This window comes from Schistocerca nitens, chromosome 3 (genome assembly GCF_023898315.1).
Source record: "Schistocerca nitens isolate TAMUIC-IGC-003100 chromosome 3, iqSchNite1.1, whole genome shotgun sequence".
Lineage (NCBI taxonomy): Eukaryota > Metazoa > Arthropoda > Insecta > Orthoptera > Acrididae > Schistocerca > Schistocerca nitens.
The window spans coordinates 995,284,530-995,356,618 of NC_064616.1; positions in this window are offsets into that span (position 1 = coordinate 995,284,530).

Genomic DNA, 72,089 nt, shown 5'->3' on the forward strand with positions numbered 1-72,089 from the left:
GCACTTGCTGTATTGCTGCCTCAGTTGAGCATGCAAGCCAACGTAGAACTGTCTTTTTGGCTAGAGTGTACCGGGTAGATGATTCCGGGGCGTCGACCAGGTCAGCAAACAAGTCCTCCTGGTCGTGCAGTTTGGTGATGAGGCACAGAAACCTGGTTGACTCGTCGAGTTTGTAATGGTCGAACACTTAGTACGCAATTTTGAACCAGGTTGTCGTTCTGTCGGGATTGAACGGCGGCAGCATCGGTAAGTGTTGTAGAATGTTCGGAAGAACAGGTTGAGTTGAGTTCTTCGGAGCACTGCCTGAAACGAGCTGTTGTTGTTGTAATATTCCAGGAGAGTGTGCCTCCAGGGGATGTGGTAACGATGGCTGTTCGGGAGGCAGTGTGAAGGTGACACGTTGTGGTTGAGCATGATCCGTCGCAACACAGAAGGCCGATGCGGGTGAGACACCGTAATGAGTCGATTGCGGTTGCGGAAGCTCAACATGTTGAGAGTGTGTTTGGATTGACACGTCACGGAAGAACGACATGGATGAGGCACCAAGATGTGCTGAAAACAGTAGCGGAAGCTCGACTGGAGCCGGCGTGGGGGCGACAGGTGAGAAAAATTCAAAGTTTGAAAATGTGTGCCAGTCCATGGAAAGCTCGATGTACGATCAGAGCCGGAGTCACCTATGTTGCATGGAGGCTGCGGAGGTGCGGGCTGTCCAGAAGTTCAGTGAGGAAAATGAAGTCGAACATCGGACGGAATGTGTGAATGTTCACTGTTCATAGTCACTCCACTCAAAACGGTGTGCGGATAAGGTGAATGTCGTGGCACAACACACTGAGGCGTAGCAGTAGGACAGAGATGGAGGTCAGGCACAGATAACAAGCTATTGTTCCTGTTGCAGGCCGAGGTATTGAAGCAGGAAGGCATGTGCTGATGCTTATCCGAGGCAGGCACGGGCGTGGTCAGATGCTGAGGAGGTTGGCTTGTGAACAAAGCAGTTCCGGCCATGTGGCAGGTATCTGCGTGGTACTGCATGGCTTGCGGCATTACAAATCATTGTCCTGGTGGTGGTAGGTTGTCCAACAAACCATTTGCGGAAATCGGCATTGGTCCCACGCTCCTCGGAGATCCGTAAGAGTTAACTGCACAGGCGATGAAGGAGGGCACATGTGGTGGGAACAAAGGCGTTTGATAGCCAGAGTCATGCACACTCCTAACCTCACTTATTGTTGCAGGCTCGAAAACGTCCGGCGAAATCGCCGTAATCTTCGAGTGAGAGGCATCATGTTGCAGTCCTAAGGGTGTACATTTCCTGCAACACTATGCATGTCGATCACAAAATCCGGCATTAGGCGCTGGGCCGAATGCTGTGTCGATGTAATACATGCGAAAATAATCGATGCAGGGGTTGTGAACACAGTAAAACGGCGAGAATGGAAGACTTTACAACTCAGGGTCACTAGTGAGGTGGATGTTTGGGTTAGTTACACCAAACAACCCCCATTTCGCAATAGTTCATTCATTCACCCAAACACGAGCAAGGCTCACAAAGAACTGGACATGGCGGAAGAGACCAAAGATAATCTTACCTTAGTTCAAAGATGGATGTATCATCGGTGTTGGTGTCGATTTCATCGGTGCCACAACTTATTTATTATTTTTTTTATTTCCTCCACACTCACTTCCTTAAATTCAGAAGCAGTTTCCAGCCTAGGGTAAGGCTTTACCATCTGGGTCAGATCTGTGTTATTAACTGGATTCACAGCGGAAGATATGAAGTATTCATTAAATATATTGCAGATTTTATCTGGATCATTAATAAGGTTTCCTTCATGTTGGATTCTGTCAATTTGTGCATCTGACTTAGGGGTGGCTTTGCGATATCTATTTATTATGTTCCATGATGTCTTCCCTATATTTGTTGACTGAGCTATTTCCTTATCTAGGATCTGTTTTCTTAAATTTGAGAGCTGTTCCTGAAATTGTTTTTTAGCTTGATTGTACTTTTCCTTAAATATGTGTAATTTAGTTGACTTATGTAGCACACTTAGCTCCTCGATATTTTGCCTGAGTTTAATCATGTAAACTAGAAGAGTCAGTATGGTATTTTTTACATTTTGGTTGTGGGTTACTACTTTCTTAATTTCTTTCACTGGGCAGCAAAAATTAAGATATTGTAAAATAATATCTTAAAATTTGGCCCATTTGTATTCAGATCCTTTTTGCTGAAGAACTAGTTGCCATTCCTCAGATGCTAGTTTACTTTTAAAAGCATTTATATTTTTCTCTTTAAGCAGTCTCTTATGTTCTATGACATGAGTCCTTTCTTGGGTGCTTGTGTGTTCATAGTCTACAAATTGACACTTGTGGTCTGAGTAGTGGAAGTCCACATTCCAGCATCTAATACTATCTTTTACCTCATTACTTAGTATTATGTAGTCTATTCTACTAGAAGTAGACTGAGTTACTCTAGTATCTGCGTTCATAAGATTATAGGAGTTAAGGGTATCTACAAGCCTGATGTTATGGTCATTGCAAGATGTTGCCTCTATATTCAAGTTACCAACTATTGTTACCTCAATTGGGTCACAGTGTCCCACTATTCTACTAAAAATATCTATGAAATGCCCTAACTCTAATTTTGGTGGATGATCAGTCCCAATAATTTTCTGTTTCACCGTGCCCTTTCCGCAACCTTCGATATGGAGTTCAACGCCTGTCACTTCAGTCAAGCCTTCATTATTATACAGATCTAGATGGTTTAATTTATTTATTTAAGTTGCTCTCTTAATAAATACCGCTACACCTCCACCTTTGTGATGCTGTTTACAGTATCTATTTCCTAGGAAATAGCCATCTAGTTTAAAGTAAATAATTTCCTCAGATTTCAGTCCAAGCTTGGTTAACACAACTACATGAGGTGAATGCTCATTTACAAAAGTCTGCAAAACATTGAGCTTATTTCTAAGATATTGTATGTTTAAGTGCATGAGTCTTAATGGTACTTTTAATTTGTCACTTTGAATTTCCTCCTGTTGTGGATTGTTTATATTGGGCCAAATCCAGTTGGAGTTGATCCTTTCCACTAGTTTCCCTGCGTGTTGGGATTCCATTTACAGAACATCATTTGACAGAAAGAATTGAAATGGTGCAACTATATAAGTACAACCTAGCAGCTTATTATACTTGAAATACAATGGATAAAGGTGGAAGAATAATGTATGTTAAAAATAATATAGTGTATAGGTCTGTAGACGTAAAACAATTATTGTGTTGATCAACATTTTTAGGCTTGCTGCATTGAACTCCACGTTAATACTTTGCCTGTTTATGTGATTACTGTTTACAGAGCACCCTCAGGAAAGCTTCGTATACTCCTCAAACAAATAGAATCACTTTTAATTCGTCTGTTCTTAAAAAAACAAAGAAATAATCATGCTTGGCAATTTTAATGTAAATTTCCTTACCTGTGATAATGATAGAACATATTTTGAGAATGTAATGAGCTCTTTTAATCTAAGGGCAGTTGTTGGCTTTCCCAAGAGGGTGACTAAGAACTACTTAACTCTGATTGACAATACTGCTGTGACAATAACAGAATAAATAACATATGTATAACAAAAATCTTAAAAAGCCTTTCTGACAATGATGGGCAATTGTTAAAAATGGCCGGCCGGTGTGGCCGAGTGGTTCTAGGTGCTTCAGTCTGGAACCTCACGACCGCTACGGTTGCAGGTTCGAATCCTGCCTCAGACATGGTTGTGTGTGATGTCCTTAGGATAGTTAGGTTTAAGTAGTTCTAGGTTCTAGGGGACTGATGACCTCAGCAGTTAAGTCCCATAATGCTCAGAGCCATTTGAACCATTTGTTAAAAATGCATGATGTAAGCATGGCTAAAAAGAGTAGTTGTAACAATAGAGCTTTTAGACTAATCAATAGTGAGGATCTGGAAACTCAGCAGACATTTTCAGCAGTTCATATTGGGCTAAAGATGTCAATCATAAAGGAAACAAATTCCTGAATGAATTCATTACCATTTTTGAATCTGTATTTTCCAAAAGATTTTAAGAAAAACACAGATCTGAGTGATTACAGGAGAACATGGCTCACTATGGGAATCAAAACATCCAGTAAAACAAAGACGACTTTATGTTTCACTCAAAAATTCTAACAAACCTCAGCATGGAACACTACAAATTATACTCTAGCATCCTAAAGATTGTCATTAAAAAAGCCCAAGAGCATATTTATTAAAACTGAAATTAACAATTTAAATAATAAAATAAAAACTGTTTGGAATGTTGTCAACAGGAAGAAAGGAAAAATTACAGAAGATACAGACAGTATCAAAGTGTGTCATAATGAAAGCATGGTAGATGAGAGTGATATAGTTGCCAATATCTTGAACAACCATTTTTTGACAGTAGCAGATCAAATTGGTTGTAAAGAGTCTAGAGTTGAAGCCATGTGTCTTCTACAAAAAGCAGTGCTGAACAAAATTAGTCAGATGCATGTACCTAATATTACAACTGAAGAGATTGAGAAGGTAATAAGACAGATGAAAAATAAAAATTTCACTGGTGTGGATGACATATCTATCAAAGTACTGAAGCACTGCTGCAAATTTATTCTTGAAATCTTCTGTCACATGTTTAGTGAGTCCATAAATGAAGGTACTGTCCCTAACAGACACAAATATGCAACTGTGAAACAACTGTTCAAAAAAGGTGATAAGGCTTATGTTTCCAAATAGCAGTAAATTTCATCATTAACAAGTCTCTCTAAAATCCTAGAGAAATTAATATTCAAGAGAATTATGGATCATTTTAATAAAAATAAAATCCTTAATAAAAATCAGTTTGGATTCCAAAAGGGTACTTCAACTGAACACACCATTTTCTCATTTGTCAACCAACTCCTTGAATTCATAAACAATAAAATGTCACCTGTTGGAATCTTCTGTAATCTGTCTAAAGCATTCGACTGTGTAGATCACAAAATTTGACTGACAAAGGCTGAGTACTATGGATTAAATGGTAAAGTAAGGATGTGGCCTGAGTCACATCTAGAGACAGAAGGCAGAAGGTACTATTGAATAATGCTCCAATGGCACCTGCCTGCTCTGACTGAGGTACAGTAAAATGTAAAGTGCACCAGGCCTCAGTGCTTGGTCCCTTACTTTTCCTCCTATTTATCAATGATCAGCCATCCTGTATGACACAAAAAGTGCACTTCACCCTGTTTGCTGATGACACAACCATTATGATCGACAAAACACGCAATTGCAATCTAGAAAACTCTGCGACCACTGTATTCAAAGAAGCTCTAGACTGGTTCACTTCAAATGATCTGTGACTCAATGTGAACAAGACTCAGTTCATTCAGTTTCAAACAGCAAATCAAAAGCAGGAAAATATTGAAATACAATGTGGTGACAAAGAAATAATGAAAGTTGAGCTTTCCAAATTCCTGGAATTAAACATTAACAACAATCTAAGCTGGTCAGTTCACATCAGCAACAAAATATCATATTTTGTGGTAACTAGTCACGAGCAAATAAAGTCTTTATTGCAGAGAAAAGAGTCATCAGAATTATGGCTAGAGTGCACCTCAGATGCTCTTGCAGCAACTTATTCAAATAGCTCGGGGTCCTCACCGTGTCATCTCAGTGCATTTTTTCACTAATGTGCTTTGCGAACAATAATCATACAATTTACAAAACAAACAGTGAATATCATGACTACACCACAAGAAGTAAACATGATCTTCACAAAGGTGTAAAACGTCTCACCATGGTACAGAAAGGAGTACATTATTCAAGCATAAAGGTATACAATAAACTTCCATTTCATGTTAAATCAGTCTCTGCGGATATGACTACATTCAATAAACAGCTGAAACTTTATCTTTTGAATAGTTCTTTCTAGTCTTTACAGGAATTTTTGGACAGTGTGTAATAATTAGTACAAAGTGTTCAATTTTAAGCATTCCTATAAGGACTGACTCTGTAGCACTGGCATATCAATTGATGACAGAATGCTGTTCATATGTATTAGTATGTAAGACTTATAATTTGTTTGTGTAATCATTATTACTACTATAATTTGTGTTGTTATTTAAACACTTGAACCTCATAATATGTTTATATATGATTTAGTTTGTAAGCCTCATGACCATTTAGATAGTGTTATTACTGTAATAATCTGACATGTTCTTCAACGTAGCAATACACTTGCATCAAGGATCTATAGAACACAAAAATAAGTAAAATAAAATGAAGTATAGTGGTTGAGCACAAAGTCAACAAAAATGGAATCCCTCAGTCATGAATCCTTGTAGCCTACTGATAGAATGAGAACATTGCCAAAAAGTTTTACTCTAGTTGCTAACTGAAGTGGCTTGTGTGGTATGCATACTACTGATGAATGGACATGCCCAGGTAGCCATAGAACAATGGAACTTAGTAGTAATAGTAGTAGTAGTAGGATCTTAATTGTTAATCTTCTGAACAAGTACAGTAACAGTTTTTTAGGTGAGAGCTGTATTATTTATGCTAGCCATAGTCACAAAAGTTGTCACGGTCAGGCCTAATAAAGTATCACTTATGTAGCTGGGAAATGTTCATATGTGGACGTAGTGTGTGATTGAGGGACTAGTGATGATTTGGCAATTTGGATACAACATACAAAGCACCAATCTCAGACTGGTGGGCCATGGGTGTGTCCAGTGTAAAGCCTGAAGTGTACTGTGCACTCAGCAAATTGAATTCTGATTGAGGGACTGCTCGGTGTGGTTGACATTAGGCCCAGTGAACCATCAACTGTGAATTTCCGATGTTGACTGCTGCAGAACAGCAACGTCCTATAAAGCCATTCGCCAGAACACCAGGAAAGTCTGGTTGTGGTACTTGACTCACAGAAGCAAGATAGTACTGACAACAGCAGTGCTGCGTATGGTGATCATAGTGCCACCTGGTACCGTGGTGGCTGTTGGAGATGTGGTCTTCTACAGTTGTGTTGCTGGCATACTGTAAGGGAAGCAATCCATGGTACACCACTGGTGGCTAGGCCATAGTGACAGCTGAGGGTACCCTCTTTTGTAAGGATGAGCTGGTAGAACCATCTCACTGTGTGATCAGCGGTTATGACATTGCCGACAGATGAGGATACAGGAGGAACTATCAGTGATTAAATCTTTGACTACTTATAAAATTCAGGCCTTTGCTACAAAACTCATCAAATGATCTCCATTTTAAATTTTACTGTAAAGTGATCACTATGTATAATACAATGAAAAAAAAGTGGAGGGGCAGAACAACAATTTCAAATTTCTTGTTTCATTTTAGTAACTTTTTTTCCAAGTCATTTTCATATCTTTTACAGTTTCCACACTTTTTTATGTATGACCATTGACTAGATTGTACCTTTCAGTCTCTGAAGAGCTGTCAACTCCTCGTTTAGCACAAAGTTATTTTTGGTACCTATAATAATAACAGCAAATTTTGCAGAGTCACAGAGGTTTGTATTCTCATTCACAGGGAGATAAATGAAGATAAATTTACTACTAGTTTTTAAGTATTATTTCATCACCTATGTCTTCTGCTCTTCATATCACCACTGAGAAACAGTTTCAGATTCTGATAACTTTTCAAGATACATCATGCCAACATATAATCTCTCAACACAGGTTTTCCCAATTCTACATCATTGTGTGATCTATAGCCTTTTCGTGTTATCTCAGAAACACAGTAAATATGTTGCAGACTGGAAACATATTCTTTTGTTTACTTTAGGAAAATATTTTGTGTTGATGTAGGATTTGCCTTTAATGATAAAAACTTAGTCTGATGGTCAAGGGGGCAAATACATGTTAATATGCAGAAATTGATAATCTCTCTTCAAATTTTATTCCTTGAAAACGCACACTTCCTCCATATGTAGTGGGTTATTTGTATGCTGTACATAAAAGCATCTCTGTCTGTTAACTGAATAAGGAAATCATGAGAATTTCTTTTGAGACCGTGGGTAATGAAGGAGTGAATGCAGATATGATTAAAAAGATTGCTGATATAATTACATCAGTTCTTAAAAACATCTCCAGTTCCTTTGTCATTAGCAGTAGTGGAAACAAAGCTAAATTTTGACAATATCCAAGGATGATAACCCAAAATCAATAGGAGATCAGAGGGCAATCAGTATATTGCCCACAGTATGTAAAGCTTTGCAGTAAATTGCTTATGAACAGCTGGACTAACTTAAAATCAAGATGGCCGCCGACTGGGATCACTGGTATTTTCGTCGTCCGCTAAAAGAACTTATTTAAGAGGAAATAGTGTCAAATTTAAATTTTCTTTCTTTGAATGCTTGCTTTAGTGTCAATTCTTGTCACACAACTGAATATTAGCGTCCCAGTAAAGCTTGTTCTTGTAAAAACTTGTTCCTTACCTGAAGTCCCGATAATCGCGACATAGGCCTACCCCGAAATTTTTCGTGACATAAATACAAAAAATTCTTTTCAAGTTTTCTTGATAGTGCAAAATTCGTTTAAGAAAAGACAGCTACTAGTTTCATCAGTGTCTATTGTCGCGGTAAAAGTGTAATTAAACGTTTATAAATCGTATTTAACTAACATACTTCGTAGTGTTTTCTAGTTAGATAGACGCGATCTAGGCCTAAATTTTCCGAGTTATAAACGTTTAAAAACCTGAACAAACATGACTGATAACGTAAATTCTCTAAAAGCAAAGTAATTATAAATTCATTCTTCTGTCATTGTATCTCCAAACCAGTCCAAAAACAACAACCACCACACATAAGACCTTTGTGTCTTTTTTTGTTTACACATATCCAGTCTTGCATCCTTAACAAATTTAAAACATTCTTTAAACTTAATTATTCTTTCGAAACTGACCATGACTGAGAAATGTGGGAGCTGTTACAAGGTAGTGAGTAGAGGGATTTGTTGCCAATCTTGTAGGAAATATTTCCACTGGGGGGATGCAGTGGGGAGAATGTTGGGGGAACAGAAGAGGCTCTCTCCTGGAACTGCAGGGTATGCTGTAGGAACATTTTGATTGGGGAACAAGAAAGGAAAATCTGTGCCCTTCAGGCACAGTTGGAGGAAGCAAGGAAGGAACTCATAAGGATCAAGGGAGATAGAGGGTAGGAGGGTGGTTGGGAACCGGCAGCTAGTAGGAGGATAGAAAGAAAGAGAACATGATCTGGCAGTTTTATCATCAACACAAAAAACGGGTATCTACCACTGCCAGAGTTAAGTGGAAAAGAGCCTCAGGTAGAAAGAGGAGCAGGAAACGTGCAGCACACTTCAACATAGGCCAAGAGGCCTAGAAATGTACAAAGTGTTAGGAAGAAGAAAGTGCTGCTGCTAGGTAGTAGCCATGGGCGAGGTGTAAGCCCTCAGTTACAGGAAAGTTGAGGGGCATCGTACCAGACCACCAGTATCTTCAAGCCAAACTCAGCGCTAAGTCATGTGATAAAGGACCTAGGGTCTTTATGTAAGGACTTTACAAAAGAGGACCATGTAGTGATAGTGGGTGGGGTGGAAAAAAGTTTGGTCAGCGATGGGGCATATGACATAGGTGGTGCCCTGGACAAGATAGCTTCCCTGACTCATGGCACCAATGTACACTTTGTTGAGCTGTTCCAGCATCATGATCGACCACACCTCCTTGAAGCTGTGAGGCGAATCAATGTGGGGTTAGGAATGGCTCTGAGGACAGCCAACTTTGCTCATGTTCCTCTGGAGCACGTTGGGACTATCAACAGATAGGGTTTCACTAAGCATGGCCTACACCTAAACAGGACTGGGAAGGAAAGATTGGTACAGCTGATTCATGAACGTATAGGGGATGGATCACGGGCCACACATGGTCAAATACCTGTTGTCATAAATAGGAAAAGTAGGTGTTTTTTTTTATATATATATAAATCCGGACAACAGGTTTCCGTGCCTAAAGAGCATCTCCAGCAGTGTAAAAAATACTGAAACAATCGCTCACAAGACAGATTTTAACACTTCAAATATCACACATACAGGATGTCACAAAGAAAAACAAACCATTGAAAAGAGTATCACAGGGCATTTCACAGACTTAACAATCTTCCATCAAAACATGCAATCAATAAAAAATAAAATACAACTATTAGAAGTTGAGCTCCAATCTCTGAACTGCACAGTAGTTTGTATTACTGAGCACTGGTGTAGAGACACAGAAATCCAACCTGTTGTGTTATCATTATGTGAAAGACCAAACTCTTATTGCTGAACTACTTCAAGGGGTGGAGAATCATGCATTTATATCAGAAAAGGAACACAGTTCATATCAAGACATGACCTCAGTACACTCAGCTATTGAATTAACACGGCTTGATATCACCAAGAAATTAATCATTTTGCGTGTGTATAGATCTCCCAGTGGTAGTGTGGACACATTTTTCAATAAATTAACAGAAGTTCTAGATAAAGTCTCAAGTGCAAAGATCAACATAATTCTGTGTGGGGACATTAACGTCAACACTAATATCATAAATGAATCCAGCAGCACCTTCAGAAACATCCATCAAAGTTTTGCCATGTCCCTATTGGTCAAAAGTGCAGTGAGGGTTACTACAATGACTTTGTGGTGCCGATGAGGTCGACACCATCATCAATATGCGTTCGTCTTTGGAAACTGAGCATCGTCTTTGGACTCTGAGCATAGTCTTTGGGCTGTTTCGCCGTGTTCAGTTCTTTGTGAGCCTTGCATGTGTTTAGGTGAATAAATGAACTACTGCTAAATGGGTGTTGTTTGGTGTAACCAACACGAAATTCCCCCTCACTGGTGACCCCGAGTTGTAACGTCTTCCGTTTTCGCCGTTTTACTGTGTTCGCGACCTCCGCATCGGTTATTTTCGCGTGTATTACATCGACACAGCATTCGAACAATGACTTATATCCAGCACCTAAAGCTGGATTTTGTGATCGACATGCATCGTGTTTCGGACGATGTACACCCGCCAGGACTGCAACACGATGCCTCTCACTCGATGTTTCTGCCGATTTCGCCGGACGTTTTCAAGCCTGCAGCAATAAGTGAGGTTAGGAGTGCGCATGACTCCGGCTGTCAAACACCTATGTTCCCGCCACATGTGCCCTCCTTCATCGACTGTGCAGTTACCTCTTACGGATCTCCATGCAGTGCGGGACCAATGCCGGTTTCTGCAAATGCTTCCTCGGACAACCTGCTCCTGCCAGGACAACAATTTGCCACACCGAAATCCGTGCAGTACTACGCAGATACCTGCCACGTGGCCGACAATGCTTCGTCCACAGGTCAACCTCCTCAGCATCCGACCACGCATGCCTGCCTTGGTTTGGCATCAGCACATGCCTTCCTACTTCGACATCTTGTCCTGCAACAGGTGCACTTACTTGTTGTCTGTGCCTGACCCCCACCTCTGTCCCACTGCTATGCCTCAGTGTTTTGTGGTACGACATTCACCTTATCCGCACACCATTTTGAGTGGAGTGACTATGAACAGTGAACATTCACACACCCCATCCCATGTTCAACATCATTTCCCATCCTATGCTTCTGGACAACCTGCACCTCCGCAGCCTCCCTGCAACACAGGTGGCCCCGGCTCTGGTCATATGTCGAGATTTCCGCAGACGACCATGCGTTCTCAAACTTTGAACTTTTTCTCACCAGTCGCCCACCGTGTCGGTTCCAGTCGAGCTTCCGCTACCGTTCTCGGGACATCTCGATGCCGCATCCGCATCGGTCTTCCACGACGTGTCAATCCCAACACACCCTCAACGTGTTGAGCTTCCGCAACTGCAATCGGCGCATTACGGTGACTCACCCACGTCAGCCTTCTGCGTCGCAACGGATCGTGCTAAACCACAATGTGTCACCTTCACACTACCACCCGAACAGCATCGTTGCCACATCCCCTGGAGGCACACTCTTCTGGAATACTACAGCTACAACAGCTTGATTCAGGCAATGCCCCAACGAACTCAACTCAACCTGTTCTTCCAAACATTCTACAACATTTACCGACGCTGCCACTGTTTAATCCTGATAGAACTACAACCTGGTTCAAAATTGTGGACGAATTCTTCAACCTTTACAAACTCAATGAGTTCACCAGGTTTCTCTGCCTCATCACCCACCTGCACGACCAGGAGGACTTGATTGCTGACCTGGTCGGCACCCCGGACTCATCTATCCGGTACACTTTAGCCAAAAAGACAGTTCTACGTCTGCTTGCACGCTCAACAGACGCAGCAATACGGCAAGTGCTCCACGTCGAGCAACTAGGCAACACAAACCTTCCCAGCTCTGGAGACGGCTACGTGCACTGGTCAGCGCCGATATATTCTCTGACACAGCTCTCCTCGCCACCTGGTCCGATAAACTATCTCCTCACATCCGCTTTGCTCTAGCTTAAAGGTCTCCTGAACCTGTCGAGAAAAGAGTGACAATTGCTGACAAGCTACACGATGCATCACTGCTCTACTTCGCCAGCCACTGCCTACCTGACAAGCCTCAGGTTCAGGTTCATTGCCCTGCGGCCGGACACGGCCAGGGCCGTACTGTGCCGACCGTTCAGCTCGCTCCGGGAAGCAGTAAACAAGCAACTGGAATGCCACGGTCACGCCCCCTCCTGCAACCGAAGCTGCTGTGGCCACCGAACCTCGGCCACTGCCACTGGCAACGAACTTTCCGCAGGAAATGCAACCACACTACCCGTACTGTTACTTCCACACACGGTTTGGTGAGGCGACACGGAACTGCAGACCACCCTGCTACTTCCCAAACGCCAATCGCAGGTTAGGTCCGGGTGCTGCCTCCAGTGCAAAACATGACAGGCACCCCCCAGTGCTCCATTCTGTTCAGGAACGATTGGATAATTGCGTACGACTTTACATTAAAGACATTTTGTCGGGATACCTTTTCCTAGTGGACACAGGCGCCGATGTTTCGCTGCTGCCTACGTCCTTAGCGTTGTCGAACATCCGCCCTCATCATACTTCACTGCACGCCGTGAATTCAGCTAAACTACAATGCTCGGGTTCAACTTCCCATGTCGTCTCACTCTCTGCAAACTGCAAACTCGAGTGGACTCTTTTACAGTACAAAATTGACCAACCTACCTGTATATTAGGCATTGACTTCTTGCGACACCACAAACTTTCACTGGACCTACTGCAAAACACTGTGTTTCATCATCTGTCCAAGACTCACTTCCCCTGTGCTCCATCGAGCAACCACCCCCCCCCCCCTCCATTGACGCATTGGTACGGGCTCATCGCATCCACTCTGTGACGATGTTACAAGTAACCACGCACAAGGGCCTTGTCGAGCTCCAACACGTCGCTCACCTACGCAAGGAAAACGTCGAGCTCTCCCTCCGGCTCCATGAAACACAGCTCCAGCTCTCTGATGCAGCAAAGGAATTACAGACACTACAGCAAGGACAAAGCAAGGTCAGTAAGTGTGCCGAATCTGCTTGCAATCCCTGCAATCGAGCCTACGTGTGTTTACCTCCCGCTACCCCTCACAACTGTGCTATCAATACTGCCATAACGTGTACTGACAGTTCCGCAGGGCCACACCCTCCTAACACGGCAGTGTTTGACTCTCAGCCTGAGGCAAGTACGCATGCGTCACGAATTCCCGAACTGATGGCTCCTACCCCGCCACTCGCGGACAGCACATCAAACTATGCAACTTCGGCTCCTGCGCGCCACTGACAACACAAACAGTGCACTTACGCCAAGCGTTTCGCCCACGACCGTGCCACTGCTTCAGGCTGGCGGCAATCTTGTTGCGTTGACTCCTGGGACACTTGCCGCCTCGGCTTCCGTCGGATGTGCCGAGTCACTCCGAATAGCATGAACACTCCTTGCCTGCACCGCCTCGGCTCCCGTCGGATCTGCCGAGTGGCTCCGAATACCACAACACTCCTTGCCTGCGCTGCCCGCCACACATTCTAAACAAACCACCTCCCATGACGCCGGCAACATTTCCATCGTCAGCAACGGCACGGTTCACAAGCTTTGCCTCACGCCAGGACCCCTGATCTCTAGTAAACCGATTTGACTTTGTCGCGAGCGCCTCTCCGACCTTAAAAATCAGATTTCTGACTACTAATTCTGACGTCATTGAACCCTCTGCCAGCAACTGGTCTACGCCCATACATATGACACTTAAGAAAGACGGGTCCTTGCACACGTGAGGAGACTACCGTCGACTAAACGCACGAACAATTATCGACACCTACCCCATACCCAACATTGCCGACTTTACCAGTTCCCTCACAAGTGCGACCACGTTCTCTGTCATTGATTGCAAACGGGCCAACCACCAGATCCTCATGGCACCTGAAGACATCCAGTAGACAGCAATCACCACCACAATCGGGTTATTTCAGTTTAGATTCATGCCCTTCGGTCTGAAAAACGCAACCCAGACCTGGCAACTCTTCATCTACGAAGTGCTATTCGACCTAAAATTCTGATTTGCGTATCTTGATGACATTCTTGAGTGCAGCTCCTCAGCCGAGGACAACATTCGACATGTGCAAACTGTTATGAACACTCTCGCGGCAGCAGGCATCGAGACCAACCAGGACAAATTGCAGCTACATCAACCCGCTGTCACTTTTCTTGGTTTTCGGGTCTCTGCCGACATCATTTCACCGCCCCCTGAGAAAGTAAAAACAATACTAAACCTACCCAGACCTGCATCACTCAAAGAGCTCCGGTGCTTTCTGGGACGGTTAATTATTATCGCCGACATCTACCTCAGGCTGCGGAGATTCAAGCTCCACTGACGGACGCCTTGGCAGGCACCAACACCTCTGGATCTCGACCCGTTCCATGGGCCCCTGCTATGACTGACTCTTTCACTGCCCTCAAAAATCTTCTTGCCGAGGCCGCACCATCGCGCATCCTCATCCCAATGCACAGCTTTTCATCACCACAGACGTGAGCAACACTGCCATCGGTGCTGTCCTTAGCCAGACAATCGACGGCCAAACTTTACTTCTGCAGTTCTTCTCACGCAAGCTCAGCAATGCACAACGGAAATATTCTGCGTAGCTCGTGGTCCACGAAGCGATCAAGCATTTTAAGACTGACATTGAGGGATGCCCTTTCTATATTTTAACGGACCACAAACCCCTGGCTGCGGCCATTACAAACCTGGCAGCTGACCCGCCTCCTCACCACTTCAGATACGTGGACTTCATATCTCAGTTCACCACCGATGTCAGACACATAAAGGGTGCTGACAATATAGTTTCCTTTCACGAGTTGACGCCATCCATTCGCTGTTAGACCTCTCTGACCTGCCTAACCTCCAACCCGCCAACGAGGAAACAAAAACCTGATTTCAGACTCAACTTCTTCACTACACTTTGTCCGCACCACCGTCCCTGGCATTTCTGTTGAGATCTGGTGCAATGACAGTACAGGCACATTACGCCCTGTCATCCCAACCATCCTCCGATGAGCTGTCTTCAACTCATTGCATAATTTAGCCCAGCCCGATGTTCGTGCATCCACCATCCTAGTAGTGGAGCACTTTGTGTGGAGAAATGTCAACAACGTCTGCCAGCAATGGGCACTTCCCTGCATCGTGTGCCAAGGCTGAAAAGTACACAAGCAGACTTCACCCCCCCCCCCCCCTCGGTGCCTTTTCGATCCCTCCTGGACGTTTCCAGCATATTCATATTGACATTGTCAGCCCTCTATTCCCCTCTAACAGCTTTTGTTATGTTCACTCGTTTATCGACCGAACAACTCTCTGGGTTGAGGCTGTCCCCCTCCGCAATATTATGGCAGAAACTGTTCCTCGAGCTTTCGTTGAGTCATGGGTATCACGTTTCGGATGTCCACCTAACATCACGACTGACCAGGGCAGACAATTTGAGTTGGCCCTGTTCAACGAGATTTGTAACATTTGCAGCATCCGGCACATCCCTATCACAGCATATCACCCGCAAAGTAACTTGCAAGTCGAGCGCTGGCACCGCACTTTCAAGGCGGCTCTTCAATGCCACGAAACTCTATGGATGGAGGCCCTTCCCCTTGTGCTACTCGGCATTCGTGTGATCTATAAGGAAGACCTCAAAGGCGCAATAGCCGAGTTCATATACGGCTGGAACATTGTTATTCCTGGTGAACTTGTGAGCCCTTCCGCTTCTCTCCCTCAGTCTGACTTACCTTCCTTTGTGGACAGCATCAGACTCCACTTTATCAACCTCCATATCCCTCTGCCTGCCAGCCCTTGCCGCTTTAAGATTCATGTCCTGAAATTTCTGGACAACTGCGAGTATGTCATGCTTCAAGATCACACTATCCATGCTCGCCTCCAACCTCCATACACCGGCCCGTACCAAGTTCTCTGGTGCTCAGCCAACTCCTATGACATCCAGATGAAAGATTCAGCTGTTACAGACTTAAGCCTGCTCATGTTGAGCCGTCTTCTACCCCCCTTCAGGCCACGAGCACTCCACTCACTGTCCTGGCTCACAATGCTCCGACCACTCCCTCCACGTCTGACTTACACACTCGATCGAGTGACTTCCGGTTCCAATCGTCGAGCTATCCTCTGACGTCGCCTCTACTCCGGTCTCACACACTCCATCGAGTGGCCACATGCTCCTCACATCGAGCTTACCTACAATCATGCGCTCGCTGCCGAGACCTTCACACGTCTCTTCGACCTCTCCACCGTCACCTGCCTCACCCTGTCGAGGTTTCTCACGCCCCCCCCCCTCCCCCATCTTGAACGTGCCCTCGCTTGAGGTGGTTGTGCCTGTCCCCCCCGGACGTACTCCACGACATCTCAATAATACTGTGCAATGATACACTGTTCGTCATGTGTTTCTCTTCATCCAGTGCTCATGACACAACCTCCACCATTCCATGCCACCTGGTGAAATGTGTTCCCCTCCCACCCTATGTCGACCTGGACATGCTTTGTGTGTTCGCCACACCCATGCTCACTGGAGACATCGTTGTCATCGCTCTGTTCGACCCGCAAACTGCTGGCCTACCTGTCACCGCACACCCGGTACGATGTCCAGCTCACTTCAACAACTTCGAGGTTCGGTGGCTTAACCTTCCATCACGGCATCTACCCCCACAGCTCCCTGACGACGCTGTCAAGCTGACCGTATTCTGTCTCCCGCGGACCACCCCTGCCGATGCCTTAGTCACCTCCCCCCCCCTCCCGACCTCTCAAGAATACTCCGTACCGTTGGGGGGGGGGGGGGCTATGTGGCGCCGATGAATTCGACACCAGCATTGATATGCATTTGTCTTTGGACTCTGAGCATCGTCTTTTGACTCTGAGCATTGTCTTTGGGCTGTTCCGCCATGTTCAGTTCTTCGTGAGCCTTGCATGTGTTTAGGTGAATAAATGGACTACTGGTAAATTGGTGTTGTATGGTGTAAGCCACTCGAACTTCCCCCTCAACTGCATCAGTAATTGACCATGTGGCTGTAAATATGGACAGGGAAAAATGTGATGCAGCTGTAAAAGATCTCGGACTATCAGACCATCTCTGTCAAATAACAACAGTAAAATCAGGCACCGAATCATTCTCTAAACTATAAGCCTATAAATGACATCTAACAGAAATCAAAATGATTTTTCAAAAGAACTAGAAAAACAAAGCTGGGATGAAGTGTATAAGGAAACCAATGTGAATACGAAATTCTCTAAATTCTCCACATTGTTTAAATTGAACTTTGAAAAGGCATTTCCAAAAGTATGCATGTCTGTATCAACATCTCACAAAAACAGATGGATAACAGCAGGTATTAAGAAGTCCTCCAAAACACTTAAACACTTCAGTTCTATGAAAAAGATTCACAATGATCGAGAATTCTTAAATTTCTATCACAGATACAAAAAGATCTATAGGAAGGTGCTGATTGCTGCAAAAAAGTCATTTAATGACAAAATAATCTATAATGCAGAGAATAAAGGCAAAGCAGTCTGGGATGTTATAAAAAATGAAACAGGGAGAGGCAAACAAACCCAGAATAACATACTGCTAAGGGCAGTGGATAGGGTAATAAATGATTAACAGCACCTAGCAAACTATGTAAACAAGCATTTTTCAGGTATTGCAGAGAAGCTTCAGCATAAATCCCCCAAAACATATATAACACCTGTAAATGATGTTGCACTAAATACAATGATGTTACTTCCAACCACAGAGAATGAAGTCGATAAAACTGTTCAAAAATTAAAAAAATAAAAAGTCAATAGACTCAGATGAAGTACCAATGTGTGTACTGAAACAATACATAGGGATTATACATGGCCCCTTAACAAATATAATAAATGAATCCTTTACATCAGGGACATTTCCAGAGCAGTTAAAACAGGCGAGAGTTGTACCTTTGCTTAAGAGAGGTAATGCAAAAGACATAGAAAATTACCAGCCCATTTCCCTGCTGTCAGCATTCTCAAAAATAATAAAAGCAATTATGAAAGACAGATTCATGAATTACCTGAATAAATAAAATCTTTTAAGCAAATCATAATTTGGTTTCTGAAGTGGCAAATATACGGAGTCAGCCATAGTAGAATTCGCAAAAGTTGTACTTGATGCTCTTGATAAAGATGAGTGTGTCACAGGCATATTTTTGGATCTTTCTAAGGCCTTTGATGCAGTCAACCACAAGATTCTATTAAATAAATTAGAAGCATTAGGAATAAGAGGGGTGACTAATGACTGGTTTCAGTCATACCTAGCAGATAGGGTACAAACAGTAGAGATAACACATACTTCAAATAGTTCTAAACATTTAGTAAAACACTTATCAGAACCAAAATACATTAATATTGTGGTTCTGCAAGGCAGCATGTTGGACCCAGTACTATTCCTGATATACATCAATGACTTTCCCAGTAGTGTTACTCATGGTGAAAAATTCTCTTCGCTGATGACAGCAATACTATAGTCATTGAGAAAACAAGAGAACTCCTTGCCGAGAATGGAAATGAAACTCTCAAGGAAGTTTATGATTGGTCAATAAGAAATAAAGTGACATTGAAGATAAGGAAAACTAATGCCATAAGTTTCAGTTTGAAGAGGAAGAATAACAATATTAAATTAAATGTAAATGGCATCTCTATAGACCATGTAACAAATGCAAAATTTGAATATTGATTCTCAGTTGAAGTGGTGTGAACACAAAAAGGTACTTGCAAACAGAATGTCATCAGCATGTTATGCTTTTAGTCTCCTATCATCAGTATGTAACATGCAGTGTCTTTTAGGTACATACTATTCATATGTACATTCAATTCTTAGTTATGGCATTCTTTTTTGGGGAACAAATGCACAAAATATGTACACAAGTTTCAGACTCCAGAAAAGAGCCATAAGAATCATAACCAAAAATGGTAGTCAAGCTCATTGTAAAGACCTGTTCAAAACACTGGGGATTTTAAGTTTCCCATGTGAATACATTTACCAATCAGCTGTACACATCAAAAATAACATTGGTAATTACTGCACATCAGCTCTGTCCATGACCATGCAACAAGAGATAGACTCAACTTACATTCACCAAGAGAAAGGAAACATAAAACTCAAAACAGCATTTTCTACCAAGGAATAAAACTGCACAATAAATAACCAAAAGAGGTTAAAGAAATTGCAAAAATACACTTATTTAAAAAGACAGCAAAAAAGTACCTGTTATGCAGTATATTTTATACATTGAAGGATTACTTAGATAAAACATAGTAGGGGGCTTGATGAAAAATGTTATACAAATAAATAATAATAATAATAATGATTATAAAATATCCAACATTCCACCTAACACCTTCACTTTATGTTTTTTTCCTTCTTTTTTCCTTTCTAGAAATACTTACCCCCCAAGCTATGCATAGCACAATACTAACACTTCTTCCTCTTTCTGAGCTCAGCATCTCACTCATTATGGAGGCATGCTGTCTCAGTTTTTCAGGATAGCAAATGGAAAGATATGGTACAGAAAACGGTCCAGAGATCAGCAGTGTGTGTTAGTGTGTGTATGTTGTGAGTGAAGTGTTATGAAACAATGCGCGTATAGTGTGTGCAGTGACTGATCATGAGATATGAGTGAACAGTGTGGCATTACATTATTTAATAAGTTATTTCTAAAAAAAGTATTGTATACCAGGAGTAAATTTAATTAGTGTCTCTAACTAGAAGTCTATAAGTATACATGTATACAAATTAGCTTATTTTAAATTGGCCTAAACTTGAAAATACTGTGACTTGTTCTACATCCTTGTAAAAACAAATCTACAGATGAATAAAGCTACTACTACTACTACTACTATAATACTCATGATAAATGTCAATCATGGCTCTCATAACTTCATAGCACACCTACTGCATTAATCAAATTGATAGATGACATCAAACATCCCATGGACATGTGTGAAGTGACTATTTTAATGTTACTTGATTTCAGCAACACTCATGATATCAATTTTGATAAACTACTTATGAAAAAGAATCAACAGAATTTCTCAAACAGTGCTGTACTGTGGATCAATAAATATGTTAAAAACAGGTGTCAATGAGTTTTTTGTGGGTCTGAAATGTCATCATGGAAACTTGTGCTCGTAGGACCCCCTAGGGTACAGTCCTTTGTTCACTACTTTTTTTGCTTTTTATGAATGATATTTCATCTCTGCTACATTCTTGTATCTACCACTTAACTGCTGATGGTATCCAATTCTATCTAAGTGCTGGGCCTAACGACACTGCTGCTACTGTGGTTGATGTGATTGGTGATCTTTATTCAGTACCACAATGGGCACAAAACCTGGATCTTAAGCTTCATCCTAAGAACTCACAGTTCATCTGTATCACACAGAAATTTGATCAGTGAACATTTTTATGAAGCAATTCCTCTTATACTCAGTGATGGTACCTAATTACCCTATCAGATAACACTAAAAGATCTATGCATAATCTTTGATGAACACTTAGTCCAGAAGAAACAAACTCTCACAGCACACAGAAAAACTTTCTCTTGCCTGATTGCAATCTAAAAATTTGGAAAAACATGTCAACCAAAAATAAAACAAAAGATAGTCTGGTTTCCAGTTATTTTACTACTGTGATGCATTTCAAAAACAGCGCAAATAGTGAAGACTCCAGGCAACTCGAGATAGCCATGAATGGTTCTGTAAAATGTGTGTGTAACAATCAATTATTTAATGATGTCAGTCCTTCCTACTAATACATGGTGACTACATTTACTTATCGTCACCAACTTTGTCCAGTCTTTTGGTAGGTGCAGGGCTTGGCCGAAATGAAAGTGACAGAAGTGGGAGCTCAAGATGGCCAAGCGTTAAGAAAATATGGAATTTTCAGTGTGAGTAAAATGAGGCACGAGCTATTTATGTTAGCATAGTTGCACTAAAGCATTTGGTGCAGTGGAAAGAGTACAGAATGGTAAACCGAGGGTCATGGTTTGAGCTCCTAGACAGAAACTTTTTTTCTTATTTTCAATTTTTTGCTTTACTTTCTCTGCAAATAAGCCAAAATAATGCTCAGTATATTGAGTTTATTAATATATTCATAAAAGGCATTAAAAGAAATGCAAAGGAAAATTTGGGATTGCAAATAAAGTTCCAAGAAAGAATTGTATTTACAGTATCCACAAGGATTCTGTTAATAAGTCCCCAAGAAGGGATTAAAATTAAAGTGTACAACACTCCCTATTCCATTAGTTCCATTTTGGCTCCTGAGCAGCCCTCAGCAACGGCACCCAAACAGTAGTTTTCCAGTGCAGGTGAAATTGCCCCATTGAGGGGGTTAAAGAAATCATATCCTGAGAAGACTGCATCAAAATACATTCCATTGTACATTACCATCTTTCCTCATGAAAATTTGCCAAAATGAGATGTGTTATGAATGGTTCGCTGTCAAACTCTGCAGTGAGAGAAAACCTTTCATGAATGTAACACAAGTTTACTTTTCCATAGCAACATTAAAACAAACATGTAATTTTAAAAATTTAGTGTTTATAGCATGTACAAGATGCTGAGATAATTACTGCTTTCCTGATTTTTACAGTGGATATGACCACAGAATGTATAAATCACCTACTGTAAAATAATAAAAGTATCTAATTTATGCACGAAGTTTTCATGTATGCCTTACAGTTCATTCGTGGAAATTTTTTTGCTATCTGAACTTTTCCATTGCCTTTTATTTTCATATGCTTTTGTGAAAATATTAATAAATACAATGTATTGAGGATTATTTTGGCTTATTTGCAGGGTAAGTAGCGTATAAAAATTGGAAACTTAAAAAAATATTGCTGCATATGGAATCAACACCATGTTTCTCGAATTACCAATCTGTACCTTCTCTATTGCACTTACCACTGACTGGAAACAATGCTAACATAAATGGCTCATTCCTCATGCAAAACATGCCAAAAATGCCACTTCTTCTAAATGCTTGGAAATCTAGAGCTTCCGTTTCTATCACTGTCAAGACTGAATAGGCAATGTGACTTTCACATCCTCCATTTCCTTTGAGTGTAAATAACCCATCTTAATTGTGTTTATTTATTGTTGTGAGCACCTTCAGACAGTAGACCATGATCAATCATATCTGAGGCAGCTGCAGTGTGGGCATGGATCCCTATGTTGATGCTAACTGATATTCGTCTGATTATAGCCTGATGACTAAAAGCACTCTCAACAGTAAATAAATGCAATTTGTACTGTTTCTTACAACCAATATACAGCAAACGCTGGGATTCCACAGACATAATGTCAAAAAGTGTTTTCTTCATCAGCTTCTTCGCTACTGTGTCCTAAATTCCTAATCTCAAATGTCAAATACCTGTCATCATTACATAACTACAAAGTCTGATATGTCCAGCATCTTGGTTGTACCTGTGCATAATACTCAATCTTTCTCCACCTCTTTCACCCTTTCATTCACACAACTCTGAACAGTCTACCTAGTACAGCGTGTGTGATCCAAAACCATGCTGCATGCAAGAGGAGATGAAACCTATGCTTGTTATCATCAATGTAGCTTCCTTTTTTGTGTATACCAGTTATCTTTCTTCTGTCAAACTGCAAACAAGTATTTCTGCCATGTTGTCAACACTGTCTGTTCTTTCCTCAGCATTGTCTGTTCCTGTTTTCTTTCCCCCATCTCATTTGCTCACATTACCGTATTATTTATGCTTTTCTCCAGAGTGTCATCTTCTACAGATTTTATTACTTCTGTGTTGCTGCCATATATATTTTTTAAAGGTCATCATTCACATTAAAACAGTGTAAGAAGTAAGTAACTAGTACATTGTTAATGAGACTGAAAGTTTTGAAATACACACATCAAAAACAGTTTTGCATCACCTTGATTCTGAGAGTTCTGGAACCTGTACAGAAAATTGGAATAGAGATCAACATAAACATCATTTTCTCCATTTTTATTGCTCATGAAAACCACACATTGTATGTTGTATCACCATACAATGAGACCTTTAGAGGTGGTGGTCCAGATTGCTGCACACATCGGTACCTCTAATACCCAGTAGCATGTCCTCTTGCATTGATGCATGTCTGCATCCATGATGGCATAATATCGACAAGCTCATCAAAGCACTGTTGGTCCAGATTGTCCCGCTCCTCAGCGGCAATCCAGTGTAGATCCTTAAGAGTGGTTGGGGGTCATGTCATACATAAACAGCCATTTCCAATCTATCCCAGGCATATTCGATAGGGCCTGGAGAACATGCTGGCCACACTAGTCAAGCGATGTCGTTATCCTGAAGGAAGTCATTCACAAGATGTGCATGATGGGGGGTGTGAATTGTCACCCATGAAGACGAATGACTCGCCAATATGCTGCCGATATGGTTGCACTATTGGTTGGAGGATGGCATTCACGTATCGTACAGCTATTACGGCGTCTTCCATGACCACCAGCGGTGTACATTGGCCCCGCGTAATGCCACCCCCAAAACAGCAGGCAATCTCCACCTTGCTACACTCACTGGACAGTGATTCTAAGGCATTCAGCCTGACTGGGTTGCCTCCAAACACGTCTCCGACAATTGTCTGGTTGAAGGCATATGCAACACTCATCAGTGAAGAAAACTTGATGCCAATCCTGAGCATTCCATTCGGAATGTTTTGGCCCCATCTGTATCGCCCTGCATGGTGTCATGTTTGCAAAGATGGACCTTGCCATGGACATGGGGAGTGAAGTTGTGCTTCATGCAGCCTATTGCATACAGTTTGAGTCATAACACGACATCCTGTGGCTGCACAAAAAGCATTATTCAACACAGTGGCGTTGCTGTCAGGGTTTCTCCGAGCCAAAATCCATAGGTAGTGGTCATCCACTGCAGTAGTAGCCCTTGGGCAGCCTGAGCGAGGCATGTCACTGACAGTTCCTGTCTCTCTGTATCTCTTCCATGTCTGAACAATATCTCTTTGATTCACTCCAAGACACCTGGGCAATTCCCTTTTTGAGAACCCTTCCTGGCACAAAGTAACAATGTGGACATAATCGAACCACGGTATTGAGCATCTAGGCATGGTTGAACTACAGACAACACAAGCCATGTACCTCCTGCCTGGTGGAATGACTGGAACTGATAGGCTGTTTGACCCGCTCCATCTAATAATTGCTGCTCGTGCATGGTTGTTTTCATCTTTGGGCTGGTTTAGTGACATCTCTGAACAGTTAAAGGGACTGTGTCTGCGATACAGTATCCACAGTCATCATCTATCTTCAGGAGTTCTGGGAACTGGGGTGATGCAATCCTTTTTTTTTAAATGTGTGTATTATGCATTCATTACTGTATTTGTTTTATTGTTATTGTTCAGGTTGCACTCAGCCCTTGTGAGGCAAAGTGAGGAGCTACTCGAGTGAGAAGTAGTGGCTCCGGTCTCAGAAACTGACATTTGGCCGGGAGAGCAGTGTGCTGACCACATGCCCCTCCATATCTGCATCCAATGACGCCTGTGGGCTGAGGATGACATGGCAGCCGGTCGGTACTGTTGGCCTTCGTGGCCTGTTCGGGAGGAGTTTTTTTTTTATTGTTATTGTTATTATAGTGTACTGATCATCCACTGTATATATTGTAATGATTACTATGAAGACATGCTGAAAAGTAATGCCTGTAATTGAAACAGTATACTGTAATCGAGTTTCAAATTTGAAGATTTCCACCACACATGGAGCACCCTCTCCTTCAGTATGAGAAAGCCCGACCACACATGAATGCTATGACATCTGCATCAATTTGACATATCAGGTTCTCTGTTATAGATCATCCTCCATATGGTCTTGAGTTGGCCGCATCTGAATTTTCATGTTTCCAAAACTTAAAGAACACTTTGGAGGGCTTCACTTCAATAGTGATGAAGCAGTACAAGCAGAAGTGAGGCTGTGGCTCTGTCAACAAAGTCAAACATGCTACAGTGTCAGTATCAACATAATGGTCTCTCATTGGCAGAAATATGTTAATAATAACAATAATAATAATAATAATAATAATAATAAATATTATTCCCAGCTGAAATAAATGATTAAATAAATCAATAGTAAAGAATTTTCACTTGTCTTCTATTATACTTATGTAGAAGTCTTTGACTGAGAGATTAATCTTTTTGCCCAACTTGAAACAAATTTTTCAATTTCAGCTATGGTCACTCACTCAGGTATTGATACAGGCTTCCATTCTTGGAGGGGGACTGGGTCACAGCTTGTTATTCTCATATAAGTTTGCCATCAGTCACACTTTTAATGTGGCAGATATGCCTGTACATTAATTTTTAATACACTCCTGGAAATTGAAATAAGAACACCGTGAATTCATTGTCCCAGGAAGGGGAAACTTTATTGACACATTCCTGGGGTCAGATACATCACATGATCACACTGACAGAACCACAGGCACATAGACACAGGCAACAGAGCATGCACAATGTCGGCACTAGTACAGTGTATATCCACCTTTCGCAGCAATGCAGGCTGCTATTCTCCCATGGAGACGATCGTAAAGATGCTGGATGTAGTCCTGTGGAACGGCTTGCCATGCCATTTCCACCTGGCGCCTCAGTTGGACCAGCGTTCATGCTGGACGTGCAGACTGCGTGAGACGACGCTTCATCCAGTCCCAAACATGCTCAGTGGGGGACAGATCCGGAGATCTTGTTGGCCAGGGTAGTTGACTTACACCTTCTAGAGCACGTTGGGTGGCACGGGATACATGCGGACGTGCATTGTCCTGTTGGAACAGCAAGTTCCCTTGCCGGTCTAGGAATGGTAGAACGATGGGTTCGATGACGGTTTGGATGTACCGTGCACTATTCAGTGTCCCCTCGACGATCACCAGTGGTGTACAGCCAGTGTAGGAGATCGCTCCCCACACCATGATGCCGGGTGTTGGCCCTGTGTGCCTCGGTCGTATGCAGTCCTGATTGTGGCGCTCACCTGCACGGCGCCAAACACGCATACGACCATCATTGGCACCAAGGCAGAAGCGACTCTCCTCGCTGAAGACGACACGTCTCCATTCGTCCCTCCATTCACGCCTGTCGCGACACCACTGGAGGCGGGCTGCACGATGCTGGGGCGTGAGCGGAAGACGGCCTAACAGTGTGCGGGACCGTAGCCCAGCTTCATGGAGACGGTTGCGAATGGTACTCGCCGATACCCCAGGAGCAACAGTATCCCTAATTTGCTGGGAAGTGGCGGTGCGGTCCCCTACGGCACTGCGTAGGATCCTACGGTCTTGGCGTGCATCCGTGCATCGCTGCGGTCCGGTCCCAGGTCGACGGGCACGTGCACCTTCCGCCGACCACTGGCGACAACATCGATGTACTGTGGAGACCTCACGCCCCACGTGTTGAGCAATTCGGCGGTACGTCCACCCGGCCTCCCGCATGCCCACTATACGCCCTCGCTCAAAGTCCGTCAACTGCACATACAGTTCACGTCCACGCTGTCGCGGCATGCTACCAGTGTTAAAGACTGCGATGGAACTCCGTATGCCATGGCAAACTGGCTGACACTGACGGCGGCGGTGCACAAATGCTGCGCAGCTAGCGCCATTCGACGGCCAACACCGCGGTTCCTGGTGTGTCCGCTGTGCCGTGCGTGTGATCATTGCTTGTACAGCCCTCTCGCAGTGTCCGGAGCAAGTATGGTGGGTCTGACACACCAGTGTCAATGTGTTCTTTTTTCCATTTCCAGGAGTGTATAATCATGATAACAATTTATTAATTTCAGCACTTAGTGCATCATTTTAGCATAAACTCCTAGAAATTGTTATTTAGAGAAATACAGCAATTAAAAACACGCATCCAGAAATTTGAGAAATAGATGTGTCATGCAACTGACTTAAGAACTATAATAGCAACAAACCTAAACAATTTTGACAATGTTATAATTTACTTAATACAAAGTTGTAGTGTGCAGTCACCATTACTAGAAATTAATTTAGCAGTATGATTATGTCAATAGAGGTGCCGAATATAGCTCTGCAAGGATAAAAATGAGGGAGATGCTGTTTCTTTCAGGCATTTCTGCCCATATTTGAGTTGTCAGTCTCTTTGTTATTTTTTTCTCTGTGGAGGGTAAATCTGTTTTGCCCTACTGAACTTCTCATCATTTGCTGTTTCTAGCGGTGTTTTCATCAACCATGTCAGATTTATTTTTGGCTCTATTTACTATCAGCCTATGATTGGGTGCTTTTCATGGCTGCAGCATTCTCTGCAGTCTAATCAGCCTGCAAGCCCAGCCATGACAGCAGTCCCTCATGAGAGCAACTGTATCTTATGTTAAACATAGTTTGCAATTTCAAGAATTCCTTGCCATTTTAAGAAGTTTTTAGTTTTCATACTACTCTACTTTCCAAAACTTAGCAGAGAAATCTGGAAATATAAGTATATGAAAATGTAAACACTTTTACTAAAAATGTTGCAGTTTTTCGCAGTGATATCATTACCCTCACCCCTCCCCCCCCCCCCCCCCCCACTTCGATCTTCACATGTTTGTACTGATACAGCCAATTCTCATCATAGTGTTTCAAATATAGTAATGATGCTGATGATTAAAACTCATATATTGATTTCAGTGGTTGCAGAGCAGTTCGTGGGAAGTGGGAAGATACCATTACCAAAAGAAAACACATTTATCTTGGTTAGTATGCATGTTGCATGATCAACATTGGAGAAGCTTAGAGCTGGGCTATCTTTTGTATTTGTATAACTGGATAGGCCACAGCAAAACTGACATTTTCACTCTGTACTGGTATGGACAGTGTCAAAATTGGTGTCTGATATGATCCTGTTCTTATGTACATTTCTTATTGATCTAATCATGAAACATAGTTTACATAGTTTTCTGTTAGTACTGTCAATGAGGATTTCCAAGTGGACGTGTAAGTGATGGCAATGCTCAAGACTGTAGTTTCATGCATTCGGGAGGACGACGGTTCAATCCCGTGTCCGGCCATCCTGATTTAGGTTTTCCGTGATTTCCCTAAATCGCTCCAGGCAAATGCCGGGATGGTTCCTTTTGAAGGGCATGACCGACTTCCTTCCCCGTCCTTCCCTAATCCGATGAGACCGATGACCTCGCTGTCTGGTCTCCTTGCCCAAAACCAACCAACCAACTGTAGTTTCATAAAGCCTGGTATATCCATGACCGAAGTGTGTAAACATGCATGGCCCACAGATGTAATAAGTTTGTCCTCAGAAGATTATGTTGTGTTTGGTGGTGGGTCAAATGATGTAAAGAAACAAGCAACGTGCAAAACAAAACTGGAATTTAAAAAATTCTTAAGACAGCTAACATGTGCAAATGTCTTCAAGCTGCATATCCTATGCTGATATGACTTACCAGTGTGGTTGTGGGTAAACAAGGTAATTATTGCCACCAATGGAAAGTATGAGTGTTGTGTAAACATTTCAAAAATTTAAAAATTGTTGATGTTAGCAGCATTGGCCACAGATTCCATGCATCACATGGATTACACCTTAATAGCCTAGGGAAAAAACTGCTCATAAAAATATCAAAAGAAAAATATCAACAACAGAAATCAAATACCCAAAAGTGAAATCAGGTTAAACAGGCACACTCACAGCACAGCAGAGACAACACCAACATCTCCACTATCAGCATCGCTAGGAGAAAAAAGCCCCTCATCCAACATGTGAAAGGAAGGAACCTCAGCATTTTTTGCAGTGAGTCACACAAGAGAGGTGCAGCATACGTCATCTGATAGATTTCACCTGGGACAGCCAAATGACAATAGTCAAGTATTTACTATGCCCAACCAGCCAGACAACAATTGAAAAAAGTGTGTTTTTCTTACATATTAATATACAGTCACAACACAAATGGAGTTGTGGCCAGAAGAATTAAATTATGATGTTTTGCTAGTAAATGAACACTGGTTAATCCATAGTGAACTTGAATTAAGTGTATCTTATCAATAGCGATTAGCAACATGTTGCTGTAGAGGAGTTTGAAGCATAGTGGCGTTTCAGTCTTTATCAAGGAAACAAATAATTTAGAATACGAAGTGATAAATGTAAGTTTTCTATATATAGAAGCAGCTTTGAAGTCTCAGTAATAATGATAGATTAGATTAGATTAGATTTACTTTCATTCCAATTGATCCGTAGTGAGGAGGTCCTCCAGGATGTGGAACATGTCAGGAAAACAACAATACATGACAAATATTTACAACTAAAACAAATAAGCTAATGTACCATTCCACAGGTCCCAAGTGGAATGATCGTCATTTTTTACTGAACACTAAGAGTCACTTTACAAATACTAATGCACTGAATGTAAAATAAAAAAGTTTTTTATTTATTTATAAGGTAATACAACTACTGTAATACTTATTTACAATGAACACATTACTGCACTGAAATGGTGCAGAAGTTAGATTATACTAACACACACACACACACACAGACACACAAATTTTCGATGAACACATTACTGCACTGAAATTGTGCAGAAGTTATGTTGTACTTATATACAAATCAGTTGGTTTTACTAAGAAATTCATCAATGGAGTAGGAGGAGTTGGCCACCAATAAATCCTTTAGGCTTCTCTTAAACTGAATTTCATTGGTTGTTAAGCTTTTTATGGCTGCTGGCAAGTTATTGAAAATGTGTGTTCCTGAATAATGCACACCTTTTTGTACAAGACTAAGTGACTTTAAATCCTTGTGAAGATTATTCTTATTTCTAGTATTGATTCCATGAATTGAGCTGTTGGTTTGAAAAAGTGATATATTTTTAATGACAAATTTCATTAAGGAATAAATATATTGGGAAGCAGTAGTTAGTATCCCTAGTTCCCTAAACAGGCTTCTGCAGGATGTTCTTGAGTTCACACCACATATAACTCTCACTGCAGGTTTTTTTGCCCAGAAAACTTTAGCTTGGCTTGATGAATTACCCCAAAAAATAATCCCATATGACATTATGGAATGAAAGTAAGCATAGTATGCCAGATTTTTCATTTTTATATCCCCTATGTCTGACAAAATTCGCATTGCGAACAGAGATTTGTTATGACACTTCAGCAGTTCTGTGGTGTGCTCCTCCCAGTTGAATTTATTATCAAGCTGTAATCCCAAGAATTTAACACTGTCCACTTCTTCTATCTTCTTGTCACTGTATGTTAGACATATACTCTTGGGACACCCCTTACAAGTTCTGAACTGCATGTAGTGCGTTTTTTCAAAGTTTAGTGACAAAGAATTGGCTAGGAACCAGTGATTAATGTCCACAAATATTTTATTGGCTGATCTTTGTAAGACTACACTTGATTTGCTATTTATTGCAATGTTTGTATCATCGGCAAATAAAACAAACTTGGCATCTGGTAATGTTACTGATGAAAGGTCATTGATATACACAAGAAAAAGTAAGGGCCCCACAATGGAACCTTGTGGGACCCCACATGTAATTAGTTCCCAGTTGGATGATGCCTGATAGCTTGATACATGTCTCTTTCCTAATAACACCCTCTGTTTCATGCCAGAGATATAAGATTTGAACCATTTTGCAGCATTTCCTGTTATACTATAATATTCTAGTTTACTTAAAAGGATATTGTGATTTACACAGTCAAATGCCTTTGACAGATCACAAAATATACCAGTTGCCTGCAATTTTTTGTCTAATGAATCAAGCACATTTTCACTGTAAGTGTAGATAGCCTTCTCAATATCAGAACCTTTTAGAAATCCAAACTGTGACTTTGACAGTATGTTATTTGAGATAAGATGGTTATAAAGACGACTGTACATTACTTTTTCGAACATTTTTGAGAATGCTGGCAACAGTGAAATTGGACGGAAATTTGATGCTATTTCTTTATCTCCCTTCTTAAACAGTGGCTTAACTTCAGCATATTTCAGCCATTCAGGAAATATTCCACTAATAAACGACTGGTTACACAGATAGCTTAATATGTTACTTAGCTCAGAATCACATTCTTTAATTAACTTTGTTGATATTTCATCATACCCACTATATGTTTTTGATTTTAAAGATTTTATGATGGACATTCTTTCTGTTGGGGTAGATACCAAGTTGGGGTAGATACCAAGTGAAGAACCAATAGCTATATCAGTGTACCACTCTCCTAGTAATAACATAGAATTATTCACAGAAAATGTCAAAAAATTGATAACAGTGCTCTTAAAATATTGAAATTGGAGAGTTCTGATATTTGGTGATATTAACATAGATATTAGGTATAAGGCCAAACATGTGAAGCACCTATGAGACATATTAAGATCATTAAACTTCTATTGTCTAAATGACAAACACACCAGGCTAAGTGCTTGCTTAGCTAATATAATATGCAGCTTTCAGCCAAATAAAACTGAATTTTGTACTGTAAACCTCAGGATATCAGATCATGCAGGGCTGTTGCTTAGGCATCCTCTAAATAACAAAATAGACAGTTTTTCAACTGGACCAAGAAGAGTAATCAGGAAAATCAATGAACATAAATTGCATCTGTTAAAAACCAATCTTAATCACATAAACTGGGATACAGTACTCACTAATGATATGTCTGGCAATGATGCAACACAGAAATTTTTAGAATTATTAATAGAAAACCTTGACTCATGTTGTCCCAAACATCACAGAAAACACCCAAAGGAGAACCGGAGTAATATACTTCGATAATTGAGAAACTGGTACACGCCACACCTGTGCACACTTAGGGAAGAAATGATGGTGCACTATGACAGATTGCAACAGAATCAAGCTGAGATGGAAGATTACACAGCAGCGAGAAGTGTGTATGGATCAGAATTAGAGCAGCCAATAGGAAAGCCAGAGCAGCCAAGAGGAAAGCCAATGACAGTTACATATTCAGTTCGACAAATAAGTGTAAAGCACCATGGAAAGTTATCAAAACAGAGAAAACCTCCAAAATTAAACACAACAATGTTCCAATTCAACCAAATGCCTTAAATGCATGCTTTACTAGTTCTGGCTCAAATAAAAAACTCACTGAAGATGCAAATGAAGCTGTCTGATGGACTTGTGTATCCTGCAGACAGGTTAGCAAAGCAATTGCCAAACTTAGCAACTAAAAAGCAGAAGACTTCTACGGACTTTCAAAATATTCCAATAAAAAATATAAAGACAGATATTCTACTGCCGCTGACCGAAATCATCAATCAAATGCTACATGGAGGAATCTTCCCAGATTGCCTAAAAATTACTATTGTAACACCTATCCATAAGAAAGGTGATATAACATCTCCTGATAACTATTGTCCCATCTCACTCATACCAATCATACCAAAAATTACAGAATATTAGTATGCACTAACAAATGAACCATCACTTCGACCAAAATAATCTACTTAGCTCTAACAGTATATTTTCAGACCTCATCTTTCCACTGTCAAAGCAGTTGAGAATATCCTCACAAAAATATATTGTTATTTTGAGACTAAGAAAACAACCTGCACAACTCTTCTAGATTTGAGGAAAGCTTTGATACTTTCTCCCATAGTATACTTATAAAAAGGCTCCAATACTACGTAGTTGGAGAGGACGCTTTTCACCTTATTGAGTCATACCTAAGCAACAGAAAGCAGATGCTAACTATAAACAACCAATGGTCAGACTTATTACCGATTACAAAAGCTGTTCCACAGGGCTCAGTATTGGGTCCATTCATATTCATTGTGTATATAAATGACTTACCCTCGTTTCTGCCTTTTCAGGCAGTACTGTACACAGATGATACAATTCTAACCACACAAGTTGATTATCCAGAAGAACTGTGACATATTGTAAATATAGCAATTGCTCATGAAATACAGTATAAATGAAAAATAGTATCCAATGGGCTAACTGAAATAAAATAAAGTGGTCTACCTCACCTTCAGAGTTTTAATGCCATCTTACCAGAGTAAAATTAGCATAGCAAATTCAGAAATGATGTAACAAATATGTCAAAGAAGAACTGTGACATATTGTAAATGTGGCAATTGCTCATGAAATACAGAATAAATGAAAAATAGTATCCAATGGGCTAACTGAAATAAAATAAAGTGGTCTACCTCACCTTCAGAGTTTTAATGCCATCTAGATGTCACTGCATTTACCCTAGGTGCCTCAGTGGTGTTGTAGCTTTGGATAGCAACCTGAAGCCCATAGAGTATGGTTAATACAAATTCTACCTCAGCAGCCAATTCACCTTGTGTCTGAGGGCAAGTGTCCTTATTCATTGCCTACTAAGTAAAAGCTATATAAAATCATGAAAAATGTACTAACCAAAATAGTCAGAGCCTGAGAAACCACAAGCAGATAACAACAATAGATCAAACTACCCAACTGAGGTACTGTAAGTGACATAAATCTGCAGTCCTTAAATTACATTAATCATGGAATACAAATAAGATAAATATAAACTAACTCTAGTTCTTTTAAGATAATTCTAAATGATAAAAACCACTTTTACAAAAACCTAAAGTACATGCTTCTATATGATGAGTATTTATTAGATCTCAGGTGGTCAGCACTCAGACAAACAAACAAGTGGGTATTTTATTTTGTTACTTCTCCTGTGCTTATCTGTTTTCTCTTTCCATTATCTCTCTTTGTGATTCCTTCTTACACACATCTCTCTCTTTTGTTTATGATCTGATTTCACTCATTTATTATAAATTACCTTGCTTCTCTTTCCACCTACCTACTTCAACCTTCTTTCCATTTATTTCTACAGGAAGAAATTCAGTTCAAAAAGTATGAAAGTAATGATGTGTTCTTTAGTGTTTCTGTTATGCTTGGCATGTTTTGTCATTTTTTGATGTGTCCAATGATTCTACTTATCTCTATCAGCATCATAATATTAACAGAAAAATGGTTGTTGATCATGCACTCTTCTATTTTCATTAAATGACTCAAGTCATATCCTTTTCAAATGAATGAATTTCCTGGACATGCAGAAATATGGCATTACATGTAAATGTTAATTTTTACTGTTTTATGTGAGTACTGATGTCAGGTTTTCAATGAAAGATTAATCAATTTTTATTATTATTATTATTTTTTCTGTAGATTTCAACAGAGAATGTGCTGCATGTATCAGTAGGTGGACTGTTCAAAGACAATCTTACTATAGCACTGAGAGAGCCTCCTCATGAACTGAGAATACATAACAACACACTTGTTCTTGAACGTTTTGAATCTCTTGTGAGGCAGCTATGTAAACAAGTTGGTCCTTCCCAATGTGTAAATCCACCTGACATTCCAAGAGAGATAGAAAATATTAGAGATTTACCTCAAGACCTGACAGTGCTTAAGGTATGTACTATACTACTTGTGTAAAAAGTTCACTTCAAATTTTCGTTATTTTGTTAAAGGGAAGGGTTTCTCATTAGTTGTAAGTATACTTAAGTGTCACATTTGATGTTCTAAGATACAAATGGAACTGGAATTCGTGTAAGAGGTGTCAGATGTATTTTTTTATGAAACTTTGTACTTGTGGGTGATGGGAAGGATAATTTACTTTATTTCTATGAAGAGTACACCAAGACTGACAACTGGTATATGTGATAGAATGAAAATAATTACTGTATGGTATCATTTGTTCATGCTGCATGAGTGCAGCTGGTCATCATTTACTACCACCTAAAATACTTGTATTTCATCTGAGTACCTACCAGACATCTTCAGAAGAGCTGGCAAAGACAGCTCACCTGAGAATGTGTGATAAATTTCCAGATGAAAAATTATGTGTAGTAGTAAACAGTGACCACCTGCACCCTCAAAACATCTACTGAGTATTCAGTGGGCCATAAAAATTACAAAATTCAATGGTATCATGTTATTTACTCTTTGTAGTCACATTCTGTGTCTTAAAATTGATCTTTAGTTTAAGAAAGCACCAATATTTCATCCTATAATTTCATCCAAGTTAATAGGTTTCCTTGTTTATTTGCCTTTTTTCAGCTCCACGACATCAAAATGGATTGTCTACCACAGGCTCTTGCTGGACTTCTCAATGTTGTGCACCTTGAAATAGTAAACTGCAATCTCATTACAATTCCTGTTTTCATTGGTGATCTTCCCAAGTTATCAGCATTAGTCCTGGCACACAACAAATTAGGTCTACAAGAAAACTGGGACTTCCTTTCACGCCCTCATATTAGACAGAACTTAGCTATACTTGATTTGGAAGATAATGAGGTACAGTTCTCCAAACAATTATTAAACAGTTTATTACATTTGTGCTATATTTCTGTAATATTTAAAGTTTTTAGTTTTTGTATTGTATTTGTAAACAAGCTACTGAACATGATCTAATGGAACTGATAACCAATAAATCATTAGGCAGAAGCTACAGTAACACTAGTTATTATTTTGATTAGTATTTCTCATAGAAATTTGGCATCATTATCAAAAGTTTCAGTCAGTCCTCATAATAGACAATTTGCTGTAGGATATGAAATATAATTGTACTAATGGAAAACCTTTCATTAAATATAAGTAATGGAAAGGGTATAGGTTACAACTCACTATAAAGGGTCATCCCCTTCTGAAAGAACAGGAAGTACAAGACCAATCTGATGCACCTGCCCAGTATGTCCTACTGCAGTCTGGTCATAGACAGATCCTATCCTATCAGAGGACAGGCCACCTGTGAAAGAAGCCATATCATATGCCAGCTCTGTTGTGACTTCTATGCACCATTTTCTGTAGGAATAACAACCAACAAGTTGTCTATCCAAACGAACTGCCACCACCAAACTGTGGCTGAGGGTGGAGATGCCCACCAAATGGTGAAAATACTGTTGAGCACAACAATTTCAGTAGCTGCTTCACAATCTGTGTCATCAGGACTCCTCCCCAACACCAGCTTCTCTGAATTATGCACATAGGAATTCCCACTGCAACGCATGCTTTAGTCGCACATCTCTCCTGTCCTCAGTTTCTAAAAGCTTCCATCCTACACTCACCTCCATCTGCACTCAACCCCTCTTCTCCATAGTATCCATCATCCTCTCTTCTGTCTCCCCTCTGATTCACTTCCCTATGTCATTATACACTGCACACAACTCCCCCACTCCCCCTTTGACCAGAAAAAGTCCTACTCCCCACCTCCTTTCTCCTCTTTTTCTACTCCACCAGACTCAACGTCTCATCCAGTCAAGCTGCACAATGTTGTTAGAATGGACACTGCAGCCATACAGGTATATGTGTATTCTGTTAGCTTTGAAGAAGGATACGTCTGAAAGTTAGCAATGTTCTCAGTCCCTTTTATATGTTTATTGATGATTGACTGCCTCAGCTGTATGGTGAGCTATTGAAGTTTCTCTTATTTATATAAAATGTAATGATTTTCTTGAATAATATGTGCATGTTTTTTCCTGAATTTAAGGACAAAAAACTAAGGTCACAGATTATTCGAAACAAGGTTGGTACTGCTCTGCCTCCAACAATAAATCTCATTATACTATTGCATTGTTGTGGCCTCAGTCTGTGACACGTCAGTAGCACATTAGAAGTGAAATATTAACAGCATCTTCAAGCTTGTTAATTAGGGCTATAAGTTCTCATTATTGCTCGTACACAGCTAAGGAAAAACTGAAAGCTATTGAAGAAGCCAAGAACAATGGAAACTGCAGTGGGAAGAAAGTACAAAGTGAGCAAAAGTTGTATTCGTGACTGGGGAAAATACAAAATGAGGTGTCAAGAAACCAACAGTAATCAGCAAGCATTTTGTGGCTAAAAAGCGAAGTATCTGGACCTCAAAAAAAGGCTTTGCAATTATGTAGATGAGAAGCGACAATATGGATGCACAGTGACAAGTGAAATGTACCAACTTAAAGCATTGGCTTTAGCCAAAGAACTAGGCATTACCAGTTTCAAAGGTAGCCAGGGCTGGCTACCAAGATTTTTCAACCAAAATGGATTATGACTCTTGAGGAAAACTACCATTGCTCAATAGCTTCCAGGTGATTATGAAGAAAAAATAGTGCGTTTTCAGGAAATGAGAATCCAGCATCATGATATGAACTGGCAGCAGTGAGAAACAAAGGTGTAAAGTGATGTTGTGTGTAACTGGCGATGGACAAAAGCTACCACCTTACATGATATTTAAAAGGAAAACTATTCCAAAAATATCAATGAAAGGCATATTAGTGAGAGAAAATCTGAAAAGGTGGATGGAGAATGACCTTGTGGTTGGCTGGGTGATGCATGTTTGGCAACGTTGCCCTGGTATGTTACTAAATTTACATAATGTGTTGGTCCTGGACAGCTTGTGCGGACATACAACTAAGGAAGTATGAGTAAAATTACAAAAATGGAAAACTAACTTGGTCATTATCTCATGAGGCCTAGCATCCATCCTACAAGAACTAGATGTGTGTACAAATCAGCCATTCAAAGCTGCACTTGAAAAGCGATATATGCAGTATATGGCTGATGAAAAAGCACAAGTTCACATCAAGTGGAAAAATCAAATGGCTAGATTTGTCTCATTTATGAGTGGGTGAAAAGTGCATGGGACCTCATTCTGCAACCACTGGTGGAAAAATCTTTTAAAAAATGTGGTATCACAAGTTCGCTGGATGGAACAGAGGACGACGCTCTGTGGGAAGATGGCAACGACAACAATTATTCTCCCGCTTGTGGTGATGATGAAAGTGATAATGAATAGAGTGGTAAGGGAACATATGTATTGACCAACATATTTTATTGCACATATTAACATTAAATTCGTAATCACGGTAATTTGCATTTCTTTTTTTACTGTAGGTAGGCCTAGAGCCCCTGCCGGCAGGGATAATGTTCCCTGGCTGGCTGACTGGCTAATGGCCAGCCAGTTGCCCGCCACTGAATCGGTTGATTTTAATGATTTATCAACCTGTACAACAGCATATGAAGATTATGACACGTTTCTTGAAACCAATTAGTATATGTAATTATGAACACATCCTTATGTTACAACAATTTTTTTTTGTAAATAAACCAAAATAAATCAAGAAAAATTTTTTTTCCTTCCCTCAAAATTAGGATGCGTGGATTACTCGAGGGTGTGGATTGTCCGAGTGTATACAGTATGTTGGCTAGATTTCTGTGCCACAGAGTACTGGCAGATGCAAGCTATAACATCATACTCTGCTGCATAGCAGGTATTGGGAGATAAGGTACACAGTGCGAAATGGAAATGAGCGTATGGCATCTCGGGGAAGTTTGGCTGCTAAGTGCAAGCCTTATTACATTCAATGCCACATGCAACTTGCGTGCCTGTGATGAGGATGAAATGATGATGAGGACAACAAAACACCCAGTCCACAAGAGCAGAAAATCTCCAACGCAGCCGGGAATCGAACCTGGGCTCGGGTGCATGGGAGGCAAGGATCTTACCAACCAGGTAAGCAGGAGGACATACAGTGTGAAATGGAATGATGTGAAGTGGAATGAGCATGTAAGATTGGTTGTAAGGAAGGTCAATGGTTTAGAGAACTGGCATTTGGGACAGGTAGCAGAAAAATTCTACTGAATCCAACATACATCTCACATAAGGACCACAACAATAATATAACAGAAATCAGGGCTCGTATGGAAGTATAGAGACAGTTATTTTTCCCTCATTCCAATCGCAAGTGGAACAGAAAAGGAAATGACTAGCAGTGGTAGACTGTACTCCACCATGCACTGTATGGTGGTTTTCAGAGTATGTATGTAGATGTAGACTTATTGAGTGACACCTTATTTATCACCATGTCTTGTGGCCTAACAAATGACACTTTTAATCTATTGAGGAGGTCCTTACAGCTCAACATGGTCACTACTGAAGACACAAGAAGAAGGCTGACAAATATCAGTCACTCACCATACTGCATCATAGCAAACTGCAATCCATAGTTGCTGATCTTACAGCAGAGCTGCACAGAAGATATCAGAAGCAGCTGTTGTAGACATATGGGTGTGGCACCAAGCACAGATGTCTCCACCATTGGCAGTCACTTGCAGACCCCAGATATAGTGGTGTCACCCACTTCTGATGTTGAATATAGGGATACAGACCCAGATCCCCACAGTTGTCAGGATTGAACTGAGCAGGATGTGGTGAGAAGGATCTGTTCATGCTTGACAGCATCAAAAAATGTTATTCATAACAGAACATTTATTAATCATAAGTACAGGAATGTCTTCCTCAGGCAATGGTAGCTCCATCAGGCCAGCAAGTGCAGACCCAGTCAGCAGAAGCGAGCATGCCTCTTCAGCAGTTCTGCTGCATCACAGAAGGCTTGTGTGGTGGCCATTGATGACACAGCCTTAGTCAGTGGCCCCTAGGCACTGACAGACATGGTCCTCACTGGACAGCAGTGGACAGCAGCCTCTATGGACCAATCTCTGAAGTGCTGTTATTGAGGACATGCACCAGGAGACCCGCCATCTAGCCCAGCTGGAGGTACTGAATCACATGGAGTCCACCCCGTGGCCTCCAGAGCTGGCAGTGTCCTTGGCTGCAAGAATGGGATGAGCAACAGCATTGATTCTCGCTCACAATGGCAGATGGTATACAGCTTCCTGGCCCTGTTGGTCAAGCCTCCAGTAGGCCAACAGACTGGATGCGATCTCTGCACCAAATCAGTGATGACTCAGCAGTTGGCACTGCAGCTTGCAGTGGTAGAGTCTCCCCAGTGAGATTTGCAACTCCATAGATGATTGTAAACCATAAGACATGCAGAGGGTCAACTGACATAGCTTCCTCTGTATCACAGGACTGCTACAACTGAGAGTTGTATAGTATTTATACTGGTACCTTCTGTCCAATTTCCTGTGGTGCGGGCAGCAGTAACATCATGTATACTAGATTTCTTGTGTGGTCAGCTCTCCTAGTGACTTCAGACTTTTGTAATTTCATCTTTCAAATGCCATTTTTTGTAGATTCAGTGGCTGTATAGTTACTGTTGTCTTATAACTGGGCTTTCTTGTGTCACTCAGCTCTGTCACCAGTATTATATCTGTCTGTTGCTATAATGTCATTGTGCTTCGCTTGTGAATTGAGGCACTCGACTGGACCCACAAGTCACAATCACTTCCATGTTCACCTCAGCCTGCTCAGGATTTTCCCCAAGCTTGCAGTTAGACAGTCTTTGACTCACATGGCTTGACTTCTGGTGCCACCAGAAAAGAGCTTTAACAAATTTGTAGTGATAGCCTGCTATAATATTCCAGTGTGCAACAGATCTTTAACAGAATTCAAATAATTTCTGTATTTTTTCTGGCGAGTTTGTATTTTGTTAAAAATATTGTAATTTGGTATCTCTAAACACTATATAACAGTCTTACATCGCTCTCTCAGTTCAGTGATTTTTGGCTGGTAATTCTAATCTTTGTGATTTACACATTTTTGTTTAAAGTTTTATTGAATAGTTTATTTTCCCATTTTTCATTCACATCATTTGCATTGCATACTGGTCTCCATTTTTTATTCCATAATGCCCCTTAAGTTTGTTATTATTACACTTTCTTTTGTATATAAGTGTATCAATTTAATTATGTCTACGTTCCATAAACCAATTTCCATAGTAAAGGTTCTGTGGTTGGATATGTAGCTTTCTAAGGTGGTTATGACTACATTCTCCTTTGTTACATTTGTAAGAATGTGATCAGTGCGTATCTATGTATCTGTAGTAATCCTTGTCAGTTGTTAGTGTATGTGGTTATAATTATAGCACAAATCATTAAGGGTATTATTTATTGAGTGTGTGTTGATGTCTCCAACAAACAGCACATTTTTATATACTGATGCATTTTCCAACAAGCCCTCCAGACAGTTAAAAAATTCTTTAATGCTGCTTCCAGGTGGCCTTTACAGAGTTGCTATTATTGGGCTATTGCTCCCTAGTTTTAAACCTATTGCTTCAACCTCCAGTATCATTTCAGTACTCATATCATCAATCTATTTGACTTTTTCATATATTATGTCATTTCTGATATAAATTCTTACCCCACCACCTTTATATGTCTTTCTACAGAACAAGTTTATGAGTTTGTAATTATTTACCTTGTGGCTTCGATATAAAAGTTGACCTGCAAATGAGGACTCTCTCTCCAATTGCAAGTTCTTTGGACAAAAAGTTTGAGATGATTCAGTCTGTTAATGTGACTTTTTGTATACAGGGTGTTACAAAAAGGTACGGCCAAACTTTCAGGAAACATTCTTCACACACAAATAAAGAAAAGATGTTATGTGGACATGTGTCCGGAAACGCTTAATTTCCATGTTAGAGCTCATTTTAGTTTCGTCAGTATGTTCTTCAACATATGCTCAATGGAGCACGTTATCATGATTTCAGACGGGATACTCTACCTGTGCTGCTAGAACATGTGCCTTTACAAGTACGACACAACATGTGGTTCATGCACGATGGAGCTCCTGCACATTTCAGTCGAAGTGTTCGTATGCTTCTCAACAACAGATTCAGTTACCGATGGATTGGTAGAGGCGGACCAATTCCATGGCCTCCACACTATCCTTACCTCAACCCTCTTGACTTTCATTTATGGGGGCATTTGAAAGCTCTTGTCTGCACAATCCCGGTACCAAATGTAGAGACTCTTCGTGCTCATATTGTGGATGGCTGTGATACAATACGCCATTCTCCAGGGCTGCATCAGCACATCAGGGATTCCATGCGACGGAGGGTGGATGCATGTATCCTCACTAACGGAGGACGTTTTGAACATTTCCTGTAACAAAGTGTTTGAAGGCACGCTGGTACGTTCTGTTGCTGTGTGTTTCCATTCCATGATTAATGTGATTTGAAGAGAAGTAATAAAATGAGCTCTAACATGGAAAGTAAGTGTTTCCGGACACATGTGCACATAACATATTTTCTTTCTTTGTGTGTGAGGAATGTTTCCTGAAAGTTTGGATAAGCAGCTGCAGCAGCAAGTCGTATACTCCTAGCTCACTCATTTGTTACATAGTTTAATTCTTAATTTCTTTGCGTGTTTTTGGTACTTGCATTGTTTAATTCATAAATTTCGGGCATATTATAGTATTTGAGAGTTGTAGCATCACGTTTTAGTACCTGAATAGTGTAAAATCGCGTAGTCTCCTTCCGCTGCCGAGCAGTGGGTCAGCAGTGCGCAAGTAGCAGCATTACTGCATTTACTAGGCAATCTTGTATTTTAATAACCATTTAAATTTTGTCGATTTGTTTGCACTCTCTGTAGATTAGTTCAGAAGTTCTTTGCACAACAGTTTTTAGCATGGATAGGGACTGCAACTGCTGTGTTCAGATGCAGGCTGAGTTGGCATCCCTTCGCTCCCAGCTTCAGGCAGTGTTTGCTTCGGTCACACAGCTTGAGGCTGTTGCCAATGGGCATCACTGTGAGGGTCCGGATGGGGGTTTGTCAGGGACGGCCAGCTCGTCCCACGCATCCCCCGATCGGACTACGACTGTGGTTGCCCGGGATACTGCCTGCATTGAGGCTGATCCCTCACCTGTGGTAGAGTGGGAGGTCGTCTCATGGTGTGGCAGGGGGCGAAAGACATTCCGGAGGGCTGAACGGAAGGCCTCTCCTGTTTGTCTGACGAACCGGTTTCAGGCTCTGTCTCAGGCTGATACTGATCTTCGGCCTGACATGGCTGCTTGTCCTGTTCCAGAGGTTGCCCCTCAGTCTGCAAGATCTGGGCGGTCGCAGAGGGTGGGCTTACTGGTAGTTGGGAGCTCCAACGTCAGGCGCGTAATGGGGCCCCTTAGGGAAATGGCAGCAAGAGAGGGGAAGAAAACCAATGTGCACTCCGTGTGCATACCGGGGGGAGTCATTCCAGATGTGGAAAGGGTCCTTCCGGATGCCATGAAGGGTACAGGGTGCACCCATCTGCAGGTGGTCGCTCATGTCGGCACCAATGATGTGTGTCGCTATGGATCGGAGGAAATCCTCTCTGGCTTCCGGCGGCTATCTGATTTGGTGAAGACTGCCAGTCTCGCTAGCGGGATGAAAGCAGAGCTCACCATCTGCAGCATCGTCGACAGGACTGACTGCGGACCTTTGGTACAGAGCCGAGTGGAGGGTCTGAATCAGAGGCTGAGACGGTTCTGCGACCATGTGGGCTGCAGATTCCTCGACTTGCGCCATAGGGTGGTGGGGTTTCGGGTTCCGTTGGTTAGGTCAGGAGTCCACTACATGCAACAAGTGGCTACACGGGTAGCAGGGGTTGTGTGGTGTGGGCTGGGCGGTTTTTTAGGTTAGATGGCCTTGGGCAAGTACAGAAAGGGCAACAGCCTCAACGGGTGCGGGGCAAAGTCAGGACATGCGGGGACCAAGCAGCAATCGGTATTGTAATTGTCAACTGTCGAAGCTGCGTTGGTAAAGTACCGGAACTTCAAGCGCTGATAGAAAGCACCGAAGCAGAAATCGTTATAGGTACAGAAAGCTGGCTGAAGCCAGAGATAAATTCTGCCGAAATTTTTACAAAGGTACAGACGGTGTTTAGAAAGGATAGATTGCATGCAACCGGTGGTGGGGTGTTCGTCGCTGTTAGTAGTAGTTTATCCTGTAGTGAAGTAGAAGTGGATAGTTCCTGTGAATTATTATGGGTGGAGGTTACACTCAACAACCGAGCTAGGTTCATAATTGGCTCCTTTTACCGACCACCCGACTCAGCAGCATTAGTGGCAGAACAACTGAGAGAAAATTTGGAATACATTTCACATAAATTTTCTCAGCATGTTATACTCTTAGGTGGAGATTTCAATTTACCAGATATAGACTGGGACACTCAGATGTTTAGGACAGGTGGTAGGGACAGAGCATCGAGTGACATTATACTGAGTGCACTACCCGAAAATTACCTCGAGCAATTAAACAGAGAACCGACTTGTGGAGATAACATCTTGGACCTACTGATAACAAACAGACCTGAACTTTTCGACTCTGTATGTGCAAAACAGGGAATCAGTGATCATAAGGCCATTTCAGCATCCCTGAATATGGAAGTTAATAGGAATACAAAAAAAGGGAGGAAGGTTTATCTGTTTAGCAAGAGTAATAGAAGGCAGATTTCAGACTACCTAACAGATCAAAACGAAAATTTCTGTTCCGACACTGACAATGTTGAGTGTTTATGGAAAAAGTTCAAGGCAATCGTAAAATGCGTTTTAGACAGGTACGTGCCGAGTAAAACTGTGAGGGACGGGAAAAACCCACCGTGGTACAACAACGAAGTTAGGAAACTATTGCGAAAGCAAAGAGACCTTCACTCCTAGTTTAAACGCAGCCGAAACCTCTCAGACAAACAGAAGCTAAACAATGTCAAAGTTAGCGTAAGGAGGGCTATGTGTGAAGCGTTCAGTGAATTCGAAAGTAAAATTCTATGTACCGACTTGACAGAAAATCCTAGGAAGTTCTGGTCTTACGTTAAATCAGTAAGTGGCTCGAAACAGCATATCCAGACACTCCAGGATGATGATGGCATTGAAACAGAGGATGACACGTGTAAAGCTGAAATACTAAACACCTTTTTCCAAAGCTGTTTCACAAAGGAAGAACGCACTGCAGTTCCTTCTCTAAATCCTCGCACAAACGAAAAAATGGATGACATCGAAATAAGTGTCCAAGGAATAGAAAAGCAACTGGAATCACTCAACAGAGGAAAGTCCACTGGACCTGACGGGATACCAATTCGACTCTACACAGAGTACGCGAAAGAACTTGCCCCCCTTCTAACAGCCGTGTACAAGTCTCTAGAGGAACGGAGGGTTCCAAATGATTGGAAAAGAGCACAGGTAGTCCCAGTCTTCAAGAAGGGTCGTCGAGCAGATGCGCAAAACTATACACCTATATCTCTGACGTCGATCTGTTGTAGAATTTTAGAACATGTTTTTTGCTCGAGTATCATGTCGTTTTTGGAAACCAAGAATCTGCTCTGTAGAAATCAACATGGATTCCGTAAGCAGCGATCGTGTGAGACCCAACTCGCTTTATTTGTTCACGAGACCCAGAAAATATTAGATACCGGCTCCCAGGTAGATGCCATTTTTCTTGACTTCCGGAAGGCTTTCGATACAGTTCCACACTGTCGCCTGATAAACAAAGTAAGAGCCTACGGAATATCAGACCAGCTGTGTGGCTGGATTGAAGAGTTTTTAGCAAACAGAACACAGCATGTTGTTATCAATGGAGAGACGTCTACAGGCGTTAAAGTAACCTCTGGCGTGCCACAGGGGAGTGTTATGGGACCATTGCTTTTCACAATATATATAAATGACCTAGTAGATCGTGTCGGGAGTTCCATGTGGCTTTTTGCGGATGATGCTGTAGTATACAGAGAAGTTGCAGCGTTAGAAAATTGTAGCGAAATGCAGGAAGATCTGCAGCGGATAGGCACTTGGTGCAGGGAGTGGCAACTGTCCCTTAACATAGACAAATGTAATGTATTGCGAATACATAGAAAGAAGGATCCTTTATTGTATGATTATATGATAGCGGAACAAACACTGGTAGCAGTTACTTCTGTAAAATATCTGGGAGTATGCGTGCGGAACGATTTGAAGTGGAATGATCATATAAAATTAATTGTTGGTAAGGCGGTACCAGGTTGAGATTCATTGGGAGAGTGCTTAGAAAATGTAGTCCATCAACAAAGGAGGTGGCCTACAAAACACTCGTTCAACCTATACTTGAGTATTGCTCATCAGTGTGGGATCTGTACCAGATCGGGTTGACGGAGGAGATAGAGAAGATCCAAAGAAGAGCGGCGCGTTTCGTCACAGGGTTATTTGGTAACCATGATAGCGTTACGGAGATGTTTAATACACTCAAGTGGCAGACTCTGCAAGAGAGGCGCTCTGCATCGCGGTGTAGCTTGCTCGCCAGGTTTCGAGAGGGTGCGTTTCTGGATGAGGTATCGAATATATTGCTTCCCCCTACTTATATCTCCCGAGGAGATCACAAATGTAAAATTAGAGAGATTAGAGAGCGCACGGAGGCTTTCAGACAGTCGTTCTTCCCGCGAACCATACGCGACTGGAACAGGAAAGGGAGGTAATGACAGTGGCACGTAAAGTGCCCTCCGCCACACACTGTTGGGTGGCTTGCGGAGTATAAATGTAGATGTAGAACTTTTTGTAACACCCTGTATACATATGTAGATGCTTGTACTTAAATATACGAGGGCAGTTCAATAAGTAATGCAACACATTTTTTTTCTGAAACAGGGATTGTTTTATTCAGCATTGAAATACACCAGGTTATTCCCCAATCATTTAGCTACACAACACTATTTTTCAACGTAATCTCCATTCAATGCTACAGCCTTACGCCACCTTGAAATGAGGGCCTGTATGCCTGCACGGTACCATTCCACTGGTCGATGTCGTAGCCAACGTCGTACTGCATCAATAACTTCTTCATCATCCGCGTAGTGCCTCCCACAGATTGCGTCCTTCATTGGGCCAAACATATGGAAATCCGACGGTGCGAGATCGGGGCTGTAGGGTGCATGAGGGAGAACAGTCCACTGAAGTTTTGTGAGCTCCTCTCGGGTGCGAAGACTTGTGTGAGGTCTTGCGTTGTCATTAAGAAGGAGAAGTTCGTTCAGATTTTTGTGCCTACGAACACGCTGAAGTCGTTTCTTCAATGTCTGAAGAGTAGCACAATACACTTCAGAGTTGATCGTTTGACCATGGGGAAGGACATCGAACAGAATAACCCCTTCAGCGTCCCAGAAGACTGTAACCATGACTTTACCGGCTGAGGGTATGGCTTTAAACTTTTTCTTGGTAGGGGAGTGGGTGTGGCGCCACTCCATTGATTGCCGTTTTGTTTCAGGTTCGAAGTGATGAACCCATGTTTCATTGCCTGTAACAATCTTTGACAAGAAATTGTCACCCTCAGCCACATGACGAGCAAGCAATTCCGCACAGATGGTTCTCCTTTGCTCTTTATGGTGTTCAGTTAGACAACGAGGGACCCAGCGGGAACAAACCTTTGAATATCCCAACTGGTGAACAATTGTGACAGCACTACCAACAGATATGTCAAGTTGAGCACTGAGTTGTTTGATGGTGATCCGTCGATCATCTCGAACGAGTGTGTTCGCACGCTCCGCCATTGCAGGAGTCACAGCTGTGCACGGCCGGCCCGCACGCGGGAGATCAGACAGTCTTGCTTGACCTTGCGGCGATGATGACACACGCTTTGCCCAACGACTCACCATGCTTTTGTCCAAGGCCAGATCACCGTAGACATTCTGCAAGCGCCTATGAATATCTGAGATGCCCTGGTTTTCCGCCAAAAGAAACTCGATCACTGCCCGTTGTTTGCAATGCACATCCGTTACAGACGCCATTTTAACAGCTCCGTACAGCGCTGCCACCTGTTGGAAGTCAATGAAACTATACGAGACAAAGCGGGAATGTTTGAAAATATTCCACAAGAAATTTTCGGTTTTTTCAACCAAAATTGGCCGAGAAAAGAAATTTGTTGCATTACTTATTGAACTGCCCTCGTACATCTGTATTGAAATATGAAGTGGAAGTGTTTTTTTTTTCGGGGTAGTAACCCATCACATTTGCACAGTGGTGACCCCATTACAAATTTCGAGTGCATTCCATGTCTCCTGCGCTGGTTTGTTGTGCTACAAGTGATTGTTCACCACCATGAATTTTCCGCACAATGGAAGCTCTAACCAACTCTCTGGATGTATTCATCATGTCTCTCACGACTGGATTTTCTCTTGCAGACTATGATCCATGTGCTACACCTATGTCATGTGAGATGTTCATCTTGCCACAATGACTGTTTGCTACACCTCCAGCCAGAACAGTGGACTCTTTGCGATTGTAATCCAAATGCACAGGTTAGGTTGCCTCCACAGCTGAACATTCATTCTCAGATTGTTCCTGCAACTGTAACTGTGGTGCCGTGTGCAACACCACCATTACCGCAACTTGTGACATGTTTCAATCAGCTGTCCGCCGCTCCATTTATGACTCCCATGAATATTAGGCAAGGACATATCATCACTAATACTGCACCATGGACATTTCCTAGGACTTCTTTGCAGGCAGTTGACCATAATAGTGTGAGCTCAGTTTACAGGCCAGCACCTGCTGCTAGTGTTGCGCAACCGATGGAGGCATACACCCACACCCATCCGGCGATGTACATCACCACACAACAAACTTCGCACCACCATGTGTCATGGACTTTAATTCATGTCACACATGTTCACAATCCGCCCCCCCCCCCCCCCCTACCACCCCCACCCGCACGCAGGGTTCCAGTTCCTAGTTCCTGCTGTAAACCCGTTTGCTGTTTCCACAGCGCCGGCTGTGCCTGACATGACTGCCTTCAGTGTTTTTGCCAAAGCTGTACATTGCAATGCAACGTCCCTGGCTTATGTTTCAGTTTGGGGGACCCCAACTCCTGCCGCCCTTCCACCGGTTTGTTCCACAGTACCGACCATGCCTGCCACGATGGCCTTCCCTGCTGCAACAGGTCTGCTCAGTGATCACACACGTGTGGCTGTTGTGACAAACGTGTTTTTGGATGTATACCCCCTCCACCGTTATACCCAATTTCTCCGCAGGAACACCCTTGCCTGCTGCACCAGACTGCCGTACTACGGTTCCCTGGCCAGAATGGGATTTTGTGGCCACAAAGACAATTCAGTGTTCCCAGAGATTCCTAATTCTCCTCCATCTCCTCCCCCTGTCATAAGACAACCCTGTGTCATGGTTTGCTTTAGTAGTGCACATTTTCGAGCTACATCACATTGCCAACGACAACTCCAGGTTTCTGTGTCTCATGACACACCTCCACGAGTACTCAGACGTGATCTGTGACCTGCTCCTCTCTCCGCCACTGGCTCCAAAGTATGACTTTGCCAAGGAGGCAATTATCAAGCACCTCCCCCCCCCCTCCCCCCCCCCCCACACACACACACACACCTCCTGCTTGCCAGGGGTCTCATCCGAGATGTGGAGGAGGCCCTGCCGGCAGCAATAGAGAGCACTGGGTGCACCCGACTGCAAATTGTTGCTCATGTCCACACCAATGACTCCTGCCGTCTGGGTTCAGAGGTCATCCTCAGTTCATACAGGTAGTTGGCAGAGTTAGTGAAGGCGGAAAGCCTTGCTCATGGGGTGGAATCAGAGCTAACTATTTGTAGTGTCACTCCCAGAACTGATCTCGGTCCTGTGGTTTGGAGCCAAGTGGAAGGCTTAAACCAGAGGCTCAGACAATTCTGCGGAGATCTCGGACGCAAATTTCTCGACCTCCGCTATCGGGTGGACAAACGCAGGAAGCGGCTACAAGTGTAGCAGATTCCATGTGGAGTGCACATGTGGGTTTTTTAGGTTAGAGAATTCCCTCCCTAGGCCCGACAAGATGCCTCTTGAGATGTGACAAGGTAGCCGTAGGCAAAACGCAACAGGGAATGACAATGTTAATGTGGTAATAGTAAACTGCAGGAGCATCTATAGAAAGGTCTCATTAATAAACGGTCACAATGCCCACATAGTACTAGGGACAGAAAGTTGGCTGAAACCAGATGTAAACAGTAATAAAATTCTAAACTCAAATTGGAATGTATACCTTAGAGACGGGCTGAACAGTGAAGTGGGAGGTGTGTTTACAGCAATAAAAAGTGCAATAGTATCGAAGGAAATTGACGGAGATCCGAAATGTGAAATAATTTGGGTGAAGGTCACGGTTAAAGCAGGCTCAAACATGGTAACTGTATGTCTCTATAGGCACCTTGGCTCAGCAGCTGTTGTGGCAGAACACCTGAAGGAAAATTTGGAAATTATTTCGAGTAGATTTCCCGACCATGCACCAAAGTGCATTAGATGAGTATGTGCCAAGCAAGATTGTAAGAGATGGAAAAGAACCACCGTGGTACAACAACCGAGTTAGAAAACTGCTATGGAAGCAAAGAGAACTTCACAGCAAGCATTTTGGGTGGAGATTTTAATTTACCAGATATAGACTGAGAGACTCAAATGTTTATAACAGGTGGCAGGGACGAAGAATCCAGTGAAATTTTTTTAAGTGCATTATCTGAAAACTACCTTGAGCAGTTAAACAGAGAACCGATTTGTGGCAATAAGATATTAGACCTTCTGGTGACAAACAGACCTGAACTATTTGAAGCAGTTACCGCAGAACAGGGAATCAGCAATCATAAAGCGGTTACAGCATCGGTGATTTCAGCTGTAAATAGAAATCTTCAAAAAGGTAGGAAGATTTTTCTGTTTAGCAAAAGTGACCAAAAGCAGATTTCAGAGTACTTGACGGCTCAACACAATAGTTTTATCTCAAGTACAGATAGTGTTGAGGATCCGTAGACAAAGTGCATTAGATGAGTATGTGCCAAGCAAGATTGTAAGAGATGGAAAAGAGCCACCGTGGTACAACAACCGAGTTAGAAAACTGCAAAGGGAACTTCACAGCAAACGTAAAGATAGCCAAAGCCTTGCAGACAAACAAAAATTACACGAAGCGAAATGTAATGTGAGGAGGGCTATGCGAGAGGCATTTAATGAATTCGAATGTAGAGTTCTATGTACTGACTTGTCAGAAAATCCTAAGAAATTTTGGTCTTACGTCAAAGTGGTAGGTAGATCAAAAAAAAAAAGTCCAGACACTCTGTGACCAAAATGGTACTGAAACAGAGGATGACAGACTAAAGGATGAAATACTAAATGTCTTTTTCCAAAGCTGTTTAACAGAGGAAGACTGCACTGTAGTTCCTTCTCTAGATTGTCGCACAGATGACAAAATTGTAGATACTGAAATAGATGACAGAGGGATAGAAAAACAATTACAATCGCTCAGAAGAGGAAAGGCCACTGAACCGGATGGGATACCAGTTCGATTTCACACAGAGTACATGAAGGAACTTGCCCCCTTTCTTGCAGTGGTGTACTGTACGTCTCTAGAAGAGCGTAGCGTTATGAAAGACTGGAAAAGGCACAGGTCATCCCCATTTTCAAGAAGGGACGTCAAACAGATGTGCAGAACTATACACCTATATCTCTAACATTGATCAATTGTAGAATTTTGGAACACATATTATGTTAGAGTATAATGACTTTTCTGGAGACTAGAAATCTACTCTGCAGGAATCAGTGTGGGTTTCGAAATAGATGATGGTGTGAAACCCAGCTCACACTATTCGTCCACGAGACTCAGAGGGCCATTGACACTGGTTCCCAGGTAGATGTGGCGTTTCTTGACTTCCGCAAGGCATTTGATACAGTTCCTCACAGCCCTTTAATGAACAAAGTAAGAGCATATGGACTATCAGACCAACTATGTGATTGGATTGAAGAGTTCCTAGATAACAGAATGCAGCATGTCATACTCAATGGAGAGAAGTCTTCCCCCACACCGGCTGCTTAGAGCATCCTCCTACAGGCCAACCGCAAATTAGAACAGCATGCCACCCTCCACCTCAAAAAACTATCCAATCTCCTGGTTTCCCACCTCCAGAAAGGCAACTCACTCACCCTTCACAACCTTTCCAGCAAACCTCAACCTCCTCTCATTGCACACAAACCTAGTCTCTCCTATCTACTCAATCTCCCACTTCCAGCTCCACTCCCTCCAAAACCTCAAAATTCCAATCAACACAATCTGGAACCACAAGACCCTAATTCAGTAGTTAACCATTCCTCCAAACCTCTCTCCCAATCCGAAACCTCTGTCCGATCCAAAGGCCTCACCTTCAGCCCCACTCCCAGATTCAACCAAACAGCCCTCGTCAAAGATTTACTGTCCTACACTCGTACTCTCTGCTGGAAATATCACTTTGCCACAAAGAAAAATGATTCTAATCCTACTCCTAATGATTCAACTCCCCAAGACACTATCCAAATTGAACCCTGCCTGGAACAGTTCCATCCTCCATCACAGTGGGACCCACCTCCTCTTCCTCAAAATCACCCTCTCCAAACCTTCCAGGAATTTCTGACTTCCAGCCTTGCCTCTCAGTCCTTCTTAAAAAACCTTAATCCTACTCCCAACATCACCACTGCTGAAGCCCAGGCTATCCGTGATCTGAAGGCTGACTGATCCATCGTCATTCTTCCGGCGGACAAGGGTTCCACGACCGTGGTACTTGATCGTCGGGAGTATGTGGCTGAGGGACTGCGTCAGCTTTCAGACAACACCACATACAAAGTTTGCCAAGGTAATCCCATTCCTGATGTCCAGGTGGAGATTCAAGGAATCCTCAGAACCTTGGGCCCTCTGCAAAACCTTTCACCTGACTCCATCAACCTCCTGACCCCACCGACACCCTGCACCCCTACCTTCTACCTTCTACCTAAAATTCACAAACCCAATCATCCCAGCCGCCTCATTGTAGCTAGTTACCAAGCCCCCACAGAACGTATCTCTGCCTACGTAGATCAGCACCTTCAACCCATTAGATGCAGTCTCCCATCCTTCATCAAAGACACCAACCACTTTCTCGAATGCCTGGAATCCTTACCCAATCCGTTACCCCGGAAACCATCCTTGTAACCATTGATGCCACTTCCTTATACACAAATATTCCTCACGTCCAGGGCCTCGCTGTGATGGAGCACTTCCTTTCACGCCGATCACCTGCCACCCTACCTAAAACCTCTTTCCTCATTACCTTAGCCAGCTTCATCCTGACCCACAACTTCTTCACTTTTGAAGGCCAGACATTCCAACAATTAAAGGGAACAGCCATGGGTACCAGGATGGCCCCCTCATACGCCAACCTATTCATGGGTCACTTAGAGGAAGCCTTCTTGGTTACCTAGGCCTGCCAACCCAAAGTTTGGTACAGATTTATTGATGACATCTTCATGATCTGGACTCACAGTGAAGAAGAACTCCAGAATTTCCTCTTCAACCTCAACTCCTTTGGTTCCATCAGATTCACCTGATCCTACTCCAAATCCCACGCCACTTTCCTTGACGTTGGCCTCCATCTGTCCAATGGCCAGCTTCACATGTCCGTCCACATCAAACCCACCAACAAGCAACAGTACCTCCATTATGACAGCTGCCACCCATTCCACATCAAACGATCCCTTCCCTACAGCCTAGGTCTTCGTGGCAAACGAATCTGCTCCAGTCCAGAATCTCTGAACCATTACACCAACAACCTGACAACAGCTTTCGCATCCCGCAACTACCCTCCCGACCTGGTACAGAAGCAAATAACCAGAGCCACTTCCTCATCCCCTCAAACCCAGAACCTTCCACAGAATAACCACAAAAGTGCCCCACTTGTGACAGGATACTTTCCGGGACTGGACCAGACTCTGAATGTGGCTCTCCAGCAGGGATACGACTTCCTCAAATCCTGCCCTGAAATGAGATCCATCCTTCATGAAATCCTCCCCACTCCACCAAGAGTGTCTTTCCGCCGTCCACCTAACCTTCGTAAACTGTTAGTTCATCCCTATGAAATCCCCAAACCACCTTCCCTACGCTCTGGCTCCTACCCTTGTAACCGCCCCCGGTGTAAAACCTGTCCCATGCACCACCCCACCACCACCTACTCCAGTCCTGTAACCCGGAAGGTGTACACGATCAAAGGCAGAGCCACGTGTGAAAGCACGCACGTGATTTACCAACTGACCTGCCTACACTGTGACGCATTCTATGTGGGAATGACCAGCAACAAACTGTCCACTCGCATGAATGGACACAGGCAGACAGTGTTTGTTGGTAATGAGGATCACCCTGTGGCTAAACATGCCTTGGTGCACGGCCAGCACATCTTGGCACAGTGTTACACTGTCCGGGTTATCTAGATACTTCCCACTAACACCAACCTATCTGAACTCTGGAGATGGGAACTTGCTCTTCAATATATCCTCCCTTCCCATCACCCACCAGGCCTCAATCTCCGCTAATTTCAAGTTGCCGCCACTCATACCTCACCTGTCATTCAACAACGTCTTTGCCTCTGCACTTCCGCCTCGACTGACATCTCTGCCCAAACTCTTTGTCTTTGAATATGTCTGCTTGTGTCTGTATATGTGTGTATGGATATGTGTGTGTGTGCGAGTGTATACCCGTCCTTTTTTCCCCCAAGGTAAGTCTTTCTGCTCCTGGGATTGGAATGACTCCTTACCCTCTCCCTTAAAACCCACATCCTTTCGTCTTTCCCTCTCCTTCCCTCTTTCCTGACGAGGCAACCGTTGGTTGCGAAAGCTAGAATTTTGTGTGTATGTTTGTGTTTGTTTGTGTGTCTATCGACCTGCCAGCACTTTCATTTGGTAAGTCAAATCATCTTCTTTATATATATATATGTGTGTGTGTAGTATATCGAGAGGTTGTAACAATGAAAATTGTACTGAAATGCAGGAGGATCTGCAATGAATTGACGTATGGTGCAGGGAATGGCAATTGAATCTCAATGTAGACAAGTGTAATGTGCTGCGAATACATAGAAAGAAAGATTCTTTATCATTTAGCTACAGTATTGCAGGTCAGCAACTGGAAGCAGCTAATTCCATAAATTATCTGGGAGTAGGCATTAGGAGTGATTTAAAATGGAATGACCAAATAAAATTAATCATCGGTAAAGCAGATGCCAGACTGAGATTTATTGGATGAATCCTAAGGAAAGTCAGTCTGAAAACAAAGGAAGTAGGTTACAGTACACTTGTTCGCCCACTGCTTGAATACTGCTCACCAGTGTGTGATCCATACCAGATAGGGTTGATAGTAGAGTTAGAGAAGATCCAACTGAGAGCAGCACGCTGCATTACAGGATCATTTAGGAATCACGAAAGCGTTATGGAGATGATAGGTAAACTCCAGTGGAAGACTCTGCAAGAGAGACGCTCAGTAGCTCGGTACGGGCTTTTGTTAAAGTTTTGAGAACATGCCTTCACCAAGGAGTCAAGCAGTATATTGCTCCCTCCTACATATATCTCGCAAAGAGACCGTGAGGATAAAATCAGAGAGATTAGAGCCCACACAGAGGCATACCGATAATCTTTCTTTCCACGAGCAATATGAGACTGGAATAGAAGGGAGAACCGACAGAGGTACTCAAGGTAACCTCCGCAACACACCGTCAGGTGGCTTGTGGAATATGGATGTAGATGTAGATGTAGATTGCTCCATCCTCCACGATGCCTGGTGGCCTATGCTCACAATCCCCATTCTCCGAATGTTCCCGGATTGTGCACACCCCATATGCGCCAGTATACCTACCCAAAGCAATCAACGACAGCAAGCCACGCCCTCTTGCAATGTCTCGGCCAACGCCACATCCAGCTCACCCTGCTGGTACCACAAGGTCGTTGGTGATGCAGCACAGAAGTGTAGATTGCATTGCCAGGACCCAAACACCATCCACAGGGCACAGTAGACACCGAACCCTATGGGGGATCAGACAGGTGTCCCCCTATGCTGCACTCCATACATTCCCCCATTTTTCCCAACGGCTGATTGTACGTAACAGAGATTTCCTCAAAACTCATTTTTTTAGTCGGCAAGGGTGCAGACATATCTATAATCCCTACATCGATGGCTCCACCCATGGCTTTGCCATTGACTTCGCTCCTCTGAGCAGTCAGCGCTTCGACCCTAAAACTTTGGGTTCAGTGAAAGTTAAAGTTCACATGTCATAATCCTTGTGTTTCTCTGGACTTTTTACGTAGCTGACATGGATGAGCCGATTGTAGGGACGGATTTCTTGTCACACCACAAACATCGTTTGGGGCACATTGCTGGAATACCTAATGCACACACACCTACAGTGTGCTCGCCTTTTGCTTTCTCACTCAAGTGTTCTCACGGCGAATAGTTTGTTGCAGGAGTGTTCTGCCCTCGTGGGTGAAATTCTGAGGAGTATGAACATTTTACTGTCTGAGTGCATGTCTGTGGATGAAAATCCGTCGGGAGAATGACAAGCTCCAATGCCACATTTTTCTCACTTCCAGTGAGCCCTCCTCTGCCTGCATTCAGCTGCAGAACCTGCAAGCCATGACACCAGTGACAGGACAAGTTTCTTCTGCCGACTCCGGCCCGGTCACCTCTCAGATCAGTCCTATGAAACATTTTGCATGTGAATAACTGGTTTCTGTGGCAGGCACACCACCCACACTATGCCTGTCCCTCCTTGTGTTGTGTATGCCGGTCAGTGAGCTCGATCACCAATGCCACCCTCACACATACGAAACGCCTACCTCCTCCATGCAGACTGACATGCCGCATGTTGTTAAACAATCCCCATCTCCCATGCACCATCCACGTGACTCAGCCTCTGTTTCTCACACTCACCCAGCACTTCTCGCACCCGGGCCAGTTTCTGTGCACACTAGTGACAGTTGACGTTCACCATGCGTTCCTGCTCACCTCTCACTGTGCTCGCTACTGGTGTTCCAGCATTCATGCACGTCATGCGAGCAAGCCAAAGATGTCGCTTTTGCACTGCAATTTGCTACTGGCTTCAGTGTTCTCATTTCGACCCATGGGCATACTCCCCACACGACGGACACGTTTGTTAACCAGGAACCCCCTCATGTGCAGCATTCAGTATTCTCCATCACAGATGGGACAGTGCATAAGATAGTCACTACTCATGGCCCTCCTATCCTGCATAAAGTCAGATGCCTCAACCCTATTAAATTACACATGGCATGACAGCAAATTAATGATCTGTTAGCTGCAGGTATATTACAGGAATCAGACAGTAATTGGTCATCGCTTCTTCACCTCACTACCAAACATGATGGCTAATTTCACGTGTGTAAGGACTACAGGCATTTAAACATGAGGACCATAATAGACAATTACACTGTGTCAAACATCAACGACTTCAGCCACATATTGTCGGGTGCTTCCATCTTTAGTGTAATTGACTGTAAACCCGCCTACCACCAGGTTCCTGTGGCATTGGAGGATATACCCAAGATTGCAATTATCACACTGCTAGATTTGTTCCAATTCCATTACATGCTGTTTGGCCTTAAAAACGCTGCCCAGACATGGCAACAATTTATTGTGTTTTGCATACCTGCAAAACTTGTTTACAGTAAGACAGCCGAGGAGCACGAGTGTCACTTATCCACAGTACTGAAGACCTTAGAGTTGAATGGTGTAGAAGTCAACAAAGATAAGTTACAATTATGGCAGATGTCTGTAACCTTACTCGGCTACACAGTATCTGCCGATGGTATACAACCTCCAAAAGTTCATGCGCCGGCCATCTCATCTATGTCACTGCTTTTGATTGAGAAAGAATTGTGCTGATTCTTTGGAACCATCGACTACTACCACCATCGCTTCGCCTCATCGGCTGCAGTACAAGCTCCTCTCACGGATGCACTGTCCGACTCATCCATTGGACCGACCCCATGCTCAAAGCCTTCGAGGAGCTAAAGATTTTCCTGGCCCAGGCTGTGACACTTGCCCACCCGGACTCCTCGGCCGAACTGTTCATTGCCTCGGACGCTAGTGACACAGCAGTGGAAGTTGTCCTTCAACAATGCTCCAGTGGAAACATCTCACCCCTGCACTTCTTCTCTAAAAAACTGTCTGCTGCACAGAAGAAATACTCTGCCTTCGACACGGAGCTCCTGGCCATATACGAGGCTGTTAAACATTTCCACTGCAATATTGGAGGACACATGACCTATATCCTCACAAACCACAAACCACTTGTGGATGCCTTATGAAATCCTCTGGAGGACCCACCTCCTCATTGTTTCCACCATTTCGACTCAGTTTATGATAGACGTCCGCTACATCAAGGGCATGGGTAATATCACTGTCGATTTTTTCTTACACATCAATACAGTGTCCAACAGAACCGATTTGTCTAATCTAGCTACTCTTCAGGCAACAGACAACACTCCTTGCAGACCCGACCACCTCGCTCATGTTCACCAAGGCACGATTCCCTGGCGTCACCAATGAGGTCTGGTGCAATTATTCAACTGGGGTCTTACGCATTTGGGCCTCTACCCGGTTCATTACCAAGCACTTTATCTCAAAAGATATCAAAAGAGACTGCCAGACATGGGCTCACAACTGTATCCCTTGCCAGCGCAACAAAGTCAACCGCTATACGGTTCCCCCGCTGGGTGAATTTCACAATCCTCCAGGATGTTTCAGGCACATCCATATCAATCTCATCAGCCCCCTTCTGCCATCAGAAGGTTTTAGATACATCCTGTCATCTATTCATCACTTCTCCTGATGGGTGGAAGCACTACCTTTGCCGAACATCTTGGCCGAGACAATTGCCAAAGTTTTTGTCCCCTCTTGGCTGCATCTGTGTGGCATCAGTATAAACATCGAACAACAACCAAGGACTCTCTCTCTGTTTGTGAGTTCTTTGGATGACAAGTTTGAGATGATTCAGTCTGTTAATGTGACTTGTATATAAACATATAGATGCTTGTACTTAAATATACATCTGTATTGAAATATAAAGTGGAAGTGTTTGATTTTGGGATAGTAACCCATCACATTCCCACATCCCTATATCTATATGCTTCCTCTTCCGTGCATCTCAATTCACTCACAATGAAGTAATGTGGTTTGGTTTCATGTAGGTATATGCCCAAGTGGTCTGTTCTCTTTGTTATATACTGAACATTCTGGTATCGTATGTAAGGGTTAATTTCCTATGTTTTACTCTAAAATAAAAAGCATTCCTATTACTTTTGTGATTAAGAATTTTGTTTAAGTGATCTTTTCTGTAATAATTTTGCTGATATTGTCACATAAAAGTTTTTTGACTTTAAATTTTAGTAGCATCCCATGTTTTGTATGTAGGCATTTGTCCAGTTTTCCTATATTCATTATTATACATTTTACAAATGAAGCACACATCTCTTTCATTGTAATATTGATTTTTCACACCTCCTTGTTCACTGCACAAATTGTATACTAGGTCATACCTGTAAGGTAGCATTGTAAATATTGTATTTTAGGATTTACTGTCTTCTAAGAACTTTTTCAGGCTTGCTAAGCAACTTTGTTCCTTGTTTCTTGTGATATTATTGGCGCCAGCTATGCACATAACATATTCATTTTCATCTTTCATTTTTTTCCCACAGGTATACATCGGTAACATTTTTCATACTTGCACTCAGTTTTACTATTCCCATTGCATGGAAATTTTTGTTATTATCTTGTAAAGTACTCTCCAAGTTTCTGCATGGCTGTCTGTTAAGAAAAGAACACTGCACCTTTTATGCAATAGATTCTTCTCAGTGGTTGGCAAGTAGATGATAAAGCAAACATGCTCTTTGACTGAAGGCTTCTTATTTTTGTTGCTGTCTTTAACTGAAGGCTTGCAATTTTTGTTGATGCCTGCTAACTGTGAACTGGTGTGAGACACAGTGGTGGAGAAAGCAAGCAGAAAATATTGTGAGGATATGTAATTTACTTGCCTCTCCAACCAATACTTTTACTGCTCTCAAGTTTTACTTGATGTGGTGCACCTGTGTAATTATAAAGGTATCCAAGAATAAGCCTTATAGCTGATTAATTATGGTCATTGGCTGCATTGCTCAAGCATCTGGTGATATTCCAACATGAATGAAAAACTTACACACACTAAAGTATTGAAAGTTTTAAGTTCCTTTGTTAATTACTTAGCTAAATTTTTAAAATAAATAGTTCTTGTATCAAATTTCAGTAGAGAATTTGTTACACTGTGTCAGCCAGACATGTTAATATGTACATGTCATTTGTATGTGCATATCTGAGTGTATCGTAGTGAGGTGGGCAGTGCTGTTGCAGGTGAAAAGTGCCGATATTTAGTGGGTTTCTTTCATTGCCAGACTACACTGGAGATGTGCTAGCAGTAAACCTGCAGCACAAACCATCATAACTGTGCACAAGCAGGAGAATCCAAAAACATAAAATACATGGAAGAATATATGATGTGTTTTTGACATCCATATTCAGTTTAACCTGAGTTAAATTTCCTGGTAAGAAATGTCTTAAATGAAAGTTCGGTATCATATCTTGAAAACTGTTTAAATGAATTCTTGCTCAGGGTGTGAAGGTCCAAGGGATGTCTGCTGGCTGCCATGTCATTTCTGCCTTCTGGCATTATGTGGATGCAGTATGGAGGGGCATGTGGTCAGCACACATCTCCCCCAGCCATTTTACAGACTTCCCATGTGGAGCCCTACTACTCAGTCAAGCAGCTCCTCAGTGGGCATCATGATGCTGAGTGCACCCCATACTCATTCTCCCACAAAGGAAAAATCCTTGGCACTAGTGGCAACTGAACCTGGGGCCTCCACGTGGCAGCCATCTGTGCTGACCTCTCAGTTATGGAGGTAGACTCTTGAAAAATGTAGCAGAGATGTTTATACAGTGGAGATAGTTAATGAAATAGCTGCTTTCAAGTCAGAGGTGTAAGAGCTGATGAAGAGCATTGACATAATTCCCCATTCTGATTTTTTGAAGAATTATTTTTAAACTGTAGGCTAAGAAATGTTTATTCAAACAGTTGAAAAAGTTTATAGATATTTATGACAATATTAGTGATTGCAGCATCTGGTGAACACAGTTTCAGCAAATTAAGGATTATGAAAATCTTTGTAAGGTTAAGCATGGATGACAACAGACTATTAAATTCAGCTGTTGTTATGGAATATGACACAGCTGCTAAACTTGACTTCCATGACATAATCAATAAGTTTGCTTTGCTCAAAGAAAGGAAATAAAAAGTAAAATTATAGTAAAAAAACAATTCTTGGAAGGAGATATTTTGTCAACTCTTGATTATATATATCTTGATTACAATTATCATCATTTAGTTTTATTTGCTGATGACACATCAATACTGATAGGAAAGAAATATGCAGAAGATATTTCCGAAAATGTCATAAAACTCTAGAAAATCTAGATGTGTGGTTCCATCTAAATGGCCTAAAACTAAATATTTCAAAAACACACCTTACGCAGTTTAAGACAAAACAATTTAAAACAAATGATATTCAAATTATGCATGGAAGTCTGGAACTAAACGGAGCAGAATATGTTAAATTCTTAGGAATGCAGCTGCACAGAAATCTGTTGTGATCCTCACACATAGACTATTTAAAAAATAAACTGAACAGCCTGGCATTTGCTATGTCAATTTTAGCCATTGCAACTGCCATAGACACGAAAAAAGTAGTGCTCCATAGCTACTCTGAGGCAGTAGTGAGATACAGCATTGTCTTTTTCAAAATGCTAGCAATTTGGCAACAATGTTAACTTTACAGGAAAAAAATATAAGGGACATGTGTAATACAAAGTCAAGAGAAACTTGTCAGCCACTGTTCAGAGGCCTAAACTTACTAAGTGTTCCCTCACTGTATTTATATGAAATAATTCTTTTCACAAACAATAATCCAGAACTGTTTGCTTCAAATAACTTCTGGCACAGATATGAAACTAGAAGCAGAGAAAGTTTCATGTTTACTACACATAGACTCAATCTTTTCGTGCAGACCCAACAATATATGGGAATAAAAATATACAATACGTTAAAAAATACAAATCTGCAAAAGATTGAGACTGATTCAGTAAAAAGAAAATTATATAGCACAAAAATGTTGTTATGTAGCTGAATTTTTTAATGATAATCTGAGCATTTGAGGAGGATAAAAATAAATAATATATATGACATCTTGGGTTGTCGGGTGTTCTGCCGGATATCAGCGTGGCCAGGGAGCTGTTACACATTCATCTGTACATGGCAGCCTCCTTAACAAGAGAAGATTGGGATTGGGTAGACCGTGCCTCCTGGTCTTTAGCTGAGTGTGCTAGAAGGAATACCTCATCTCGCCAATCTGCAAAGTTTGGCCGCATGAGTAAGAAAGCACAGCAGATGGAAGAGACACGCACTGTGACGAATCTGAGTGGCATACAGTTTGATGATACAACCTTAAAGGTACTCAGCAAGGGTCTCAACTTTGCTATGACCGCAGTAGAGCAAGTTGCAGCCACACTTCCACCTAATGTGGCAGAGGAAGTCCGCCGAGAGACCTGCAGGGCCCTCACCAAGGCCAGGCCGCCAAACTCGAACATCACAACCGAGGAGAGGCTTGCACTCAAGAAACTCCAGGAAGACAACAGCATTGTGGTACTGCCAGCAGACAAAGGGAACTCCACTGTCATCTTGCAGCAGGTGGATTATGATCAGAAAGTACGCCAACTTCTGGAGGACCCTGCATACAGAATTCTGGAGTGTGACCCCACGGACAAGGTGGCCAAGAAGACTGGTGCTCTCTTGAAGGAAACAGGGATGCCCGATAAGATCATCAGACAACTACGGGAAAAAGCGCCAGTGCCACCTAGACTGTATGGTCTGCCTAAAATACACAAAGGAGGGCATGCCCCTACGTCCAACTGTCAGTAATATTGGGGCACCTACGTACACAACAGCTAAGTACTTGAAAGGTCTCCTGTCTCCATATGTGGGGAAATGTATTCACCACATCCGCAACACAGAAAATTTCCTGCAACGCCTCAAGCAACTGCACATCACAGATTCGGACATCATGGTTAGTTTTGATGTGGTATCGCTGTTCACCAGGGTCCCACTGAAGGACTCACTAGAACTGATTGCAGAGAAATTTGACGGTGCTCTGTTGGACCTGTTCAGTCATACACTGACATCCACGTATTTCCTGTACAGAAACCAATATTACGAGCAAACTGAAGGTGTAGCTATGGGTAGCCCACTGTCCCCTGTGATTGCCAACATGTTTATGGAGAGTTTTGAGGAGAGGGCATTGGAGACAGCCACATTAAAACCCACATGCTTCTTTAGGTATGTGGATGACACCTTCGTGATCTGGCCACATGGGATGGACAGGCTCAATGAGATTCTTGAACATCTTAACTCATGCCACCCTAATATCAAGTTCACCATGGAACTGGAGAAGAATGGCCAGCTGCCATTTCTGGATGTACTAGTCCAGAGGAAAGCAGATGGATCAATTGGCCACAGTGTGTACCAAAAACCAACACACACTGAGTTATATCTGCAGGCCAGGAGCTGTCACCACCCTGCACAGAAGAATGGGGTTCTGAAGACTTTGGTCCACAGAGAATCTACCTATAGAACGTCTCAAAACAGTTTTCTCCAAGAATGGATACACGGACAGACAAATTGAGAGGGTACTCCAACCAGCCACTATACCACAGGTTCCTGAAGAAGACCAAGATGAAGCAAAGAAGGTGGCATATCTGCCCTATGCTGGCTCTATTTCTGCCAGAATCAGTAGGATCCTCCGTAAACACAATATCAAGTGTGTTTTCTGTCCATCCAACAACATCAAGGGACTGCTTGGGAGTGTCAAAGATGACCTGGGGTTACGAAAACCAGGGATTTACAATATACCTTGTCAATGTGGCATGTCCTACATTGGCCAGATGACAAGAACTGTGGAGATCAGGTGCAAAGAACATCAGAGGCACACTAGATTAAGACAGGTGACTAAGTCAGCCATTGTTGAACACTGTCTAGAACTAGATCATACCATGAAGTATGAGGATACCAAGATTCTAGCACAAGCACCCAGATTTTGGGACAGTGTTATAACAGAATTGATAGAAATTAAAATGGCTGACGATCTTATGAACCGTGACACAGGGTACCAGCTAAGCAGAGCCTGGGATCCGGCTCTGGAATTGTTAAAGGAGAAATGGGGCCAGCTGCAACACTACACAAACAGAAGAACCAGAGACATGGAGATGGAAAACGAGCCCCTGACAGACTGCCAGGTGCACCAGACCGAAGATGGAACACCCAGAAGTGGGACTGGTGGGCGCGGACCGCAGAGGGAACATCCAGAGCCGCAGCGGACGAAAAACAGAGCGGCAACACTCCAACAGGTCGTGGTGAGTGGGCGCGGACTGCAGGGGGAACGCTTGGTACCCCAGACCGTCGATGAAACCCCCAGGAGCGGGTTTGGTGGGCGTGGACCGGAGAGGGAACACATAGAACCGCAGCGGACGGAAAACGGAGCAGCAACGCTCCAGCAGGTCGCAGGGAATGGGCGCGGACCACAGAGGAAGCGCCTGCAGCTGTTGGTGGAGGGGGAAGGCCACAGGCATAAATACTGGACCAGGTCCACTCGAGGAGCAGTCTGAGGTCGCACCTGATGAAGGTTACGAGCTACGTGACCGAAATATCGTGCAAGTACGACGCTGATATCTGGCAGAACACCCGACAACCCAAGATGTCATTAGATCGCCGGGAAAGCCTGAAGAGTTACAATAGTATATATATTTAGATATTTTATAGTTCTAGTAAATATTGTATACCAAGTACAGCCTATTATAGTTATAAGCTTGACATGTATCCTGTACACTAAATCAATGATTTAACATGTATGTTATGAGACAATTAAATTCTGATTTTGATTCTAATCTAATTCTTGTGTTTGTAATTTATATTTTATGCACCATTAATATTTTTGGTAATTTATTTAGTATGATGATACATTTAATTTATTGTCTGCAAGATTTTTCATCAGTGTTCTTAATTTTAGTGAATTTCTAAATATACTTCATTTCTATTAAACCTACTTACAAAATTATAAAATATGCTAAATCTGTTTAGGAAAAACTCCCTGTGGAAAGGTACTTTTGTGAAAGAGGGGATCGCACTGACAGCTCTTCTTGGGGTACATGATCACTTTGGCATAGCTTATTCATGTCAGAAAATTCTTAAGTTGTCCACTACAAGTTAGCATAAACTACCCTTAATACATACTGATCACTGCCAGTAGAAACAACAAGTGTGTTGTTATAACCCTAACAGTCAGTTCTCAAAGAATTTCCAAGTGCAGCTTTTCTGCTTGTTACTTCATTTCCAAGCAGTGATGGTTTGAAGTCAGTTGTTCAATCTGTTTAGTACTTCTGAGAGACACTAAATGGATGTTTCTGCTTCCACAAAGTGCGACATGACTTGAAAAATCTATTACAGGTGTAGTCATTTCCCTCACATTCATTGTTGCAGTGTGCTTGCATAATTTTCTTCATTGCAAAAGTTTCGGTGTAAAATTGGGGACACTATGACTGATGAAAACATACTGAGGCTGCTTGAAGTATCTGGTTCTGAAATTGATGACAGTTTTGAAATCAATGACAGTATTTTTGAAAATTAAGGTACTCTACCTGAATTCTTCATCTTAGAAGCAGTAGCAACACAAAGAAGTTGAAATAGTTTATGACATATGAGTGACTGTAGCAATCACTGTGGCCCAACTGGAATGTGTTAATATACAGGGTGACCCAAAAGCTCATTAATATTTGAAGATGCATTAATTCACAGAATAATGTAGGTAGAGGGATAAAAATTGACACATATATCTGAAATGGCATGGGGTTTTAATTAAACAAAAAAGTGCAAAAACTGCCCAACAGATGGCACTTGACCGCAACAAACCTGTGTCACCACATGAGAACCATGTATAAAATGAGAAGTAGTGTGTGTGTGTGTGTGTGTGTGTGTGTGTGTGAGAGAGAGAGAGAGAGAGAGAGAGAGAGAGAGAGAGTCAGATCATCCCTAGCCTGGCTGATAAACACCTGCTGGAAGGTATGACCATTTTTGCAGGATAGTGCTCCACCTCATATTGCTACACATGCACAATGTTTGGTGAGGATCACATGCTGAACCACCACAGCCATCATGCTTGGCCTCCCTGGCCTCCCATGTCTCCAGACTTCAATCCGTGTGATTATTGGTTGTGGATTTACCTGACACTGCAAGTCTACCTTGATCATCTGACCTCATTAGGGATGTTAAAAGACAACATATGACAGAAATTTCTCACCATATCTACTGATTTGCTGTACAGTATTGTTCACAACCTTGTCCCTTGACAACAGGTATTGTTGAGAAATGATGGCCAACATGCTGAGCAGTTATTATAAAGAACATCGTCTTTGCTTAAAAGCAGTTGTTATGCTAATTATTGCTTTTGTGTTGTATAAAGAAGCATCTGTCCGTCATTTTGTGCACTTTTTTGTTTCAATAAAAACCACTGTCATTTCAGGCATATGTGTCAATTCTCACCTCTCTATCTACATTTTTCCATGAATTATTAAATTTTCAAATGTTAAAAGACCTTTGACTCAGCCTGCATTTTCTCAGTCTGAATATATTTTGTGCATCCTGTCTTAGTCGTGTCTCCCTGTATATCAGAGTTTATTCAAATTCCATCCATAGGTGAACTATTAATGGATTGTATACAAAACATATGCCACTTCATGAGCAATATTTAATTTAATTTTTGTATTTTCTGCAGGAGAAAGATGTAGGGAGTACTGAAGATATCTTTACTGAGCTGAATTCATCAGAAAATAGACTTTTTTATGTCAGATTACTTACATGCCACTGAACACAGACAGTGTAATAGGCTGTGTTAGTGATAGCATGTTACAACTGCAATGAAAACATTAAAAATTAGTGTTCACATTAAATGTACATGTTAAATATCTTATATTAAACAGTTATACAACTTAAAATTGAAATCTTAGAAATCAATCTCAACATTGTATTATCATCTACCAGTTCAGCTTTTACATGAATTGTATGAGCTTCCTCTATGTTGCATACATTTTTTAACCATTTTCATTGCTATCCTTTGAATATACTCAGAATTTCCTGCTAAACAAGAATAAGAATAGGTAAATTTTTAATTAAGAGGATTTCTATAGCTATTGTAATAATGAGCTGATGTTTTCAATTCCTAAATCTACGCAAACTGTTGAATACAGTTTATTTCCTTCATCACCACTTTTTTAAAAATCAGAATTGCACTTAATTTTGAAGTAATTACACAATCATATGAACAAGAAACAGAGAATGTAATCCAATTGAGAAGTGCCTGTTTCTAAATGTAATGTATTTATATATTCATTACATTTACTATAACAATCTTACATAAAAAAAACTTCAAAGTTCTCTCAAGGTGAATTCGTATTGATCTCTGTATTAAGAGAGTACTTTATATTTGATAACATAGAACAGTTATTATTTGAACTTATGTTCTTCCTTGTACTAGAGGATATGTTTGAAATAGACACTTGAATAGAAAGTGTACCAACAACAACTTACCTACAATCTTTCTATTAATGCTGAATTCCTTAGGAAGAAAAAGAGGGAAGTAAAGCAGTTACTCTTGTAAACTGATAATATTGCATATCATATGGTACTGGAATAGCCGAACAGTCTCCTCCATCAGGGCTATGACTATTCTATTTTCATTATTCCTAAAATGAGGAATATCACTCTTATCTCTCCTGAAGTGGTATTGGTCTTCCAACCTAATCAACAAAATATTTTGATCCATTATTTTCAGGTGCCAGTGTCCAACCATTTGCCTTATTGTTCATATCCATTTAAAAAACTGAGATACAGGGCCTTTCCCATGCATCCATGGAGCATATCCTATTCCAGATCTGTCAACAGTGGGGCCTATTTTATTAGAGGCAGAGCCACCTATGACAGGAATCACATCATGTTCAATACCACTTCAACAGCTGCATGGCTTTTAACATGTGCACAAGTATTCATGAACAGTTCACTCCTATAAATGACAATCGCCAAACTACCAGGTGGTTATAATTAAGGTGTTACCCAGGGAAGTGCAGTGTGAGCTGTAATTATCATATTGCAACGAAACTAGATGTACTGATGGCTTAATGTGAAACCAATTTAGGTTGGAAAAAACATTAGTTCCAATTTTGGCCATTGAGCACAGATCTGACACTGTACTTTGATTGTATAATGGTAAGACATCCTCACTGTCATTTGACAAGCCATAATGTGAGTGAGCAATATGGCTATTGACATGAGAGACCATGCACTGTTAGTGAAACTGTTTTATGTGAACTGCAGCTATTACAGTACTGCCTTGAGACAGTATTGCTGACTGAGAGCTCAGAGGAGAAGCCCAATATCATTAAATGGTTTAAAGAAGATGATAATGAGATTTGAAAACATGGGTGAGCTTTGCAAGGCACCTGGAAGAGGAAAGCATCCTATCCTAGTGGAAGTTATTGATGAGATTGCTGTCACTGTAATTGACCATGCAGCACGTGCCCCAGGTAGTGCTAGTGCTCATGCAGTGTTATGAGAACTGTACATCCCATTTATTTTATTCATTTATTTTATTTATCCATCCATTGACAATAAATATTGTATGGATATTGTCAAGGGTACATGTAAGCCATTTCAAAGAAATGGACACAAACAATATATACGTAAAAAAGTACAAAACCAAATAATACAATGAGGTTAATAATAATACAATGAAAGTAATATAGCCTATATACATCCCTGCTTGTTATTTTAAATGCATAGTCTGTTTTTCATAAGGCTTTAGTTTTGTCCTCCCTAAACGGCAAGTCCTTATATACACAAAACTGCTTAAGTACATATTTACATCACACAACAGCTGTCCTTTAAGTATGTAAATGTAATGAATTATTAGGTAATGAATGATTAGGTACATATAGAGTATTTTCCATTTTGCCTTTATAAATATCATCAGAAAAAATTTATTGACCTACATAGTCATTTACACAATAAAAACATTGTTCTACTAGAAATTTTTAAAATTCTGTTTTAAATTTGTTATCTTCTAACTGCCTAATGTTGACTGGCAGTGCATTGTACAGTTTTGCACTGATATGGCTCACATGCCTTTGTGTATTTGTTCTTTTTGTTCGCTGAGTATGGAGTGCTGCGCTATTCCGGGTATTGTAGTTACGAAAGTCGGCATTTGTCTGAAAATCTGCAATGTGGGTCCTGACATACAATACACATTTGTATATGTATAATGATGGTATAGTAAGTATTCTAAGCTTTTTGAATATGGGTTTGCAGTGTGTCTGTGGATGACTGTGAGTTATTATTCGGGTGGCCCTCTTCTGCAACAAAAAAATTGTTTTAGGCGTCCTGTTGTGGAACTGCAAAATATTATTCCATATGTAGCAATAGATTGAAAATAGCCGAAATATGCCATTCTGGCACCCTCTGAAGTACAAACATTTGCAATAATTCTGAGAGCACAACAGGTGGAATTAAGTTTCTGTGCAAGTTTTATTACGTGGTCATTAAAATTTAAGTTTTCATCCACATGAATCCCCAGCAATTTTGTGGATGTCACTCTCTCTAAGGCTTTGTCACCCCACACCAGATCGAGATTTATATTTTGACATCTTTTCCCAAACTGCATATAATTTGTTTTATTTACATTCAATGTCAACCTGTTTGCATTGAGCCAAGAGTGGATGTAATTTAGTACTTTATCAGCAGTTGTTGGTAGCAATTGCTTTGGTGCACTTATTATTACACTAGTATCATCTGCAAATACTATTGCTTTGGCTGCATCATCTGAGGTGTGAAAATCATTTATGTAGACAAGAAACAATATGGGCCCTAGGATGCTGCCTTGTGGTACTCCTATTTCTACAGTTTTTGCCTCTGATACTGAATTTATTTTGTGGTTGGAGTAAGTTGATGTCAGTCCTACAACCTGTGTTCTGTTTTTTAGGTATGATTCAAACCATTTTTTTCCTATCCCATGTATACCCAACGCTTCCAATTTTTCTAAAAGAATGTCCTGGTTCACAGTGTCAAAAGCTTTGGAGAGGTCTAAATTTACTCCTACTACACTATAATCTTTTTCTAGATTTTTGATAATTTGTTCAGTGTAGGACATTACTGCTGTTTCAGTATTTTTACATGCCTGAAAGCCATGCTGATTTCTGTTAAGTAAATTATGGTCATTTAGAAATGTGTTGATTCGGTGCTTCATCAGCTTTTCTAATATTTTTGAAAATGCTGGGAGGAGGGATTTTGGGCGATAGTTTTCTACCTTATACTTGTCGCCGTTTTTAAATAATGGCTTCACTTTTGAAATTTTCTGCCTTTCTCCCAAGGTCAACAGTACAGAAAGTTTTATGGTCTACTTTATACTGGTACCCGTACAAGACCCATATGGTGCAGCAACTGAAAGCTTGTGATCTGCAGCAACGTTCTGAATTTGTTCCTCAGTTTCTGGCATAGATAAAAGTTGATGACAAGTGACCAGGCAATATTCTATGGAGTGGCGAGGCACATTTTACTCTACAGTGTGCAGTAAATACACAGACCTGCCAAATTTGGGATTCTGATGTTGTGCACGAAGAGCCATTTCAGTCACCATATGTGTCTTTTTTGTGTGGATTCATAAGCACCTTTATTCTCGGTCTGTTCTTCTTTGAAGAGAATACACCCGGAAGGCCTGTCAGGTGTACCATGACAACTGCAAGTTATTGAGATCTCCTTGTACAGCATGATGTTTGGAAGAGCTCAGCTGCTTGGAAATCATTGTTTTCAATGCAAGGTGGAGCAACACCTCATGTCCTTTGACCACTGAAAGATCTGCTTAAGGCAACTTTCCTTGAACATGTTATCTCCAGAGGTTTTCCAGATGTATGGCCTGCAAGATCATCTGATCTGAATCTATGTGACTTTTGGCTCTGGGAATATCTAAAAGAATGCATTTACCAAGGACAATTTTGGTCTACACCTGATCTGAAGGCCAGTATACAGAAACATTACTGTGAGCAACTGTTGATCACTTTGTTTTATGGATGCAGCATCTTGTTGACATCTCTGGTGCTCATAGTGAAAAAACTGTGTAAGCAACAGTTAATAAAATTAACATTATGCTTTCTGACTTGTTTGACCTTTTCTGCCCATGGCCCATTAATAATCCATTACATATGGAAACATTTATATATGTCTTTTTTGCATCCACAGCATCAGATTTGCACCTGATTGCCAAAATTGGATCTTATTTTTTCCAGCATAAATCAGTTCCACATTAACACATAGTATACCTACCAAGTTTTGCTGCCAAATGTAATGACAGCCATAATGGATCTCTTTGAGTAGCTACACTTTAATTATAACCACCTTGTATTACCAATGGCATATTTGAAAACTCAGTGGCAGGTCATGCAGCTGAGCACTGCATTGTCAATGTCGGTGGTTGCCTTAAAATTTCTAGTATCTTTATTTATACTTATGCTTCTCTGAATTGTGCAAACAGGAATTGCCCTTCAAATACAACTTATGTTTCCACGGCCTTCCTGTTCTCATCAAACAAGACCTAATCTTGTACCAGTTATCATCCATGGTCCTGTCTCATTTTTTGTGTCTCCCTCTCTACCCCATCAGACTCTTACCTCTCGCTTCTTTGCTCTAGATCCCTCACTTTAGTTTATTTTATGGTTTTACAGTTTTTTATTATTTATTGAAATCCAGAAATCTTGTGTTTCCCCAAAGATAGAGGGCTGATCACAATAAAATGTTAAGTACTGAGTAAAAATAATTTTGTACAGATATGGCATTTGCAACAATAAAAGTGCATCTTACATAGGGCAACTAGAACATTACAATTAGAGCAAAATTAAAATATAAAAACAAATTATGTTGCTGTTGAACACTGTATACATAATACATTTAAGGCATAGTTTTCTTAAACTTTAAATTGTTTG